We start from the raw sequence: 69,347 nt of genomic DNA, 5'->3' as shown, positions 1-69,347 counted from the left end.
CTTGGCTCCTCCAAGGGGAACTCGATGTGTTTGGATGGGAGGCCTGGAGTCTTCTTTCTGAGGGAGCCTCATCTGTGCCTTGGATGGTGTGGGGTGACCTGAAGGTGCCCTGTCCATGGGCATTCCATGGGAGAGCTTATAGCCACAGGGTCCTGGTTGGATGGCCCTGGTTCTGGGACAGCAGTGTCCTGTCCTGACCACAGGGAACTCTGGAGTTGTGGTGATGCCCGAAATGATGACCTTGGCCTAGCGTCTTCCCTTTTGTTGTAGGGATGTGCAGCTGCAGCCAGTTGGGGTGGCTGTCGTCCTGGCTCATGGGCGATGTCTCGCCAGTGTGTACACTGAGAGAGAGGCAGAGAGAGAGGGAGACAAAGGTGGGAGGGAGGGTGAATACCGAGGAGGTAGAGAGGAGGGAGAGAAAAGAATGAGAGAGAGAAAAGAGAGAGACAAGAGAGAGGGAAGAGGAGCAGTAGATCAGTGTGGGCCTCTTTTCTATAGGCTGGCATCAGTCTGTCAGCCTCTCCCTGGTGATCCTGGCCCTGTCACTGTTGGATCATGTGTTTCTGAGTGACAAAGGTGGGACGTCCCCACAGAGAAGCCCAGACTGTGGGAGCATACCTGCTGTCCGGGGCACTCAGTGTCTCATGCAACATGCTGGCTCTGCTTCTTTTATCCTCTTGAACGGGAGGGCTCAGAGAGTGAAAGACTGAGAGGAGAGAGACAGCAAGTCTTCCTCCCTCTGTGGACCCGTGCCCACAGGGTTTGATCTTGGCCTTGGTCTCTGGCCCGAGCATTCTGCGATCTCCAGGTTCCTGGCACAGTCTGTTCTGATCTTCCTTGTGAAGTTGGGCTGATTTCCTGCACGTGGCCTACAGAGGGTGGGTTGCTCTTGGGTACGGTTTCTCAGCAAGGTCATTGTTGTTGTGTACAGAGGCCCTGAGTCTTGTGTGTGTCCCCTGTGTGGGTGTGTTTGCTGGTTCCAATCGTCTCTTGCTGGATCTTCTCAGTGTGTGGAATCAATGCTGTCTCCTTACGAGGGTGATGTAACTTCTCCCTCCTCAATTGTTTACCTCTTGTTCCCTTCTATTACCTAATTTCTCTGGAGAAACTTCCAGTAGCGAGTGGAGTAAGTGGTGAGAGCAGACTCCGTGGTCTGTTTCCGGGTCTTAGGGGAATGCCTCCAGCTCTCCTCCATTGAACATGATGCTGGCTGTGGGTGTGTCACATGTGGCCTTTGTTAGGAGAGCTCTGCTTGATTCATAGCTAATTCTTTCCAAGGTTTTCATTGTCAATGTGTGTTTTTATTTACTTTTATCTATTTTTAAAAAGATTCATTTATTTTTCATTGTAAAGTCATATTTACATATAGACAAGAGGAGAGACAGATAGGAAGATCTTCCGTCCGATGGTTCACTCCCCAAGCGGTCGCAACGGCTGGAGCTGAGCCAATCCAAAGCCAGAAGACTCCTCCCGGTCTCCCACATGGGTGCAGGGTCCCAAAGTCTTGGACCGTCCTCGACTGCTTTACCAGGCCACAGGCAGGGAGCTGGATGGGAAGCGGGGCCGCCAGGATTAGAACCGATGCCCATATGGGATCCCTGGCGTGCAAGGCGAGGACCTTAACCACTGCGCCACCGCGCCGGGCCCTACTTTTATTTTTTTAGTGAGAAATGTCTTTTGTTTTCTGGCTATCTCCCTAGATGTCTACCATGCAGTGGCCAGGGCTGGAAGCCGGGAAGCAGGGAGTTCGCCCAGTTACCATGTGGGTGGCAGGGAATCAAATCTGGGATGATCACTCAATGCTCTCCCAGGCACGCTGCCTGGAACTGGATCGTAACCAGGACAGGAAGCAGTGTCTATGTGGATATGGTATGCTGGCATCATAGGCAGCAGTAGCAACTTCACATGCTGACACTGAATGTTGAAAATTTCAAGGCTTGGGCCCGGCGCGGTGGCGCAAGTGGTTAAAGGTCCTCGCCTTGCACGCCCGGGATCCCATATGTGCGCCGGTTCTAATCCCGGCAGCCTCGCTTCCCTTCCAGCTCCCTGCCTGTGGCCTGGGAAAGCAGTCGAGGACGGCCCAAAGCTTTGGGACCCTGCACCCGCGTGGGAGACCCGGAAGAGGCTCCTGGCTTCGGATTGGCATAGCATCGGCCGTTGTGCTCACTTGGGGAGTGAACCATCGGATGGAAGATCTTCCTCTCTGTCTCTCCTCTCTGTATATCTGCCTTTCCAATAAACAAAATAATAAAAATAAATCTTAAAAAAAGAAAAAAGAAAGAAAATTTCAAGGCTTTATTTACTTAATTGAAAGGTAGTGTCAGGAGAGATTCTATCTGCTGGCTCATTCTCAGTTGACTGCAATGCCTTCAGCTGGCAAAACCAAAGCCAGGAGCCAGGAGCTCCTTACAGGTCTTCCTTGTGTGAAGGGGCCAAGCACTTGGGCCATTCTCACTGTCTTCCTGGGCATTGTAGGTGCTGGACCAGAAGGAGGTCATCTGAACTTGGACTTGTGCTCAGAATGACACCGACATTGCGGCCTGGGCCGTAACCCAGCACCGCCCCACTGGCTCCATCACGTTGGATCTCATTGTTCATTCCGTGTTGATGGGGGTGATCACGTGGTGTTTGTTGGCATTGTGAATCTGTGGTCTTACTGTTATTGTTGGTTTGTGCCTTCCGGGGCTAACTGCCCTTGATCGTGGTTTCCGTGGTGCTGTTGGATTGGATTGGATTTGTCTGTATTTTGTGGATAACTCTGCATCTGTGTTTGTCAGGATATGGGTGTATGATTTTGGTGTGAATGTCACTGCCTGATTTAGGGATCTTGGTGATGCTGGAGTCATCCAGTGAACTGAAAGGATTTCCCACTCTGTTTTAGAGCAAGTGGCATTGGTTCTTTCAGAAAACGTGGCAGAGTTCCGTGGTAAGCTCTGTCCTGAGCTTTCGGTTGTTGGAGCCTTCTGTTATCGGAGCAGTTTCAGTGGCCGCATCGGTCGTTGAGGTTTCCTCTATTCTCATTGTTCGGCTTGGGGTGGCCATGTGCATCAGACATGCGTCCACTTCCAGGCATTTCAGTTTGTTGCCATGCAGTGCTCATGCGAGTCCTTGAGGTTTCTTGGTATTTTTGTGGAGTCAGTTGTGTTACCTCTGTTTTGATGTCTGATTTTTAGTTTATTTTTCGTGTGTATGTGTGCGCACGTGTCATTGAGAAAGAGAAAGAAGGATTATAAGAGAGACAAAGAGAACATTCTCTCATTATCAGGTTCACTTCCCGGTGAACGTGGGTGCCCACAGCACCCAGGCCTGAGCCAGGCTGGAATGAGAAGCCCAGGGTGCATCCAGGTCTCCCGCAGGGTGCAGGGACCTGAGCACTCCAGTCCCCAGGGCTGCCTCTCAGGTGCACGTCAGCAGCAAGCAGGAGGGGAAGACGGAGCCGGCACTGAGCCCAAGCACTCTGTAACGGAGGGTGGGCCGCTCGTGGTGGCTTCCCCTCTGCGCCAGCCGTGCTTCTCACTGCTTGTCATTTGCGTTTGTCTCCTTGTCCTCTGCAGCTGAAGTCTCCCCAGCAAGAACCAAACCTTCGCTGTCTTAGTGTCTACTTAATGACTCTGTGCTCTGCCTTCGTCGCTGCTTCCTGAAGTTGGAAACTTTGGTTTTGGTTTTTTTTTTTTTTTTTTTTATTAATAAATTTTATTTTGACATTCTTTACATAGTTAATTAGGGTAAGAAGGTTCAAGGGCTACAGGAAAGTGGATAATACTAATATGTTTTCCATATTGTTACCTTCATGTTTAAAAGGGGGGTATTAAGGGAGAAGGCCGACCCAATTTCCCACCCTCCCCAAGTCCCGGGTGTAGGGCATGCTCTGAGGTTCTTGCTCAAGTGGTTTTGATATTGCAACAGTTATGAATCGCTGTCAATCTTGCCGCTCCAAGCACTATGAGGTCTTTGAAAAATCCACTGATTGACATAGTCCATCATAGCTTAGATGGTTGGTTGACCCGTTCTGTCTTCTCTCTTTTCTTTGTTATGGTTCTGAGTCCAGCATTTAGATTAGGAAGATCTCCAAAGAAACTTCTTGTATGTGCTAACAAGTACAGGGCCTGGCACCGTCCATCGCTCCAATCAGCTGGTGGTTGCAATTCCTGGGTTGGTTCTGTTTTCACTCCCGTCTTCCACTGGAGCCAATGGGTGTTGCAGTCCAGTCTGGTTCTGCCCAGCACATACTTGGCCCTCACATAAACCAGTGGGAGCTGTAGCCTAGGTTGGAGCGACCCACAATAACCCCAACCAGGCCCACCCCCTACCCTGGTTTGCCAGTAAGTGTAGCAGTAATCCAGTCTGTCCCACATCCCATTCCACCCCAGCCGCTGTCTTAGTTTTATGTCCTCCCGTGGAAGTGGTAACCCAAGAGGGATGAGCCCACTATTTCCCTCCCAGACCTCTCCCACTCCCAGATTCCAGTTGATGCTGCCCAAACAAACCTCGCCCACTTTAATTTTGTTTGCACCAGTAGGAATAATCCGCCCAGCCTGGCTTTTCCCTGATCTAGTCCACATGAGGCGCACAGGTGTGGTAGCTCTGCCTAGTCTGGTCTGCCCCCATCCCAGCCCATGCTCTCCTGCGGAAGTAGCTGTCCAGCAAAGGAACCCTCCCTTATTCCCCTGCCAGCTCTGCCCACTTCCTTGCTTGTTCTCAGGCTGGTTGGGCGCTGCGGTCCCTTCTGGTACAGGCAACCTCACCTCGGCATTCCATAATGTGCACTAGTCTTTGTTGCGACCGACCCTGGGTCGACCCACACTGGTGCCTGGATTTGCCAGTGGATGATGTGGACAGATTCAGCCTGGTCTTGCCCCCACGTCTGCCAACTGTATGCCAGTGGGTAGGTTTCCATGGCCTTTTCTGGGCTGTTTCCTATCATGTTTCTTGCGTTTACCTGCTGGGTCTGTGTCCTGCCAGAGGAGTTGCCCAGGCTCCTCCATCAGAACCTCTCCCAATGCCAGGTTTCACGCTTACCAGTGGGTCCATGAGCCAACCCTACTCAGTCCACCTCCTGTCATAGCAGGAACTGTGGCTTTTCCTGACTGGCCTTCAACCCAATCTGGTTCTTGCTGTTGGATGTTCCAGCCCAGCCATGGTTTGTCCATACCCACGTATGGCTCACACATGGCTCAGTAGGGGTTTGAGACCCTGCCTAGTCCATCCCACATCTGCCCTGGTCCTCCAGAACACCAGGGGGAGTCGGGGTCCGGCCCAGTTCGGTGCATCCAATCCCAGTCCACACTTGTGCCAAGGGAGACTACAACTGTTTCCAGATCAGAACGCAGCCCCCTTCCAGGCCACGCGCCTCTTGGTGGGAACCTCAGCCCAGCTAGGGTTGTCCCCTTTGCTCCCCAACCGGGTCCGTTCCCAGGCATAGATCACATGCCTGCCAATGGATGCTCTGACTCAGCTTGGCACAACCCCTCCCCTGTCCCGAACTCTGCCTTAGACACTGTGGCTTAGCGTCCCAGGCTCCCACAGACCAGCAGGTACAAGAGCCTAGCTCGGCATGACCTCTGCTCCCTCCTGGTTTCTAGTTTTACTTGTGGGCTAAGGTTTGCTCAGTCGTGCCTAATCTACTCTGTTCCATTACCAGTTGACACATTGGCCAACTGTTGGAGCTACTTGTGCAGGGCAAGCCCCAAGCCATAGCTTCTGCATGACTGGTATTTGGTGCTCAGAATTATTAGTGATTACAAGTTTTGCTAAGGAAGAGTTACTGCCTCTTTCAGGTCCAAGAAGCACAATGGGTTCAACCTGGAGCTAATTAAGCAGCAACTCAAAGAACCAAATCCCCAGAGCTCCCCAGCCGGGCGGCCAGCAGGCGGAGCCTGGCACCAATGGCGCACTGGCCGCCCGGGGAGGACGGCTCACCATGTGCCCATGGCGGCCGTCCGGGATCCAGGCATGAGACGCCCCGTCCTGAGACCCACCAGCTGCCAGGATGCAGCTGGAGGTTTAAATAACCCAGGCCCAAGGTCGCGCCCCTCCCAAATCCCATTCACCGCCCCATGAAGGCGGCGGGTGGGCCCCGGACCTGCCCAGTCCCGGAGGCCTCCCCCCCTCGGTCTACTCACCCCGAAGGAAGCGGCCCCCGAAACCCAGCAGGCCCGGGGAGGACGGCTCACCATGTGCCCATGGCGGCCGTCCGGGATCCAGGCATGAGACGCCCCGTCCTGAGACCCACCAGCTGCCAGGATGCAGCTGGAGGTTTAAATAACCCAGGCCCAAGGTCGCGCCCCTCCCAAATCCCATTCACCGCCCCATGAAGGCGGCGGGTGGGCCCCGGACCTGCCCAGTCCCGGAGGCCTCCCCCCCTCGGTCTACTCACCCCGAAGGAAGCGGCCCCCGAAACCCAGCAGGCCCGGGGAGGACGGCTCACCATGTGCCCATGGCGGCCGTCCGGGATCCAGGCATGAGACGCCCCGTCCTGAGACCCACCAGCTGCCAGGATGCAGCTGGAGGTTTAAATAACCCAGGCCCAAGGTCGCGCCCCTCCCAAATCCCATTCACCGCCCCATGAAGGCGGCGGGTGGGCCCCGGACCTGCCCAGTCCCGGAGGCCTCCCCCCCTCGGTCTACTCACCCCGAAGGAAGCGGCCCCCGAAACCCAGCAGGCCCGGGGAGGACGGCTCACCATGTGCCCATGGCGGCCGTCCGGGATCCAGGCATGAGACGCCCCGTCCTGAGACCCACCAGCTGCCAGGATGCAGCTGGAGGTTTAAATAACCCAGGCCCAAGGTCGCGCCCCTCCCAAATCCCATTCACCGCCCCATGAAGGCGGCGGGTGGGCCCCGGACCTGCCCAGTCCCGGAGGCCTCCCCCCCTCGGTCTACTCACCCCGAAGGAAGCGGCCCCCGAAACCCAGCAGGCCCGGGGAGGACGGCTCACCATGTGCCCATGGCGGCCGTCCGGGATCCAGGCATGAGACGCCCCGTCCTGAGACCCACCCGGTTTTGGTTTGTCCTTGTTTCCCCAGGTCTTTGCCCTGTCCTGTGGCTCGCTGATGTCACGTAGTTTCTCAGCGTGGGCACTTGGTGCTGCCAACTCCCCACTTGATTTGCTGTAGGTGAGTGTGGGGGTGTGATGTGCTGGCCGTGTCTGTGCCCCCTCCCCTCCCGTGATCTCTGTCCCATGTCTGTATCTTCTTGTCTCTTTCCCTCTCTAAAAGAAGGTTGTCTATTTATTCATTAACTCCTTTGTGACCCAGTAAGAGAATGAGAGAGAGAGAGAGAGAGAGAGAGATCTCCCGTTGCTGGTTCACCTCGGTGCTCACACAGGAGTCAGTGCAGTCCCCCGTGGGTAGCAGGGATCAGGTCACAGGGCCGTCCCTGCTGCCCCCAGGTCTGCCTGAGTCGGAAGCCAGGTCAGGAGTGGAGCCAGGAATCAGGTCACAGGGCCGTCCCTGCTGCCCCCAGGTCTGCCTGAGTCGGAAGCCAGATCAGGAGTGGAGCCAGGAATTGCACCCAAGCCTGGGATGAGGAGGTGAGACGTGGGCTCTTCATTGGTGCCTTTCTTGCTGCCTAAGCCCCCGGCCTGGCCATCCAGTGATCCTCCCTGTCCCTTGATGTCCCATGATTCTCTCACTTGGTCAGTCCCTGTCTCTTCTCCTTGCTTGCCTCTGTCTATTTCTATTCCTGTCTCTTCCTCTTTTCAGTTCTGGCCTCTCATGAGTGTGGGGTGAGTCTCCCCTTATAGGGAATCAGGCTCAGTCAGCGTCAGGTACATGCTCAGCTACCCCACTGAGGGATCTGGGATCAGTATTTCTGTGGGACTCATGCTCAGTCTCCCCTTTCCAGCCTCTGCTCTGCTCTGGCCTAGAGACCATTCCTTGTTCCCTTTACTGAGCCTGTCCTGTGATCAAGCTGTGGAGTTGGTCTCTGCAGGCCAGGGATGTGCCCTTCAGTCTGGCCCTGACTATGGGAGGTGCAGAGTGGAAGTGTGATGACCAGCTGGGTCCTCTGGACCTCTGTGCTGTGGTTCTGTCCCCCAGAGACAGCCTGGCTGAGTTGACTGACTGGGGCACCCCTGGCTGCCTGAGCAGGCCCTGGCAGAAGCTAGGCTGGTCCTGGCAGAGCTGAGCCGTTGGCCTTGTGAGGGCCTGGCTGGCTGGCTGTGTCCAGTCTACCCCTGGCTGAGGGTGCTAGGGCCTTCTGCTGCCGTGGCATCCCCACTGACCCCACAGGGCTGTGCTGGCCCCTGCCCAGGCCTCAGAGCACTGGCCATGCCTGCGTGTGTGGTGTGACTGTGCCAGAGAGGTCTCGGGTTGGGACACCTGGGCTGTGTCTGGGATGACTCAGCCGGCCCAGGGCTGTTTCTGGGGTTTCGGCAGGTGTGGGTCACTGGGAGCTTCTGCAGAAAGAGCAAAACAGGAAACACCGCATGACAGCCTTGGTGCTGCTGTGCCAGGCACACTGCCACGCTGACCTGGTGACCACATGGCCTAGTCCACCTCACACAGCCTGGACCTGGGCCAGTCCTCTGTCTGTTCCCTATCCCCGTCACTCTTGTCCGTTGTTGAAAGGAGTTGAGGGCAGTTACTGATCCTGCCTGCAGTGCCACACAGGAACATGACAGGTTCCTCGAGGTAACTTCCTAGAATAGTCAAAATCAGGATTTGGGGTGCTGGTACGATGGTTCAGTTGGCTGGTCCTCTGCCTCTACGTGCCAGTGTCCCATATGATTGCCGTTTGGTGTCTCTCCTATTCTACCTTTTTTTCAGCTCCTGCTTATTGTCTGGCCATGCAGTAGAGGATGGCCAAAGGCCTTGGCATCCTGCACCGACATTCGAGACCTGGAAGATGTTCCTGGCTCCTGGCTTCTTATCAGTTCATCTCCGTTTTTTTTTTTTTTTATTCTCCTCTCTGTAGATCTTACGTTTTCATAAAAATAAATAAATCTTAAAACAAAACAAAATAAACAAATCCCATAATCTCAGAATGGATGATTGTATGATTGTAAAGAACTCAGAGTCCAAACAGAATGCAGTAGATCCAGGCGAGTTCAGCTGTCAGACAGGAGGACTAGAGCTTAGTGACAGGACTAGAGTGAAGAGACAATGACCTGAACCTAAAGCCAGGTTAGTGCCCTGTGATCTTATCCAGGGCCAGTGACCAGGCCCAGGGCCTAGAGTCCAGGACCAAAACCAAGGGACCAGGACCAGCGCCCAGTGAAGAGAACCAAGCCCGAGTAATGAGGTCTTGGGTCTAGTGACAAGGAAGAGGCTCCATGGCGTGGGTCAGTAACCAGGATCAGGACCTAGTAACCAAGACAAGGGCCAGTGACCACTGACCAGGACTGGGCCCCTTACGTTGTCCTCGTGGTGCCTGAGGACTCCTTGGTGAAGCATTCCTGTCGGACTGGAACCTCCTGCAGGTCAGGTCAGGCCTCGCCCAGCAGGTGTGCTTCTCACGTGTCCCTGAGCAGCTGCCCAGCAGCTGCCAGTCTGCTGCACCACTGCATCCCTGGCCCATCCTCACCCAGAGTCGAGCATGTTTGTTGAGGGAGGGCTTTATTGGGGTGGGCATGGGTGAGTGGGGGCGGGTCGGCTGCTCCTGGAGGCCACACTCTGGCTATGGAGCTGCACTTGAAGGGCAACCGGCGTCCATCCTGCAAAGGCAGGATGTTCCTGCCAGCTTGATCTGCTGCCCAGTCCTGGCCACAGAAGGCAGATGTAGTGGAATCTGCAGGTCCTGCCCCTGCGGGATGCCCACGCTGAGCTCAGGCCCACTCAGTGTCTGCCAGGAGTACTCCAAGAGTCAGTCAGTCGTGACAACAGGAAATGCTATCCTCGGGTTGTGTGCACCCAGCTTTGGGCACCAACACCTGTGCCTCAGTACTGGGGTCCCTCTTTGCTGCCAGGTGTGCCCCGGATGCTGGTCACAGTGAGTGCGGTGCTGTAGAACAGGCTCAGCAGGAAGAGGGTGAGGAGGGTGATGGTGGTGGGCCACAGGCTGTCTCCGGGGGTCTCCTCCAGGCTGTCTTGATCCAGCACCACCCAGGGGATGGGTTCCCAGCCACCTGCAAGACACAGAAGGCCTGCCAGTCCTGCCCAGCCTGGGCCTTGCTGTCCCCCCCGGGTTCCACAGGGTTGCAGTAGGGGCAACTCTCAGGTGTGAAGATGTAAGGCGGGGCCTCCAGGGTGCTGGGCCCGTGTACTCAATACCTGGTTGTGCAATCACTACCTGACAGGACAGGAGCTGAGAGCATCCTGGCTGATTCACCAGAGGGGTCCCTAACACCTCGGCTGTGGCTTGTCCTCATGCTCAGGGCTGCACACTGACACTTGCTTGTGGGTGGCCGGAGGTCTGGTCTGGTCCAGCAAGGATCTGACACCCCTTGGGATTCTGAGTGTGAGAGTCAGTGTGTGATGGCTGCGTGTGTGACCTGAGGCCTCTGCTAATTTCCCAGGAAGTGTTGCCAGGTAGGCCAGAGGAGGGCCACAGCACAGGCCGAGCAGCTGGCCCAGGGTGCTAGGCGTTGCTGTCTGCCGTTACATGGGAGCTGAGCTTGTGGTCTATGGAGGTTCATCACTCATGTCTGTTTATCTGTCATTTCTCAGTCTATTTTCCATCTGTCCATCTGGCATTTCACCAGCTACAGAACTGTCCTTGGTCACCTGACCATCCTTGCATCCATCTGTGCGTGCCTGCCTCCTCTCACCCCACAGCCTGTCCATCCATCCACCTCTCAGTGCATCCATCCTCACGTCTGTCTACCTGTCCATCCGTCCTCATGTAGTCAGTCCACCCACATATCTGACCCCCATCCAGCTGTCATCCATCCATCATCCACAGCTCTCTATTTCACCATCCCTCCACTCAGCTATCCATCCATCACCTGTCCTTCCATGCACATGTCCAACCTATCACTCTTCTATTATCCATCCATTCATCAAACTGTCTGTCCATCCATCCATCCATCCATCATCCATCCGTCCATCCATCCATGCATCGTTCACTCTCTCATGATCCATCATCGCAAGTGCCTATTCTGCATGTATTAATTGTCCCTGTTCCCTCTCTTTCAAGAGTTACTTCTGTGGGTCAGTTCCTGGCCCCCACGGGATGCTGTTCACTGCTGTGGGGCACACATTCCCCTTTGGTCTGCCTCAGCCCATGTCCCTTGGTGATGGGACGTTCTGGGGACAAGTGGCTGGGGTGTGTATGGGGCTTCTCATCCCTGGGCTCTGAGAGAGGAGGCTGGCTAATCTAATTACCTTGATGAGGCCTCAGAGGTACCATGGACAATGGCAGGGTGCCAGCCTCCCCCTTTGTGGACGTCCTGGTGCCAGGTGTGTCTGCATGGGTCGTGGGACTGCTCCCCTGATGCCCTGTGGACCCTAAGCAGGGCCGAGGCCATGGAGGGTCCTGAGTGAGTGGTGTGGTCCTTGCCCTGCCACGGCCTCTGGTTTGACTCCCATTGGCAGTGGCAGGATTGAAGCTTGAAGTGTGGGGTTTTCAGGGGGCAGTGGCTATGTGGGAGTGGTTGTGGAATTGGTTGTTGAGCTGTGTATGGCTGAATATACAGGTCTGCCTTAGTGGGTCAGTAGGGGTGTGGGGAGCCCATCTGAGGGTTTGGGCAGGCAGACCCCTCACCATCCTGTAGCTGGGTATGGGCTGTGGGTGTCCTGCAGGCACTGGGCTGGGCGTGTGTGGGTGTGAGCTCATGTGAATATGTGTTCTCATGTGTATACACACAGAGCACATGGTGGTGTATGGGTGGTTGTTGTGTGTCTCTTGGGGAGTTCGTGCTGTCCTGTGTTTCTGGGGATTTCTCAGCCTGGGCAGATGCTCTGACTGGCTGGGGTTCCATGCCAGGTGCCTGTCCTCATGTGTACCTGGATGGAGCCCCTGGTTCGTTTGCCACCCCCTCCCCTTTCCACAAACCTAAGCTGGCTCTGTAAGGGCTAGTGGGCATTTTTGGCACCAGGAAGTTATTGAGGTGCCCTCTGTTTTCGGGTTGCCCTAGTCTGTGTTGGCCACAGTTGCAGATCTACCCCAGCTCAGCATGGTTTGCATGGAGGGCACACTACCACAGGGCACTGACAGAGGCTGGTTCACAAACACATTCAGCACACAGCCTCACTCCCACAGGGCACTCTCACAGGCACACCTGCATGGGCTCTCACAGGTACAACACACAGGTAACCAATACATTGTTGATACAAACCTCAGACTTGTGCATTTGCTCATAGTAACACATGTGTCCACTCACACTCCCTCACAGAGCACACACATGCCCTAGCACTTGTCGCCTCACCCTCAAGCACACATGCTCACACCAGCTCACTCACATTTCCACACTCACTCAAACTCACTCACTCACAGTCACTCTCACAGAGCACGCTGGGGGGCTTGGTGAGGTGCCTGAGGCCCCCACAAGCTCCTGGCCTGGGGTGATCTCTCCCTCCCCCACCCCTTGGCTGCAGCCCCTGAGGGAGACAGTCAGGCACAAGGACCCGCAGGGCTGCTGGGGCCAGCACACAGTTTATTCAGGGCAGGGCAGGCAGGCGGCTCAGTAGCAGACACTTTCCACGTCTGCCACGACCACAGACACATTGACGTGGGTGGGTTTACCCGACAGACGGTCGATGGTCTTCTCGGTGAAGTTCTTGGGCAGGCCCTCGTGGCCCACCACGCAGGAGAAGTTGTCCCCGTTGTTCCAATCCACGACCGAGACGCGCAGCAGGCTGGTCACGGCGAAGGTGCTGGAATTCTGGTTGGGTTCTGGCAGGGGCTTAAACACGATGAAGTCTTCCTTGGGGACCAGCTTGTGTAGGTGCAGCCAGTAGATGAGCACGTCCTTGGGGCTGAAGCCGCGCACCAGGCAGGTCAGTGTCACCAGTGCGTTCAGGGCCAGCTCTTCTGATGGTGGCGGTAGCAGGTGCACCTGGGGTGGGATGACATTCCCTGGGAGGGGACAGAGGTGTCAGGGATGTGTGCAGGACAGGACTGGGCCTCCGGGTCCCTCTGAGGATGTGTGTAGAGCCTCAGTCCAGGGCTGTAGGGAGGAGGTGGGCAGGGTAGTGGGGCAGCTGGCAGCGTCTGGGGGTGTGTGTGGTGGGCTCACCTGTGTCTTTGCTGATGGTGTCAGTCAGTGAGCCCTCTATCTCAGGGTGTTGGACAGTGCATGTGAACGTTGTGCCCTGGTTCCAGAGTTCTGCACAGCCAGGCAGCACGCTGGACACACTGTAGCAGCCGCAGGAGTCCTCCTGGGCACTAAGCAGCACAGGCGTGTTCCCCGTGTCGGGTGACCAGGTGAAGACGGCACCATCGGGGTTCTTCAGGCCTTTCAGTGTGCAGGTGATGTTGGCTTCTGAGTTGAGGAGCAGGTCTTTGATGCTTGGCCGCTGCAGGAAGATGCTGGGCTTGCAGGAGGGGCAGGGGCAAGGACATTGGGCTAATGGAGGTTGTTGCACAGAAGCAGAGAGGAAAGAGTGTGTCAGTATGCTCCTCCCATGCGTCCCTGTCCAGTCTGTCCTCCCGCCCCACTCCGTTCTGTGAGATCCAGCCCAGCAGCCCGCCCTGAGCCTCAGTGTGCCCTGCCCCACCCCCAGCTGCCCTCTGACCTTGGCAGGGAACCTCCACAATCACTTTGTAGTTGTTGTATTCCACGGTGCAGGACACACTGCTTTTCTCAGGACATCCATTAGGTATAATCAGCAGGTGGATTGAGGTGAACTGGGTGAACTCAGGGTCAGGCTGAGTCAGGACAGGTGGGAAATACGTGACGTTCCCGTTGTGGTTCCAAGTCACATTCAGAGGGCCCACAGGGAAGTAGCCCCGGATCAGGATGCCAACGACGATGATCATGACAATGTACACAGGTAGCTCAGCGGGAAGACATCGGGGCTGGCTGCAGGAGCTGGAACACAGAACCAACAGTCATTATGAAGCCTGCACCCTCCTTGAGCCCCTGAAGTCAGGGCCCTGTTGGCCTCTGCAGTGGAACCCTGGCCAGAGCGGCTAGGACGAGCCCAGGTCAAAGAGCTGTGGGGCCACACCTGGCCTGACACTGTCTGCGATACTGCCTGTGATCACTGTTTGGTGATTCCTGCCTTGATTCTCATCCCTGTGTTGCTCCAGCCTGGCTTGGTCATGGAGCCATTGCAGGCCCCGGGCTCCCAGGGTCCCTGACCCCTCTGGGTGCACAGCCAAGCCCCTCTCACGCTTGGAATCAGGACGGTTTGTGTGATGGCATGGAGTGGCCTGGAGATGGTGAAGGCCGAGGAGAGCCGAGAGCCTGACTACCTGTGTCCTTTCCTCCCATATCTGATCAGGGTCCCTGCCCACTCCAGCCTGGACCCCACACCCAGCATCCCCACCTGCCATCATCAACCATGGACATCCTCAGGCCACATGTCCTGGAGGACAGCCTAGGGCAGCTCCTGCCAGGAACCTGAATGTGGCTCTGAGATGACAGACCCCGAGATGCAGCCTAAGGAACACAGTTCAAACAACCCAGCCCAGGGAGCTCAGTCCAGCCTAGCTCAGCCCAGCCTAGCCCAACTAAGCACAGCTCAGTCCAGATTGCCCAGCCCACCTTAGCTCAGCCAATTCATCCCAGTCTGCTCAGCTCAGCCCAGACATTTCATCCTAGTTTGCCTAGATCCCACATCCAGCCTCACCACCTGCTATCACCAAGCACGGACATCCTCAGGCCACATGCCCTGGAGGACAGCCTAGGGCAGCTCCTGCCAGGAACCTGAATGTGGCTCTGAGATGACAGACAGCCTGAGATGCAGGCTGTGCCCCTAAGGAAGACAGCAGTGCCTGGCTGCCAGGGGCTCTGGGTTCCAAGTGAATTCAGCCCAGGAAGCTCAGCTGAGCCCAAGCGTAGGGTGGCCATCCCAGAGAGGCCAAAACTTTCTGCTAACTTCAGGGAGCCCAGACAGGCCTAGCCCAGCCCAGCCCAGCCCAGCCCAGCCCAGCTGAGCTTAGCTTAAGCCAACTTACTCAGACTAGATCAGATCAGGTTAGCCCAGCTCAGTCCTGCTCTGCTGTGTCCAGCCCAACTCAGCAAGCTCAGTCCTGGCCACATTATCCCAGTCCATCTGACTCAGCTCAGCCTAGCCATTCCCAGCCAAGTCCAGCTGAGCCCAGTTCAGCCCAGCTTAGATAGCTTAGCACAGGGCAGCAAAGCCCTGCACAGTTTTGGTCAACAAAGTTTAGCTTAGTTCCTCAGCCCAGCCCAACACAGGTCCACCCGCCTTGCCAAGCTCGGCTCAAGCCAACTAATTTAGCCTAGGGCTACCCTGGTTAGTCCAGCTCAGTCCTGCTCTGCTGTGTCCAGCCCTGCTCAGTCAGCTCAGTCCTGGCTACATTAGCCCACCCCAGCCAAGTCCAGCTGAATTTAGCTCAGCCAAGCCCAGCCCAGCTGAGCTCAGCCCAGTTCAAAATCAGCTCTGAACGCTCATTTCAAAGTTGATCATACAGCCTAGATGAGATACCATTAGCCCAGCTCAGCATAGTTCTTCCCAGCCCAGTTAAGCCCAGCTGAGCTTAATCCAGCTCAGTCCAGCACAATTTAGCCAAGTCTAGTGAGTCCTGTAAGTCCTACTCAGCTGAACCAACCCAGTTTAGCTCAGTTCATCCCAGCGTAGCCATTTACACCTGAACCAACCCAGCTCAGTTCAGCTCAGCTCTGTGCAGCCTAGAACAGTCCAGTCTAGCCCCTTAGCACTGCACAGCTCAGGTGAGCATAGCTAAACCCAAGTCCAGCCCAGCTTAGCTCAGCCAAACTCAGTTCAGCCAATCCAGCACTGCCAAGTTCAGTGCAGCTTAGCTCAGCTCAGCTCACCCCAGTTTTGCCAATTTTAGCTCAACCAACCAGCTCAGCACAGCACAGCCCAACCAAGCTAAGCTCTACTCAGGTTAGGGCAGCTGAGTAACCAACTCTGTTCAATCTAGCCCAGCCCAGCTCAGTCCAGCTCAGCCCAGCTCAGTCAGCCTGGCCAAGCCAGGCTGGCTGGTTCATGTCCGCTCTAGCCATCTCTGCTCAGCTATATTCTGTGTATTCTGCTCAACAATCCCCTCCTAGCCCAATCCTGTTCTGCCCATCCAAGCTCAACCTAGCACTGACCATTCAGACCTATTCTACTCAGTTAATCCCAATTCAGCTCATCTCTACCCAGAAAGGCAGTCTCAGCCCAGATCAGTCTAGCTCATCCGAACCACCCAGACCAGCCCAGCTCAGCAAAGCTCAGCCCAGTCATCTCAACTTAGCTCAGTTCTGCATGAGTCCAGCGGGACTAAGTTCAGTCCAGCTGGCTGTGGCCGTCCCTCAGTGTCCCCATGTCCTCCCCTCGTCTGTCTTAGCCCAGCCCAGGTCTCATGTCAGCCCACAGGGCTCCTGTCACTGGGGCCAGTGACTCTGCTTGTCCTAACCAAGCTCTGCTTGCTGGACTAGGCTGACCACAGAGCCCAGCTGGACCCAGCCTGCTCAGTTCGTGGCAGTGTCCTGCCTGGGGGCCTGGGTGCTGGCTGTGCTCTCTCGTCCTTCCCCTCTCTGTCCATGCCTGTTCCTCCTCCACCCCAGGATGCTCAGGACCAGTGTGCCTGAGACTCTGCATGTGCGGTGGCTGAGACCTTGGGGGACTCACCTGTCTAGGGTGCTGGAGCATCCCCCATGGTGGGGTGCAGGCTGCCTTGTGATGCTAGTCCACAATGGGGCCAGATTTTTCATTGCTGCCCTGGCTGCTGGATGCAGAGGGGCTGAGTGCAGAGGGAGCTGGGCCTGTTCAGCTCCTCGGGAAAGCTGTGCGGCTGTCCTGGCCCTTTGCCATGAGTGGGTGGGCTGGATGAGAAGTGCAGGTTGGGGAGGGGCTGCATGACTGTCTGTGGTCCCCAAGATGGGGTCACTCACCACTTCCTGCTGTGGGAGACACTGTTGCTTTCTTGCATGTCTGGTCTGTGGTCTGGCTGTGGCGGGGACAGGTGTATGGCCTGGGTCGTGCGATTCCTGAGCTGGGTGTGCTCAGGGCCCTGTGTGGCCTGGCCCAGGACTGTGCTGTGGGCTGAGATGCAGGAAAAGAGACTCCAGTAGATACCAAGGCTCAGAGAGGCTGGGGCAGGGATGGATATGTTGAGGCAGGCCAGAGGGTGGCCCCTGGGCATGGCAGGGCTGTGGTCTTCAGGAGCCTTGGAGAAGCCCTGTGGGACCACAGAGTTGGTGTCAGGGTAGGGAGAGGTTTTGTACAGTGGCTGGGGTTCCTGTAGCCTGAGCCTGGGCTGGGATGCCCCTCCCTGGTCAGCTCCACAGGTGGCCAGGAGCAATGTCTGAAGCCTCTAGAGCTTGGCCTTGGCCTTGGGCTGATTTTAAGCCTTTACTCACACCACGAGTGGGAGACTGGTTCCAGTGGTACAGCTCTATTTTGAGTTTAGAGGGGTCCTTTGCATCTTCATGTTTCTGTGCCTGTTTGCACCCTGCAGTACATAAGGACTCACCTCTTTGTCATCCTCATCCTCACCAGCAGGTGCTATTGTGTGTCTGACATTAGCCACAGTCCCTGGAGGGAGGCGATCCCTAACTCTGGTTTGTATTTACATGTTCTTGACAGCCAAACTGGTATGTGTGCCTCGTTGTTGGTGATTTTTAGGATATATTTGTTTCTATTTATGTTTTTATTTGGGAGGGCAAATATACAGAGAGCAAAAGACAGAGAGGAAGATCTTCCATCCAATGATTCACTTCCCAAGAGGCTACAACAGCTGGAGCTGTGGTGGTATGAAGCCTGGAGCCAGAAGCCTCTTCTATCTCCTACACGAGTGGAGGGTCCCAAGGCTTTGGCTTGGCTGCATTTCCAGGCCACAGGCAGGGAGCTGGATGGGATGCAGGCCTACTGGGATTAGAACCAGTGTTCATATGAGATTCTGGTGCAAGCAAGGTGAGGAATTTAGCTGGTAGTCTACCATGTTGGGCCCTCTTTTTGTTTTTAAATCATAAACTTCATTTTGCTTTTGCTGATTGCATAGTTGAGGGGGATGCATGCTCATATGGGCCACCGATTAGGGTGGGGAGGGTTGAGAAATGGGGAAAGTGCATGAGACAACTGGCTCCAATCTCCTTTTTCCTTCCTGTATCCAGGGAAATTTGGGAGAGAAGGGGAGAGGGCCATTCCCAGCAGCCCAGCCGCATCAGTGTCTGGGAATGGGGGACGGCCGCCTGACGTCATCCTAGGGTCCCCGATGTGGGGCAGGTTCTGAGGGCACTGCTCAAGTGGTTGTGATAGTTCTGAGACACTGTTGGTTTTGTTGTTCCAGGGTTGAGGAAATCCTCCAAGTTCCATTTACTGGCATAGTCTACCTTAGAGTCTGTTTGCCCAGATACTTGCTGTCACTGGGAGAGCTGTCCGATTTATTTGGCCTCCACGTACTAGATGTCCTCTGCAGGCCTCAATGAACTGCTGTCATGACCTCCATGAGCATCTGGGCATGCCATCCTCTGCACAAGGTTCAGAAATCAAGAAGACCCAGTTCTGACACATGCACTCCATGGTCAGACCACATAGGCTGTGATTTTCACCGTGGTGAAAGTTCTGAGTTCAGTGATCCCGTTGTGTGTAGGGGTGTCCTCAAAGAAACCCTGCCCAAGGTGACTCCAGACCTGACTCCTGTGAGTCAGCCAGTGTGGGTTCTGGCTCAGTCCATCACCCACATCAGCCTAAACACAGTGGTGCTGCAGTCACCTGGTCAGTTCTGTCCCCAGCCCCATCTCATATACAAACCAATAGATGCTTCACCCCAGCCCAACCCTGCCCACCACACACTCAGCCCTCACACACCCCAGCAGGAACTGTAGCCCCGTTGGAGTGATCCCAGTAACTCCCACCAGGGCCACACTCAGTGCATGCAGGTATGTGCAGCAGACTGGTCTGATCCATCCCACATCCCATTTGGTTCTCATACACACCAATGGGTGTTGGAGCCTAGCTCAGCCCAACTGACACCACCATCCAGCCCACACACAAGCTGACGGGTGCCACCAGCTGTCTAGCCGAGCCCTCTCCCAGGCCTGGTTGTCATGCTCACCAGTGGGAGCTGCAGCGTATCAGAAGGGTGCCCACAATTTCCCTGCAAGGCCTACTCCCTGTATGGGTCTTGCAGCTTTCAGGTGGTTCTATGGTCTAGCCTGCCAGGACTTGTCCCCAGTCCCAGCACCTGCCAGCTGATGCTGCAGCAAAGCCCAGCCAGCCTGCACTTACTCTGGTTCATACCTGCCCAGTGGATATGGTTACTTAGCCCAGCCTGGCTCGGGCCCTAACCGAGCTCACATGCAGGCCAATGTGCTTTGTAGCCCTGTCCAGTCTGGTCTGTCCCCAGTCCCAGCTCTCACACTCACCAGTGGAGCAACGGTCCATCAGGGGAGTCCTTGCAGCCCTACCTATTGGGCCTACCCCCTCCATCCCAGGTGTTACCTGTGTTGGTGGGTGCTGTGGCCCAGGTTGGCACAGCTGCCCTCACCTTGGCATTCAGCAGCAGGTGCAGTGGCTTGGCTCTGCCTGGTCTGCACAGTGGCATAGTTAATACATATCTGTCATTAACCAGGCCCAGAATGTGGGGGACTATTAGCTGCTTTTCTCCCTGAAGTGTGACACATGCCTAGGTACAGTATAACTTAGGCATCTGCCTGCAGGCGGGTTCTTTCTGGATACTAATCCTTGTCAGAAAGACAGTTTTCCAATGCTTTGCCCATGCTGTTGTCTGTGTCTTCCCTGTGTTGAGTGTTCCTTTGTGTGCAGAAGCATCTTAGTTTGAGGGACTCTCTGCTGTCTAGTTTAGTGTTGGTGGCCCGTGCTTTTGTAGTCTCAGCCATGCCTGCATCTGGGCGTGTTTTCCGTGTTCCCTCCTGGTGGTCTCCACGTTCAGGTGCTCTGTAGATCTTGGATCCAGTGGAGTTGTTCTTTGTATGGGATGGGAATTGTGGAATGCTGGTTCCTGTCCCGCGTGTGTGTGTGTGTGTGTGTGAGTGTGTGTGCCCGTGCTTGCTATGATGTTCCTTGAAGAGTCTGTCCTCCTGCCCGGTGGCATTGGGCATCTTTGCCAACACTCAGTGTCTGTTGGCATGTGGATTGCTTTCTGGGGTTTGAGTGCAGGGTGGTGTTAGGTAAGGTGCCAACACTCAGTGTCTGTTGGTGTGGATTTCTGTCAGGGTGCAGGGTGGCACTGGGCACATGGGCCAGTGTTTGTTGGTGTGTGTTTTTCTATCTGGTTGCGGTGTCTGCTGGAAGGACTCAGTGACTGCTCCCTTGCTGCTACCTCTTTGTTTTGATTTTGGCAGCTCTGTAGTGTGTCTTAACATTGGGTATTGCTGCGCCTGCAGCTTTGCTGCTTTGTCCCAGAATGCCTTGCTGTTGGCGGTCACTGTGCTGCCACAGGAATGTGGGGATTATCTTCTCAGAGCCGCGAAGGAAGAAGTTGTGTGTTGATGAGATTGCATTGAATCTGTCAATCTCGTTATGTAACAGGGCTACTTTCACAGCAAATTCTTCTGATCCATGAACATGGGAAGTGACTCCTCTTTTTGAGTCTTCTTCATTGTTTTCACTCGTGTCTTGTCATTTTCACTGTAGGAGTCTTTTACGTCCTGGTTAAATGTATTCCCAGGATTTTCTTGTTCTCGGTGTTGATGTTGTGAATGCCTGAACAGAGCTGGAGAGGGACATGAAGTGCAACTGGTGAAGTCAGTAATGAGACAGACACAAGATAGAGACAATGGAAACGGGGCAGGCAGAGGGCAGGCTCCTGTCTCTGCGGAGATGTGATTGCTATAGAAGGCTCGTGGCATAACCTTCTATAGAACTGTGTGGAGAGCCAAGATACAGGATTGATGTGACACAAGCTTGGTAGCACAACCCCGTTTCATGGTGCCCAGCCACTGCTTCATGATCAGGAAGCAAGAGTGTGACCCCAAAAGAGGATTGATATTGCACACAGTTTTTAGGCCTCACCTCATTTTGTGGTCCCCAGCCACTGCTTCATGATCAGGAGGTAACGGTGTGACCCTCAACAGGGGTCAGTTTGTGGCTGTTTCAAGGACACCCTAAGCACACAGTTTTGTGGCTCAGGCGCATTGCCCCAGAGTGGACCCTTGCCCACAGGGTTTGTCCTTGGTCTCTGGCCCCAGCATTCTGTGATCTTCAGGTTCTTGCGCATAGCAGGAATCAGGTCACTGGTCTGTCCCTGCTGCCTGTCTGCATGAGCTGGAAGGTGGATCAGCAGTGGAGCCAGGAATCACATCCAGGCCTGGATGTTGATTTGGGATGTGGAATATGAGCTTTAACTGGTGTCTTTCCTACTGCTTGAGCTCCTGGTCTGGCATCAAGTGATCCTCCCTGTCCCTTGAAGTCCCATGATTCTCTCACTTGGTACATTCTTCTCTTTTTATTTCCCACCACTCTGTCTCTCTTCCTGTTCCTGCCTGTTTTCCATTTGTCCACTCTGAGGTGTTGGGCAAGTCTCCCTTCCTCGGGATCAAGGCTCAGTCTCCCGTTCTAAAGTTACACATGCTCCGTTTTTCTGTGGAACTCAGGCTCAGTCTTCCTCTCCAGATGCTGCCGTGGTTTTGGACGCAGGCCATTCCTGGTGCTCTGGTCTCAGTGTGTTCTGGGCTCAGCTGGTGGTTGGTCTCTGGAGGCCAGGGATGTGCCCTTCAGTCTGGCCCTGAATATGGGGAAGGGAGGTGCAGAGTGGAAGTGTGATGACCAGCCGGGTCCTCTGGACCTCTGTGCTGTGGTTCTGTCCCCCAGAGACAGCCTGGCTGAGTTGACTGACTGGGGCACCCCTGGCTGCCTGAGCAGGCCCTGGCAGAAGCTAGGCTGGTCCTGGCAGAGCTGAGCCGTTGGCCTTGTGAGGGCCTGGCTGGCTGGCTGTGTCCAGTCTGCTCCTGACTGAGGGTGCTAGGGCCTTCTGCTGCCGTGGGGTCCCCACTGACCCCACAGGGCTGTGCTGGCCCTTGCCCAGGCCTCAGAGCACTGGCCATGCCTGCGTGTGTGGTGTGACTGTGCCAGAGAGGTCTCGGGTTGGGACACCTGGGCTGTGTCTGGGATGACTCAGCCGGCCCAGGGCTGTTTCTGGGGTTTCGGCAGGTGTGGGTCACTGGGAGCTTCTGCAGAAAGAGCAAAACAGGAAACACCGCATGACAGCCTTGGTGCTGCTGTGCCAGGCACACTGCCACGCTGACCTGGTGACCACATGGGCTAGTCCACCTCACACAGCCTGGACCTGGGCCAGTCCTTTGTCTGCTCCCTAGCCCCGTCACTCTTGTCCATTCTTGAAAGAAGTTTACGATAGAACCTGACACTCACTCCCTGTGGTGTCCAAGGAGAACATGGGAAGGCTTCCCCTATTCTGAAGGTCATGTCCCAGGAAGGTTAAAAGTCAGGAGTTGGGATGTGTGCTAAGGACTCAGAGTACAATTCTAGAAAGTTCAGAAGTGTTCTATTGCCTGACTGGAGGATCATGGCGAGTGATCAGGCCCAGGACTTATTCACGGTCCAGGCCTCAGTGACCCCGGCAGATCAGGGCTCCGTGAGCAGGCCCAGGAGCTTTGAGCAGGACCAGGGCACTACAATGCACATCAGCACGCATGACCTGGGCAGGCAGTGATGTGACCCATGTGGGGATCTGGACCCGTGTGCAGGTATGTGAGGTGAGCCTGCCCACCAGGTCCGTGGTCAGGATCCGGCTGTGGTCCGGGACCAGGGTCTGTACCTCGGACCAGAACTGAGTGATCAGATCTGGACCTGAGATGAGAACTGGAATTACAGAATGTGGAGCTGCACTTGAGGATCTGTCACCGGATTCAGTGCTGTGGACACAATTTATTGATCAGGCCCTGTGTGTTCCTGATGGGGATTCTGTGTATGCAGCGAGGGTCAGCTGTGGTCCCTGGGAACATGTGGGCAAACTCAGGGTCCAGAATTGGAAGCAGAGTCCTGTTATCAGTAATAGGGTTGAGAGATGAGGGTCACGCCCAGGGGTCAAGGCCAGGACCTGTGACCAGGGCTAGGCCAAGTGACCAGTACCATGTCTCAACGACCTTGACCAGAGTTTGAGAAGGACCAGGTCTTGTGACCAACAACAGAACAGGGCCTGGACCACTGACCAGGACTGGGTCCCTTCCATTGTCCCCGTGGTACCTGAGGACTCCCTTCCTGGTGAAGCATTCCTGTTGGACTGGAGCCTCCTGCAGGTCAGGTCAGATCTTGGCCAACAGGTGTGCCCATCCTGAGTCCCTGAGCTGGCTGGGTCAGCAGCTGCTAGTCTTTGTCCCATTTTGTCCTTGACCCATCCTCACCCAGAGTTAAGCTCGTTTGCTGAGGGAGGTGTTTATTGGTTGGGCATGGGTTGGTGGGGCGGGTTGGCTGCTCTCTGGCTGTGGAGTTGCTGTTCCAGGGCCACCTGCATCCATCCTGAAAAGACAGGAACTCTCCTGAGCGCGGTAAGTGTCTTTGTCAGCTTAGGCTGCCCAGTCCTGGCCACAGAAGAAAGATGTGCTGGTATCTGCTGGTCCTGCCCCTTTGGGATGCTCACACTGAGCCCAGGCCCACCAAGTGTCTTCCAGGCGTACTCTTCGAGGATCAGTCAGTGGTGAGAACAGTATATGCTATCATTGAAGTGTCTGCTCACAGCTTTAGGCACCAACACCTGTGCCTCAGTACTGGGGTCCCTCTTTGCTGCCAGGTGTGCCCCGGATGCTGGTCACAGTGAGTGCGGTGCTGTAGAACAGGCTCAGCAGGAAGAGGGTGAGGAGGGTGATGGTGGTGGGCCACAGGCTGTCTCCGGGGGTCTCCTCCAGGCTGTCTTGATCCAGCACCACCCAGGGGATGGGTTCCCAGTCACCTGCAAGACACAGAAGGCCTGCTAGTCTGTCCAGCCTGGGCCTCGCTGTCCCCTCCCAGATCTACAGGGGTGCTGTAGAGGTGTCTTGAGGTTTGAGGACATGAGGCAGGGCTCCCAGGGTCCTGGGGACTGCGCACTTGCATTACGTGAGGTGAGCATTGGCAGCACATGAACTGGAGTCCATCCTGGCAGCTCTACAGAAGGGGTGTCCCTGACCCCTGGGCCTGGGATAAGCCTCATGCTCAGGACTGCACACTGACACTCGCGGGTGGCCGGGCCTGGTCTGGTCCAGCGAGGACCTGACACTGGCCGGGAGGTCTGAGTGTGAGGTTCAATGTGTGAGGTCTAGCTGGGTGTGGCCCAAGGCCTCTGATGCTTTCCCAGGAAGTGTTGCCAGGTAAGCCAGGGGAGGGCCACAGCACAGGCCGAGCAGCTGGCCCAGGGTGCTAGGCATTGCTGTCTGCCGTTACATGGGAGCTGAGCCTGTGTGTCTATGGAGGTTCATCACTCATGTCTGTTTATCTGTCATTTCTCAGTCTATTTTCCATCTGTCCATCTGGCATTTCACCAGCTACAGAACTGTCCTTGGTCACCTGACCATCCTTGCATCCATCTGTGCGTGCCTGCCTCCTCTCACCCCACAGCCTGTCCATCCATCCACCTCTCAGTGCATCCATCCTCACGTCTGTCTACCTGTCCATCTGTCCTCATGTAGTCAGTCCACCCACATATCTGACCCCCATCCAGCTGTCATCCATCCATCATCCACAGCTCTCTATTTCACCATCCCTCCACTCAGCTATCCATCCATCACCTGTCCTTCCATGCACATGTCCAACCTATCACTCTTCTATTATCCATCCATTCATCAAACTGTCTGTCCATCCATCCATCCATCCATCCATCCATCATCCATCCGTCCATCCATCCATGCATCGTTCACTCTCATGATCCATTGTCACAAGTGCCTGTTCTCCATGTATTAATTGTCCCTGTTCCCTCTCTTTCAAGAGTTACTTCTGTGGGTCAGTTCCTGGCCCCCACGGGATGCTGTTCACTGTTGTGGGGCACACATTCCCCTGTGGTCTGCCTCAGCCCATGTCCCTTGGTGATGGGACGTTCTGGGGACAAGTGGCTGGGGTGTATATGGGGCTTCTCATCCCTGGGCTCTGAGAGAGGAGGCTGGGTGAGCCACACACCCTAGGGAGACTCAGAGGCACCATGGACAATGGCAGGGTGCCAGCCTCCCCCTTTGTGGACGTCCTGGTGCCAGGTGTGTCTGCATGGGTCATGGGACTGCTCCCCTGATGCCCTGTGGACCCTAAGCAGGGCCGAGGCCATGGAGGGTCCTGAGTGAGTGGTGTGGTCCTTGCCCTGCCACGGCCTCTGGTTTGACTCCCATTGGCAGTGGCAGGATTGAAGCTTGAAGTGTGGGGTTTTCAGGGGGCAGTGGCTATGTGGGAGTGGTTGTGGAATTGGTTGTTGAGCTGTGTATGGCTGAATATACAGGTCTGCCTTAGTGGGTCAGTAGGGGTGTGGGGAGCCCATCTGAGGGCTTGGGCAGGCAGACCCCTCACCATCCTGTAGCTGGGTATGGGCTGTGGGTGTCCTGCAGGCACTGGGCTGGGCGTGTGTGGGTGTGAGCCCATGTGAATATGTGTTCTCATGTGTATACACACAGAGCACATGGTGGTGTATGGGTGGTTGTTGTGTGTCTCTTGGGGAGTTCGTGCTGTCTTGTGTTTCTGGGGATTTCTCAGCCTGGGCAGATGCTCTGACTGGCTGGGGTTCCATGCCAGGTGCCTGTCCTCATGTGTACCTGGATGGAGCCCCTGGTTCGTTTGCCACCCCTTCCCTTCTCCTCAGCTGCAAGCTAAGGGCTAATGGCTGTGTTACCCAGGAAGTTATTGAGGTGCCCCCTGTGCTCAGGCACTCTCTGAGTTGTTTCTGCGTCAGCCTCAAATTCACCCAGCTCAGTATCAGGTCACATGGAAGGCACAATCTCACAGGGCACTCTGATTCACAATCTCACGAGCACACCTGCACAGGTTCTCACAGATGCACACATACACTACTGACACACCTGCACAGACACACACTCACTTGTACATTTGCTCACAGTAACACATGTGTCCACTCACACTCCCTCACAGAGCACACACATGCCCTAGCACTTGTCGCCTCACCCTCAAGCACACATGCTCACACCAGCTCACTCACATTTCCACACTCACTCAAACTCACTCACTCACAGTCACTCTCACAGAGCACGCTGGGGGGCTTGGTGAGGTGCCTGAGGCCCCCACAAGCTCCTGGCCTGGGGTGATCTCTCCCTCCCCAACACTTTGGCTGCAGCCCCTGAGGGAGACAGTCAGGCACAAGGACCCGCAGGGCTGCTGGGGCCAGCACACAGTTTATTCAGGGCAGGGCAGGCAGGCGGCTCAGTAGCAGACACTTTCTACGTCTGCCACGACCACAGACACATTGACGTGGGTGGGTTTACCCGACAGACGGTCGATGGTCTTCTCGGTGAAGTTCTTGGGCAGGCCCTCGTGGCCCACCACGCAGGAGAAGTTGTCCCCGTTGTTCCAATCCACGACCGAGACGCGCAGCAGGCTGGTCACGGCGAAGGTGCTGGAATTCTGGTTGGGTTCTGGCAGGGGCTTAAACACGATGAAGTCTTCCTTGGGGACCAGCTTGTGTAGGTGCAGCCAGTAGATGAGCACGTCCTTGGGGCTGAAGCCGCGCACCAGGCAGGTCAGTGTCACCAGTGCGTTCAGGGCCAGCTCTTCTGACGGCGGTGGCAGCAGGTGCACCTGGGGTGGGATGATGTTCCCTGGGAGGGGACAGAGGTGTCAGGGATGTGTGCAGGACAGGACTGGGCCTCCGGGTCCCTCTGAGGATGTGTGTAGAGCCTCAGTCCAGGGCTGTAGGGAGGAGGTGGGCAGGGTAGTGGGGCAGCTGGCAGCGTCTGGGGGTGTGTGTGGTGGGCTCACCTGTGTCTTTGCTGATGGTGTCATTCAGTGAGCCCTCTATCTCAGGGTGTTGGACAGTGCATGTGAACTTTGTGCCCTGGTTCCAGAGTTCTGCACAGCCAGGCAGCACGCTGGACACACTGTAGCAGCTGCAGGAGTCCTCCTGGGCACTAAGCAGCACAGGCGTGTTCCCCGTGTTCCCCGTGTCGGTTGACCAGGTGAAGACGGCACCATCGGGGTTCTTCAGGCCTTTCAGTGTGCAGGTGATGTTGGCTTCTGAGTTGAGGAGCAGGTCTTTGATGCTTGGCCGCTGCAGGAAGATGCTGGACTTGCAGTTCGTTGGGCATGGTTCGCAGGTTGTGCAGGTTGGGCATGTTGGGCATGTTGGGTATGTTGGGCAGGTACAGTCACAGTTGGCTAAAGGAGGCGAATGTACAGAAACAGAGGAATGAGTGTGTCAGTATGCTCCTCCCATGCGTCCCTGTCCAGTCTGTCCTCCCGCCCCACTCCGTTCTGTGAGATCCAGCCCAGCAGCCCGCCCTGAGCCTCAGTGTGCCGTGCCCCACCCCCAGCTGCCCTCTGACCTTGGCAGGGAACCTCTACATTCACGTTGTAGTTGTAGTTGTATTCCACGGTGCAGGACACACTGCTTTCCTCAGGACATCCATTAGCTGGTATCAGCAGGCGGATTGAGGTGAACTGGGTGAACTCAGGGTCAGGCTGAGTCAGGAAAGGTGGGAACTTAGTGATGTTCCCATTGGCGTTGCAGGTCACACTCAGAGGGCCCACGGGGAAGTAGCCCCGGATTAGAACGCCAACGACATGATATGACTGTACACAGGTACTCAGCGGGAAGACGTCGGGTTTGGCTGCAGGAGCTGGAACACAGAACCAACAGTCATTATGAAGCTGCACCCTCCTTGAGCCCCTGAAGTCAGGGCCCTGTTGGCCTCTGCAGTGGAACCCTGGCCAGAGCGGCTAGGACAAGCACAGGTCACAGAGCTGTGGGGACACCACGCCTGGCCTGTCACTGTTTGCGATCCTGCTGTCCAGTGATCCTGCCTGGCTTCTCAGCCCTGTGCTGCTCCAGCCTGGCTTGGTCATGCAGCTGTCACTGACACCAGACCCCCAGGGTCCCTGCACCCTCTTTGTGCACAGGCAGGCGCTACCTTGGCTTGTGCTCAGGATGGTGCATGTGGAGGAAAGGAACGACCTGGAGATGGTGAAGGCCGAGGAGAGCCAAGAGCCAACCTACCTGTGTCCTTTCCTCCCATATCTGATCAGGGTCCCTGCCCACTCCAGCCTGGACCCCACACCCAGCCTCCCCACCTGCCATCATCAGCCATGGACATCCTCAGGCCACATGTCCTGGAGGACAGCCTAGGGCAGCTCCTGCCAGGAACCTGAATGTGGCTCTGAGATGACAGACCCCGAGATGCAGCCTAAGGAACACAGTTCAAACAACCCAGCCCAGGGAGCTCAGTCCAGCCTAGCTCAGCCCAGCCTAGCCCAACTAAGCACAGCTCAGTCCAGATTGCCCAGCCCACCTTAGCTCAGCCAATTCATCCCAGTCTGCTCAGCTCAGCCCAGACATTTCATCCTAGTTTGCCTAGATCCCACATCCAGCCTCACCACCTGCTATCACCAAGCACGGACATCCTCAGGCCACATGCCCTGGAGGACAGCCTAGGGCAGCTCCTGCCAGGAACCTGAATGTGGCTCTGAGATGACAGACAGCCTGAGATGCAGGCTGTGCCCCTAAGGAAGACAGCAGTGCCTGGCTGCCAGGGGCTCTGGGTTCCAAGTGAATTCAGCCCAGGAAGCTCAGCTGAGCCCAAGCGTAGGGTGGCCATCCCAGAGAGGCCAAAACTTTCTGCTAACTTCAGGGAGCCCAGACAGGCCTAGCCCAGCCCAGCCCAGCCCAGCCCAGCCCAGCCCAGCTGAGCTCAGCTCAAGCCAACTCACTCAGACTAGATCAGGCCAGTTTAGCCCTGCTCAGTCCTGCTCTGCTGTGTCCAGCCCAACTCAGCAAGCTCAGTCCTGGCCACATTATCCCAGTCTAGCTGAACTCGGCTCAGCCTAGGCAATCCCCACCATGTCCAGCTGAGCCAGCTTAGCCAAGCTCAACACAACCATCTCAGCTCAGCCAGTACTGCCCACACCAGTCATGGCACCTTATGTTAGGTTAATCTAGCTCAGTTCTGCCCTGCTCTGAATGAATATTCAATGCAGATCACACAGCCTAGATCAGGTCATTTTAGCCACCCCAGCCCATTGTAGTACTTCCCAGCCCAGCTAAGTCCAGCTGAGCTCTGCCCAGCTCATTCCAGAATAACTCAGCCCAGCCTAGTGAGTCCTGTAAGTCCGACTCAGCTCAACCACCCTGTTAAGCCCGGCTCAGCTCAGCTCACCCAGCCCTGCCCATTTCAGTGCAATTTAGCTCAGCTCTGCTCATCCCAGTTTAGCTATTTATAGCTCAACCAACCTGCTCAGTGCAGCCCAGCACAGCCTATCTCTGCCCAGCACTGCTCAGCTAAGGGCAGCTGAGCAACCAACCCAGCTCAACCCAGCACAGTCCAGCACAGCCCAGCACAGCCCAGCACAGCCCAGCACAGTTCATCTCCACCCAGCATACTCAGCTAAGTGCAACTGATCAATCAACCCAGCTCAGCCCAGCCCAGTGCAGCTTAGCTCAGTTCACTCACCCCTGCCCAGCTCAGACACCTCAGCTTAGCCCAGCTTGAGTAAGCTCAGCCAGGCTCACCTTATCCCAGTTCAGTCCAACTAAGCTCTGCCTTGCCAGATGAGCTCAGCTCACCGCAGCTCAGCTCAACATAACCTTTTCCTCCTAGTCAAGTCAGCTCAACTCAGCTCAGCACAGATCTAGTCTGCTCAACAAACCCCACCTAGATCAGCCCTATTCTGCCCAGTCCAGCTCAACCTAGCTCAAACATTTCAGGCCCGTTCTACTCAGCTCATCGCAATTCAGTTCATCTCAACCCAGAACTGCAGGCTCAGCCCAGCCCAGCTCAGCTCAGTCCAGTAACCTCAACTTAGCCCAGTTCAGTCAGTCCAGCTCAAACCTATTCTGCGTAGAACAGACAGGCCCAGCCCAGCCCAGCAGAGTCAGCCCAGTTTAGCCCAGCTCAGACCAGCCAGCCCAGCTCAGGTCACCCTGTCAGTCAGCACAGCACACCTCTGTTCTGTCCAGTCAGGCTCAACACAGCTCAACCCAGCCCAATTCTGCCCATTTCAACCCAGCTTAAGCCAGTCTAGCCCAGTCCAGCTCAGCCAGCCCTATTCAACTAAGCTTATACCATTCAGACCTGTTCTACTCAGCTTGCCTGAATTCAGCTCATTTCAATCCAGAAAGGCAGTTCAGCTCAGGCCAGCGCAGCCCAGTTAAGATCAGTTCAGCACAGAAACTTAGCATAGTCCAGGTCAACTGAGCTCAGTTCAGCCATGTGAGTCCATCTGGGCTGAGCCTAGTCCAGCTGGCTGTGGCCGTCCCTCAGTGCCCCCATGTCCTCCCCTCGTCTGTCTCAGCCCAGCCCAGGTCTCATGTCAGCCCACAGGGCTCCTGTCACCGGGGCCAGTGACTCTGCTTGTCCTAACCAAGCTCTGTTTGCTGGACTAGGCTGATCACCAAGCCCAGCTGGACCCAGCCTGCTCAGTTCGTGGCAGTGTCCTGCCTGGGGGCCTGGGTGCTGGCTGTGCTCTCTCGTCCTTCCCCTCTCTGTCCAACCTGTTCTTCCTCCACCCCAGGACGCTTAGGACCAGTGTGGCTGAGACTCCCCAAATGTGGCGGCCGAGATCCTGGAGGACCCACCTCATGTGCTGGAGCATCCCCCATGGTGGGGTGCAGGCTGACTTGTGCTGTGGGTCCGTGTCAGTGTCAGACTTTTCATTGCTGCCCTGGCTGCTGGGTGCAGAGGGGTTGAGTGCAGAGGGAGCTGGGCCTGTTCAGCTCCTCGGGAAAGCTGTGCGGCTGTCCTGGCCCTTTGCCGTGAGTGGGTGGGCTGGATGAGAAGTGCAGGTTGGGGAGGGGCTGCATGACTGTCTGTGGTCCCCAAGATGGGGTCACTCACCACTTCCTGCTGTGACAGACACTGTTGCTTGCCTGCACGCGATGTCTGGTCTGTGGTCTGGCTGTGGTGGGGACAGGTGTATGTGGCCTGCGTTGTGACCCCTGGCACAATGATGGGATCAGAGCTCCGTGTGGCCTGGCCCAGGACTGTGCTGTGGGCTGAGATGCAGGGAAAGAGACTTTACTGGACACCAAGGCTCAGAGAGGCTGGGGTTAGGGATGGATGTATTGAGGAGGCCAGAGGGTGGCCCCTGGGCATGGCAGGGCCACTGTGGTCTTCAGGAGCCTTGGAGCCTTGGAGAAGCCCTGTGGGACCACAGAGTTGGTGTCAGTGTAGGGAGAAGCTTTGTGCCATGGTCTGGTGTTCCTGCAGCCTGAGACTGGGCTGGGCTGCCCCATCCTGGTGAGTCCCAGAGGTAGCTGGGGTTCCTGTCTAAAGCCCTTGCAGCTGTAGCTCAGCCTCCCTGCTCCCTGGCTAGAGCTTTCTCTCCAGGGTCTGTGTCCAGTGCCCACAGGCAGAGTGTGATGTCCAGGGTGGCCCTGTGCTCTCCGCATCCATCCCTGTGTCCTCTGTCTCTTGGATGAACCAGTGGGGCCTTGTCCCACGTTCTTTGGCAGGGGGAGTGAGTGGGCAGATGCTGCACACACCTGCCTTGGCTCCTCCAAGGGGGACTCGATGTGTTTGGATGGGGGGCCTGGAGTCTTCTTTCTGAGGGAGCCTCATCTGTGCCTTGGATGGTAGGGAGTAACCTGAAGGTGCCCTGGCTACGGATAGTCCATGGGAGAGCCTGTAGCCAAGGGGTCCTGGTTGGATGGCCCTGGTTCTGGGACCGCAGTGTCTTGCGCTGACCACAGAGAACTCTGGATGTGTGGACGATGCCTGACGTGGTCACCTTGGCCGAGTGTCTTCTTTTCCTGCAGGGATCTGCACCTGATCTAAGGGCGGGATGGCCACTGTGATGTGAGAACAGTTGGAGAGAAGAAAGAGAGAGAGAGAGACAGATGACAGCCTGGAAGGGCAAGGCTGATGTCAGAACCCGGGAACTCCATCGGGTCTCTATGTGGGTTGTGTCCTTGTGTTGTCACTGCTGCCTCCCAGGGAGGTGTTGGCAGGACACTGGGACCTGGACTGGAGCAGGATGTGATCCCAGAGCTGCCATGAGGTGTGTGGAGTTCTCGCAGCTCGCTCTCCCTGCTGTGCCATCGCCTGCCCCAGGACAAGTCAGTGTCTCAGGAGCAACAGGAACTTCCCCTGGAGCACCGAGCACAGTACTGAGATCTGAGGCCGTTCCTTTCAGCACACACAGGAACTGGAAGGCACTGAAAGGGAAGGCTGCCCTGAGGGAAGGGAAGAGGAGCAGCAGGAAGCCGGACAGTGGGCACCAGGCACAGCTCCCTGTGCTTGCTGGGCAGCCTGATGGCCTGAGGAAGCGGTCCCTCTGCCCTTAGCACCTGCTGCTTGCCCACTCAGAGTCCTCTCCCAGGTCTATGTGGCACCTTCCAGTCGGGGCCTTTGTGGGAGTTTGATGTGGACTTTTGCAAGGAAGTGTCGCGAGAACTATGACCTGGAGACCTTGAGGAATGCTGGGGACATGTAGAGGGAGTGTGCCCCTGTGTGGGAACAGCAGACAGAGAGTGAGAGATCACAGCAGACAGAAGTGTAGGATGATAGCAGGAGTCTTTCTTGGCCTAGCTTGTCGGCAGCAGCTCCCACTACGCTCCAGGAGCCACTGCACTGGGCTGCCCAGGTCAAGCTTTGTTCAGCTCTCATCCTCCAATCAGATTGAAAGGCGAGCAGTACAGGTTCCACACAGTCAGTTACCTAAGTGGCAGGAGGCTGGATGGGAGTGGCCAGAGCCCAGTGTTTCCATGCAGTTCATTAACTGAAGTGGGTGCAGTGTGAGGCAGGAGGGGTCAGGTGCCCGGAGCCTCTGGAGCCAGTTTCCTCAGATGTGTCTAACTTGAGTGGCCCGGGCGGTGGGCAGGGCAGGGGGCCTCCTTTCCTGCACTGTCCTTGCTGTCTAACCTGCAAATGGGAGCTAGCTATCAAGTGGAGCACCCCTATCACAGAGGGAGGTGCTGAGTGACTGGTGAGGTGGTCTTGGGCTGGGAGCAACTCCAAGGGTCAAAGCCTGCACCGATGGTATGCCTGGTTGGTGGATGTGGTATGTCTATGTGTCTGAACCTCTTTAGGATGGGGCGCCACAGCAAGGTGTCGAAGTGTGGTGGGTGGGTGGTCTGGGGCAGACCTGATTCCCTCTGGTGGTTGTCTCCTGTGGGTGGGAACAGGCTGTTTTCCATCAGTTGTCCTGTGTATCCATCCTTCTGTCTTGTATCCTGGCTGAGTGGCAAGCCCTCTTTCCTGCTGCTGTGGCAGGCCCAGCCATGAGTAAACCATCACCCTTTGCCTGCCTGAGGCAGACTCACCTCCTCTGAATCCATGCTTGTAATGGAATCATGACTCATGGGGCCTTGGCCGTGTTCCCTGCTGCTGGGCCATCTTGCATTCCTGTCTACAATGTGCCAGGGGTGGCTTTTATCCACGGCCTGCTCTCATGTCCTTAGCAAGTGATGGGTTGTTCTGGCCGTGAACTCCTGTCTGTGTCTGTGGGGTCTCCTCAGGTTGGCTTGCCAGCCCCTTGGGAGCTGGCCTTGTCTGGCAGGTGGAGAAGCAGTTCTGGAGGCGAGCTGCCCACATAGCTCCTCCATGTAGGGAACCTTCCAGGGACCAAGACTGCCCTCATGAGCCTGGCAGAGCCAGCTCGGGGTGTGAGGCTTGCGTGAGGAGGGGTGGGGGTACCCAGTGCAGGTCCCCAGGCCACGGACCGGGGAGCTGAAGGCACGGCAGGACAAAGGCTGGGAAAACCTGGCGGTTCTGTTTTCTAGCTTGTAGACAGCTTGGAGGCTGTTCCCAGGGTAGCTCAGCTGTCCAGTTCTGTCAGCAGGGTCAGGGTTCCTGCCTCTGAATCTTGCTCTACTACGGCATTAAGGGGCAGGTGTGTGGTGGGGGCTCATGGTGGCCAGCTGCTGTCCTGCGGGCCTCCGTCCCACGTGTTCTTGCTCTGTTCCTCTGCCTGGTGGACGCCTGGTTGATCCCATGTCTGGGCTGTCCTGAATCCTGCTGCTGTGAGCCTGGGCGCAGGGCTGTGTTCTCAGGCTCATTTTAACCCTTCATGTTCTCACCATGAGAGGGGTGCTGGGTCCAGTGGAGCAGCTCTATTTCCAGTTTAAAGGGGCCCCTTGCTCTTCTTCATGTTTCTGTGCCTGTTTGCACCCTGCAGTGCATAAGGACTCACCCCTTCGTCATCCTCATCCTCACCAGCAGGTGCTATTGTGTGTCTGACACTAGCCACAGTCCCTGGAGGGAGGCGATCCCTAACTCTGGTTTGTATTTACATGTTCTTGACAGCTAAACTGGTATGTGTGCCTCTTTGTTGGTGTTTTTCTAAAATTTTTTTTTCACATTTATGTATTTATTTATTTGGGAGGGCAAATATACAGAGAGCAAGAGACAGAGGAAGATCTTCCATCCAATGATTCACTTCCCATGAGGCTACTACAGCTGTAGCTATGGTGGTACGAAGCCTGAAGCCAGGAGCCTCTTCTGTTCTCCCACGCGGGTGCAGGGTGCCAAGGCTTTGGATCATCTTAGCTGCATTCCCAGGCCACAGGCAGGGAGCTGGATGGGTAGCGGGCCTACTGGGATTAGAACCAGTGTTTTATGGGATTCTGGTGCATGCAAGGTGAGGAATTTAGCTGGTAGTCTACCATGTTGGGCCCTCTTTTTGTTTTTAAATCATAAACTTCATTTTGCTTTTGCTGATTGCATAGTTGAGAGGGATGCATACCCATAGGGGCCACCGATTAGGGTGGGGAGGGTTGAGAAATGGGAAAGTGCATGAGACAACTGGCTCCAATCTCCTTTTTTCTTCCTGTATCCTGGGAAATTTGGGAGAGAAGGGGAGAGGGCCATTCCCAGCAGCCCAGCCGCATCAGTGTCTGGGAATGGGGGACGGCCGCCTGACGTCATCCTAGGGTCCCCGATGTGGGGCAGGTTCTGAGGGCACTGCTCAAGTGGTTGTGATAGTTCTGAGATGCTGTTGGCTTTGTTGTTCCAGGGTTGAGGAAATCCTCCAAGTTCCATTACTGGCTTAGTCTACCTTAGAGTCTGTTTGCCCAGATACTTGCTGTCACTGGGAGAGCTGTCCGATTTATTTGGCCTCCACGTACTAGATGTCCTCTGCAGGCCTCAATGAACTGCTGTCATGACCTCCATGAACATCTGGGCATGCCATCCTCTGCACAAGGTTCAGAAATCAAGAAGACCCAGTTCTGACACATGCACTCCATGGTCAGACCACATAGGCTGTGATTTTCACCGTGGTGAAAGTTCTGAGTTCAGTGATCCTGTTGTGTGTAAGGGTGTCCTCAAAGAAACCCTGCCCGAGGTGACTCCAGACCTGACTCCTGTGAGTCAGCCAGTGTGGGTTCTGGCTCAGTCCATCACCCACATCAGCCTAAACACAGTGGTGCTGCAGTCACCTGGTCAGTTCTGTCCCCAGCCCCATCTCATATACAAACCAATAGATGCTTCACCCCAGCCCAACCCTGCCCACCACACACTCAGCCCTCACACACCCCAGCAGGAACTGTAGCCCCGTTGGAGTGATCCCAGTAACTCCCACCAGGGCCACACTCAGTGCATGCAGGTATGTGCAGCAGACTGGTCTGATCCATCCCACATCCCATTTGGTTCTCATACACACCAATGGGTGTTGGAGCCTAGCTCAGCCCAACTGACACCACCATCCAGCCCACACACAAGCTGACGGGTGCTACCAGCTGTCTAGCCGAGCCCTCTCCCAGGCCTGGTTGTCATGCTCACCAGTGGGAGCTGCAGCGTATCAGAAGGGTGCCTGCAATTTTCCTGCAAGGCCTACTCCCTGTATGGGTCTTGCAGCTTTCAGGTGGTTCTATGGTCTAGCCTGCCAGGACTTGTCCCCAGTCCCAGCACCTGCCAGCTGATGCTGCAGCAAAGCCCAGCCAGCCTGCACTTACTCTGGTTCATACCTGCCCAGTGGATATGGTTACTTAGCCCAGCCTGGCTCGGGCCCTAACCCAGCTCACATGCAGGCCAATGGGCTTTGTAGCCCTGTCCAGTCTGGTCTGTCCTCAGTCCCAGCTCTCACACTCACCAGTGGAGCAATGGTCCATCAGGGGAGTCCTTGCAGCCCTACCTATTGGGCCTACCCCCTCCATCCCAGGTGTTACCTGTGTTGGTGGGTGCTGTGGCCCAGGTTGGCACAGCTGCCCTTACCTTGGCATTCAGCAGCAGGTGCAGTGGCTTGGCTCTGCCTGGTCTGCACAGTGGCATAGTTAATACATATCTGTCATTAACCAGGCCCAGAATGTGGGGGACTATTAGCTGCTTTTCTCCCTGAAGTGTGACACATGCCTAGGTACAGTATAACTTAGGCATCTGCCTGCAGGCGGGTTCTTTCTGGATACTAATCCTTGTCAGAAAGACAGTTTTCCAATGCTTTGCCCTGCTGTTGTCTGTGTCTTCCCTGTGTTGAGTGTTCCTTTGTGTGCAGAAGCATCTTAGTTTGAGGGACTCTCTGCTGTCTAGTTTAGTGTTGGTGGCCCGTGCTTTTGTAGTCTCAGCCATGCCTGCATCTGGACGTGTTTTTCGTGTTCCCTCCTGGTGGTCTCCACGTTCAGGTGCTCTGTAGATCTTGGATCCAGTGGAGTTGTTCTTTGTATGGGATGGGAATTGTGGAATGCTGGTTCCTGTCCCGCGTGCGTGTGTGTGTGTGTGAGTGTGTGTGCCCGTGCTTGCTATGATGTTCCTTGAAGGGTCTGTCCTCCTGCCCGGTGGCATTGGGCATCTGTGCCAACACTCAGTGTCTGTTGGCATGTGGATTGCTTTCTGGGGTTTGAGTGCAGGGTGGTGTTAGGTACGGTGCCAACACTCAGTGTCTGTTGGTGTGGATTTCTGTCAGGGTGCAGGGTGGCACTGGGCACATGGGCCAGTGTTTGTTGGTGTGTGTTTTTCTATCTGGTTGCGGTGTCTGCTGGAAGGACTCAGTGACTGCTCCCTTGCTGCTACCTCTTTGTTTTGATTTTGGCAGCTCTGTAGTTTGTCTTAACATTGGGTATTGCTGCGCCTGCAGCTTTGCTGCTTTGTCCCAGAATGCCTTGCTGTTGGCGGTCACTGTGCTGCCACAGGAATGTGGGGATTATCTTCTCAGAGCCGCGAAGGAAGAAGTTGTGTGTTGATGAGATTGCATTGAATCTGTCAGTCTCGTTATGTAACAGGGCTACTTTCACAGCAAATTCTTCTGATCCATGAACATGGGAAGTGACTCCTCTTTTTGAGTCTTCTTCATTGTTTTCACTCGTGTCTTGTCATTTTCACTGTAGGAGTCTTTTACGTCCTGGTTAAATGTATTCCCAGGATTTTCTTGTTCTCGGTGTTGATGTTGTGAATGCCTGAACAGAGCTGGAGAGGGACGTGAAGTGCAACTGGTGAAGTCAGTAATGAGACAGACACAAGATAGAGACAATGGAAACGGGGCAGGCAGAGGGCAGGCTCCTGTCTCTGCGGAGATGTGATTGCTATAGAAGGCTCGTGGCATAACCTTCTATAGAACTGTGTGGAGAGCCAAGATACAGGATTGATGTGGCACAAGCTTGGTAGCACAACCCCGTTTCATGGTGCCCAGCCACTGCTTCATGATCAGGAAGCAAGAGTGTGACCCCAAAAGAGGATTGATATTGCACACAGTTTTTAGGCCTCACCTCATTTTGTGGTCCCCAGCCACTGCTTCATGATCAGGAGGTAACGGTGTGACCCTCAACAGGGGTCAGTTTGTGGCTGTTTCAAGGACACCCTAAGCACACAGTTTTGTGGCTCAGGCGCATGGCCCCAGAGTGGACCCTTGCCCACAGGGTTTGTCCTTGGTCTCTGGCCCGAGCATTCTGTGATCTTCAGGTTCTTGTGCATAGCAGGAATCAGGTCACTGGTCTGTCCCTGCTGCCTGTCTGCATGAGCTGGAAGGTGGATCAGCAGTGGAGCCAGGAATCACATCCAGGCCTGGATGTCGATGTGGGATGTGGAATATGAGCTTTAACTGGTGTCTTTCCTACTGCTTGAGCTCCTGGTCTGGCATCAAGTGATCCTCCCTGTCCCTTGATGTCCCATGATTCTCTCACTTGGTACATTCTTCTCTTTTTGTTTCCCACCACTCTGTCTCTCTTTCTGTTTCTGCCCCATTCCATTTGCCCACTCTGAGGTGTTGGGCAAGTCTCCCTTCCTCGGGATCAAGGCTCAGTCTCCCTCTTCAGACGCTGCCGTGGTTTTGGACGCAGGCCATTCCTGGTGCTCTGGTCTCAGGTTGTCCTGGTTCAGCCCATGGAGTTGGTCTCTGGAGGCCAGTGCTGAGCCCTTCATTCTGGCCCTGACTGTGGGGAAGGGAGGTGCAGAGTGGAAGTGTGATGACCAGCTGGGTCCTCTGGACCTCTGTGCTGTGGTTCTGTCCCCCAGAGACAGCCTGGCTGAGTTGACTGACTGGGGCACCCCTGGCTGCCTGAGCAGGCCCTGGCAGAAGCTAGGCTGGTCCTGGCAGAGCTGAGCCGTTGGCCTTGTGAGGTCCTGGCTGGCTGGCTGTGTCCAGTCTGCTCCTGACTGAGGGTGCTAGGGCCTTCTGCTGCCGTGGCGTCCCCACTGACCCCACAGGGCTGTGCTGGCCCCTGCCCAGGCCTCAGAGCACTGGCCATGCCTGCGTGTGTGGTGTGACTGTGCCAGAGAGGTCTCGGGTTGGGACACCTGGGCTGTGTCTGGGATGACTCAGCCGGCCCAGGGCTGTTTCTGGGGTTTCGGCAGGTGTGGGTCACTGGGAGCTTCTGCAGAAAGAGCAAAACAGGAAACACCGCATGACAGCCTTGGTGCTGCTGTGCCAGGCACACTGCCGCCCTGACCTGGTGACCACATGGTCTAGTCCACCTTACACAGCCTGGTTCTGGGCCAGTCCCTTCTCAACTCTCTAGTTCTCTGTGCCATTCTTTTTTTTTTTTTTTTTTTTAAGATTTATTTCATTTTTATTGGAAAGGCAGATATACAGAGAGGAGAGACAGAGAGGAAGATGTTCCGTGCGATGATTCACTCCCCAAGTGAAAGCAATGGTCGATGCTATGCCAGTCCGAAGTCAGGAGCCTCTTCCGGGTCTCCCACGCGGGTGCAGGGTCCCAAAGCTTTGGACTGTCGTTGACTGCTTTCCCGGGCCACAGTCAGGGAACTGGATGGGAAGCGAGGCTGCCGGTATTAGAACTGGCGCCCATATGGGATCCCAGGAGTGCGAGGCGAGGACCTTAACCACTGCGTCATCACGCCGGGCCCCTCTGTTCCATTCTTGAAAGGAGTTGAGGGCAGATCTGACCCTCCTTTTGTTGCCCACAGGAACATGGGAAGACTTCCTCCCTTAGGTCACATCCTAGGGAGGTTAAAAGTCAGGAGTTGGGATGTGTGCTAAGGACTCAGAGTATAATTCTAGAAAGTTCAGAAGTGTTCTATTGTCTGACAGGAGGATCATGGCCAGTGAGCAGGCCCAGGACTTATTCACGGTCCAGGCCTCAGTGACCTTGGCAGATCAGGGCTCCGTGAGCAGGCCCAGGAGCTTTGAGCAGGACCAGGGCACTACAATGCACATCAGCACGCATGACCTGGGCAGGCAGTGATGTGACCCACGTGGGGATCTGGACCCGTGTGCAGGTATGTGAGGTGAGCTCAGCCTACCCTCCAGGTCCGTGGTCAGGATCCGGCTGTGGTCCGGGACCAGGGTCTGTACCTCGGACCAGAACTGAGTGATCAGATCTGGACCTGAGATGAGAACTGGAATTATAGAATGTGGAGCTGCACTCGAGGATCTGCCACCAGATTCAGTGCTGTGGACACAATTTATTGATCAGACCCTGTGTGTTCCTGATGGGGATTCTGTGTATGCAGCGAGGGTCAGCTGTGGTCTCTGGGAACATGTGGGCAAACTCAGGGTCCAGAATTGGAAGCAGAGTCCTGTTATCAGTAATAGGGCTGAGAGATGAGGGTCACGCCCAGGGGTCAAGGCCAGGACCTGTGACCAGGGCTGGGCCAAGTGACCAGTACCATGTCCCAGTGACCTTGACCAGAGTTTGAGCAGGACCAGGTCTTGTGACCAGCAACAAGAACCAGAGTAGCACAAGTGACCAGGACCTGTGTCCATCACCAGGAGCAGCACCCAGGGCATAGTGGTGATGAATATGGTTTAGTGACCAGAACTAGAGCCTAGTGTGAGGGCCTGGCCAGCCACAGAACAGTGCCTCTACAACTGACCAGGACTGGGTCCCTTCTACTGTCCCTGTGGTGCCTGAGGACTCCCTTCCTGGTGAATCATTCCTGTTGGACTGGAGCCTCCTGCAGGTCAGGTCAGGTCTTGGCCAACAGGTGTGCCCATCCTGAGTCCCTAGCTGGCCTGGTCAACTGCTGCCAATCTGATGTCCCATTTTGTCCTTGACCCATCCTCACCCAGAGTTAAGCTGGTTTGCTGAGGGAGGTGTTTATTGGTTGTGCATGGGTTGGTGAGGTGGGTTGGCTGCTCTCTGGCTGTGGCCACCTGCATCCATCCTGAAAAGACAGGAACTATCCTGTGCGCAGGAAGTGTCCTTTGCAGCTTAGGCTGCCCAGTCCTGGCTACAGAAGAAAGATGTGCTGGAATCTGCAGATCCTGCCACTGCGGGATGCTCATGCTGAGCCCAGGACCACAAAGTGTCTTCCAGGAGTACTCTTCGAGGGTCTGTCAGTGGTGACAACAGTACACGCTGCCCTTGGGAGTGTGTACACACCACAGCTTTGGGCACCAACACCTGTGCCTCAGTACTGGGGTCCCTCTTTGCTGCCAGGTGTGCCCCGGATGCTGGTCATGGTGAGCGCAGTGCTGTAGAACAGGCTCAGCAGGAAGAGGGTGAGGAGGGTGATGGTGGTAGGCCACAGGCTGTCTCCGGGAGCCTCCTCCAGGCTGTCTTGATCCAGCATCACCCAGGGGATGGGTTCCCAGTCACCTGCAAGACACAGAAGGCCTGCCAGTCCTGCCCAGCCTGGGCCTTGCTGTCCCCTCCCAGATCTACAGGGGTGCTGTAGAGGTGCCTTCAGGTGTGAGGACATGAGGCAGGGCTCCCAGGGTCCTGGGGGCAGCACCCTTGCATGGAGTGATGTGGGCACTTGGCAGCATGTGAACTGGAGTCCATGCTGGCAGCTCTACAGAAGGGGCGCCCCTGACCCCTGGGCCTGGGATAAGCCTCATGCTCAGGGCTGCACATTGACATTTGTTGGTGGCCGGGCCTGGTCTGGTCCAGCAAGGACCTGACACTGGCCAGGAGGTTTGAGTGTGAGGCACAGTGTTTGAGGTCTAGCTGGGTGTGGCCTGAGGCCTCTGATGCTTTCCCAGGGAGTGTTGCCAGGTAGGCCAGGGGAGGGCCACAGCACAGGCCGAGCAGCTGGCCCAGGGTGCTAGGCATTGCTGTCTGCCATTACATGGGAGCTGAGCTGTGTGTCTATGGAGGTTCATCACTCATGTCTGTTTATCTGTCATTTCTCAGTCTATTTTCCATCTGTCCATCTGGCATTTCACCAGCTACAGAACTGTCCTTGGTCACCTGACCATCCTTGCATCCATCTGTGCGTGCCTGCCTCCTCTCACCCCACAGCCTGTCCATCCATCCACCTCTCAGTGCATCCATCCTCACGTCTGTCTACCTGTCCATCCGTCCTCATGTAGTCAGTCCACCCACATATCTGACCCCCATCCAGCTGTCATCCATCCATCATCCACAGCTCTCTATTTCACCATCCCTCCACTCAGCTATCCATCCATCACCTGTCCTTCCATGCACATGTCCAACCTATCACTCTTCTATTATCCATTCATCCATCCATCCATCCATCCATCATCCATCCATCCATCCATCCATCGTTCTCTCTCTCATGATCCATCGTCGTAAGTGCCTGTTCTGCATGTATTAATTGTCCCTGTTCCCTCCCTTTCAAGAGTTACTTCTGTGGGTCAGTTCCTGGCCCCCACGGGATGCTGTTCACTGTTGTGGGGCACACATTCCCCTGTGGTCTGTCTCAGCCCTTGTCCCTTGGTGATGGGACGTTCTGGGGACAAGTGGCTGGGGTGTATATGGGGCTTCTCGTCCCTGGGCTCTGAGAGAGGAGGCTGAGTGAGCCACACACCCTGGGGAGACTCAGAGGCATCAGGGACAAGGGCAGCGTGCCTGCCTCCCCCTTGTGGAAGCCCTGGTGCCAGGTGTGCCTGCATGGGTCGTGGGACTGCTCCCCTGATGTCCTGTGGACCCTAAGCAGGGCCGAGGCCATGGAGGGTCCTGAGTGAGTGGTGTGGCCCCTTGCCCTGCCACGGCCTCTGGTTTGACTCCCATTGGCAGTGGCAGGATTGGAGCTTGAAGTGTGGGGACTTTCAGGGGGCAGTGGCTATGTGGGAGTGGTTGTGGAATTGGTTGTTGAGCTGTGTATGGCTGAATATACAGGTCTGCCTTAGTGGGTCAGTAGGGGTGTGAGGAGCCCATCTGAGGGCTTGAGCAGGCAGACCCCTCACCATCCTGTAGCTGGGTATGGGCTGTGGGTGTCCTGCAGGCACTGGGCTGGGCGTGTGTGGGTGTGAGCTCATGTGAATATGTGTTCTCCTGTGTATACACACAGAGCACATGGTGGTGTATGGGTGGTTGTTGTGTGTCTCTTGGGGAGTTCGTGCTGTCCTGTGTTTCTGGGGATTTCTCAGCCTGGGCAGATGCTCTGACTGGCTGGGGTTCCATGCCAGGTGCCTGTCCTCATGTGAACCTGGATTGAGCCCCTGGTTCCTTTTCTACCCCCTCCCCTCTCCTCAGCTGCAAGCTAAGGGCTAATGGCTGTGTTACCCAGGAAGTGATTTAGGTGGCCCCTGTGCTCAGGCACTCTCTGAGTTGTTTCTGCGTCAGCCTCAAATTCACCCAGCTCAGTATCAGGTCACATGGAAGGCACAATCTCACAGGGCACTCTGATTCACAATCTCACGAGCACACCTGCACAGGTTCTCACAGATGCACACATACACTACTGACACACCTGCACAGACACACACTCACTTGTACATTTGCTCACAGTAACACATGTGTCCACTCACACTCCCTCACAGAGCACACACATGCCCTAGCACTTACTTGTCACCTCACCCTCAAGCACACATGCTCACACCAGCTCACTCACATTTCCACACTCACTCAAACTCACTCACTCACAGTCACTCTCACAGAGCACGCTGGGGGGCTTGGTGAGGTGCCTGAGGCCCCCACAAGCTCCTGGCCTGGGGTGATCTCTCCCTCCCCAACACTTTGGCTGCAGCCCCTGAGGGAGACAGTCAGGCACAAGGACCCGCAGGGCTGCTGGGGCCAGCACACAGTTTATTCAGGGCAGGGCAGGCAGGCGGCTCAGTAGCAGACACTTTCCACGTCTGCCACGACCACAGACACATTGACGTGGGTGGGTTTACCCGACAGACGGTCGATGGTCTTCTCGGTGAAGTTCTTGGGCAGGCCCTCGTGGCCCACCACGCAGGAGAAGTTGTCCCCGTTGTTCCAATCCACGACCGAGACGCGCAGCAGGCTGGTCACGGCGAAGGTGCTGGAATTCTGGTTGGGTTCTGGCAGGGGCTTAAACACGATGAAGTCTTCCTTGGGGACCAGCTTGTGTAGGTGCAGCCAGTAGATGAGCACGTCCTTGGGGCTGAAGCCGCGCACCAGGCAGGTCAGTGTCACCAGTGCGTTCAGGGCCAGCTCTTCTGACGGCGGTGGCAGCAGGTGCACCTGGGGTGGGATGATGTTCCCTGGGAGGGGACAGAGGTGTCAGGGATGTGTGCAGGACAGGACTGGGCCTCCGGGTCCCTCTGAGGATGTGTGTAGAGCCTCAGTCCAGGGCTGTAGGGAGGAGGTGGGCAGGGTAGTGGGGCAGCTGGCAGCGTCTGGGGGTGTGTGTGGTGGGCTCACCTGTGTCTTTGCTGATGGTGTCAGTCAGTGAGCCCTCTATCTCAGGGTGTTGGACAGTGCATGTGAACTTTGTGCCCTGGTTCCAGAGTTCTGCACAGCCAGGCAGCACACTGGACACACTGTAGCAGCCGCAGGAGTCCTCCTGGGCACTAAGCAGCACAGGCGTGTTCCCCGTGTTCCCCGTGTCGGTTGACCAGGTGAAGACGGCACCATCGGGGTTCTTCAGGCCTTTCAGTGTGCAGGTGATGTTGGCTTCTGAGTTAAGGAGCAGGTCTTTGATGCTTGGCCGCTGCAGGAAGATGCTGGGCTTGCAGTTCGTTGGGCATGGTTCGCAGGTTGTGCAGGTTGGACATGTTGGGCAGGGTTCGCAGGTTGGGCTTGTTTGGCTGGGATCGGGGATGATATCATAACAGTCACAGTTGGCTAAAGGAGGTGAATGTGCAGAAACAGAGAGGAATGAGTGTGTCAGTATGCTCCTCCCATGCGTCCCTGTCCAGTCTGTCCTCCCGCCCCACTCCGTTCTGTGAGATCCAGCCCAGCAGCCCGCCCTGAGCCTCAGTGTGCCCCGCCCACCCCCAGTTGCCTCTGACCTTGGCAGAGAACCTCCACAATCACTTTGTAGTTGTTGTATTCCACGGTGCAGGACACACTGCTTTCCTCAGGACATCCATTAGCTGGTATCAGCAGGCGGATTGAGGTGAACTGGGTGAACTCAGGGTCAGGCTGAGTCAGGAAAGGTGGGAACTTAGTGATGTTCCCATTGGCGTTGCAGGTCACACTCAGAGGGCCCACGGGGAAGTAGCCCCGGATTAGAACGCCAACGACATGATATGACTGTACACAGGTACTCAGCGGGAAGACATCGGGGTTGGCTGCAGGAGCTGGAACACAGAACCAACAGTCATTATGAAGCTGCACCCTCCTTGAGCCCCTGAAGTCAGGGCCCTGTTGGCCTCTGCAGTGGAACCCTGGCCAGAGCGGCTAGGACGAGCCCAGGTCACAGAGCTGTGGGGCCACACCTGGCCTGGCACCGTCTGCTATCCTGCTGTTTAGTGATTCCTGCCTGGCTTCTCAGCCTTGTGCTGCTCCAGCCTGGTTTGGTCATGCAGCTGTCACTGACACCAGACCCCCAGGGTCCCTGCACCCTCTTGGTGCACAGGCAGGTGTCTCCTTGGCTTGTGCTCAGGATGGTGTATGTGGAGGAATGGAACGGCCTGGACATGGTGAAGGCCGAGGAGAGCCGAGAGCCAACCTACCTGTGTCCTTTCCTCCCATATCTGATCAGGGTCCCTGCCCACTCCAGCCTGGACCCCACACCCAGCCTCCCCACCTGCCATCATCAGCCATGGACATCCTCAGGCCACATGTCCTGGAGGACAGCCTAGGGCAGCTCCTGCCAGGAACCTGAATGTGGCTCTGAGATGACAGACGGGGCCTGAGATGCAAGCTGCGCCCCTAGGGAACACAGCAGTGCCTGGCTGCCAGGGGTTCTGGGTTCTAGCTGAATTCAGCCCAGGAAGCTTAGCTGAGCCCAAATCTAGGGTGGCCATTTCACAGAGGGCAGAACGTTCAGCTCACCTCAGGCAGCCCAGCCCAGCCTAGCTCAGTTCTGCTGAGACATGCTCAGCTTAGTTGTACAATTTCTGTTTAGTGCAGCCCAGCCAGTCCCGCCTTGCATAACATAGCAGAGGATTCTACCTGTCCCTAGTTTTGCTCAGCCCTTTAAGCCCAGTTAGTCCCAGCTCAGTCCAGCACACCTCAGCCCCACTTAGCTCAGGTTAGTCTAGCACAGTTAGTCTAGCCCAGTCAGTCCAAAAACCTATGCCTAAGCCAGTTCAGTTCATCCCCACTCAGCCCATACCAGCCAAGATCACCATAGTTCAGCTATCAGTGCTAAATTCAGCCTAGTTCAGCCCATAATAGCCCATCCCATCCCATCCCATCCCATCCCATCCCATCTCAGCCCAGTTTAGCTCCACTCAGGTTTATTGTGCTCAGCTCAGCCCATCTCAGACCAGCCCAGCTCTACCTAACTTATTCAGATCAGCCTCATCCAGCAAGGCCCTGTCCAGCTAAGTACAAGTATGCCAAGCTGAATCCTGCTCAGTCAGTACTGCTTAGCTCAGCCCAGCCTAGCCCAGTGCAGCTCAGCTTTGCTTAACACTGCCCAGCTCAGCCCAGCCCAGCCCAGCCCAGCCCAATTCAGCCCAGCTCAGACCAGCCAAGCCCAGCTCAGACCAGCTCAGCCCCACCTGACTGTCTCAGATTAGCTCTGCGCAGCTAAGCCCAGATCTGCCAAGCTGAGCTTAGCCCTTTTCATTCAGCCCAGCTTTGCCCAGCTAAGACCAGCCCAGCTCAGCCCAGCTCAACCCAACTAGCTCAGGTCAACCTTGCCCAGCTAAGTCTGGCTTTGTCAAGCTGAGCCCAGTAGTTGGTACTGCCCAGCTAAGCCCAACTCGGTCCCACCCAGGTCAGCCTAGCTCAGCCCAAATAGCTCAGCTTAGCCCTGCAAAGCTAGGCTCAGCCCAGTTCAGGCCAGTTCAGCCCAGCTCAGCATAGTGCAGATCATCCAATGCAGGCCAGCTCATCCTATCTCAGCCCAGCTCACTGAGCTCAGCTAAACTCAGCTCGGATAAACCTAGCACTACTCAACGCTGGCCAGCACAGTTAGTATAGCCCAGCTCAGCCCTGCTCAGCTAATCCAAGCTCTGTCAAGTTCAGCCCAGCACAGTCAGAATTTTCTAGTTCAACTCAGCCCTGCTCAGCTAATCCCTGCTTTGTTAAGCTGAGCCCAGCACAGTAAGCACCGTTTAGCATAGCCCAGCCATGTCTAGCCCAGCCTAGTCCAACTCAACCCAGCTCAATCAGCCCAGCTCAGCTCAGCCTAGGCAATCTCAGCTCAACTCAGCTTAGTTTTCCCAATTCATCCAGCCCAGCTCAGCCAGTTTATCCCAGTCTGCCAAGCCCAGTCCAGCCAAGCACAGCACAGTTCAGCTTAGTTCAGCTCAGCCCAGCTCAGCCCAGCTCAGCTCAGCCCAGCCAGTTCAGCCCAGCCAGTTCAGCCCAGCCCAACTCAGCCCAGACCAGCTCAGCTCAGCTCAGCTGAGCCCAGGAGGCATAGCCCAGCTCAGCCTAGCTCAGCTTAGCTCAGCCCAGCTCAGCCCAGCCCAGCTCAGCCCAGCTCAGCTTAGCTCAGCTCAGCTCAGCCCAGCCCAACTCACCCAGCTGAGCCCAGCTCAGCTCAGCTCAGTTCAGCTCAACTCAGCCCAGCTCAGCTCAGCTCAGCTCAGCTCAGCTCAGCCCAGCTCAGCCCAGCTCAGCTCAGCCCAGCCCAGCCCAGCTCAGCTCAGCTCAGCTCAGCCCAGCTCAGCCCAGCTCAGCTCAGCCCAGCCCAGCCCAGCTCAGCTCAGCTCAGCACAGCTCAACTCACCCAGCTCAGCCAAGCCCAGCCCAGCCTAGCCCAGCCCAGCTCAGTTCAGCCCAGCCTAGCTCAGGCCAGCTCAGGCCAGCTCAGCCAGCCCAGCTCAACTCACCCATCTCATCTCATCTCATCTCATCTCATCTCATCTCATCTCATCTCATCTCATCTCATCTCATCTCATCTCATCTCATCTCATCCCAGCTCAACTCAGCTCAGCCGAGCCCAGCCCAACTCACCCAGCTCGGCCCAGCTCAGCTCAGCCCAGCTCAGCCCAGCTCTGCTCAGCTCAGCTCAGCTCAGCTCAGCTCATCCCAGCCAGTTCAGCCCAGCCCAGCTCAGCCCAGCCCAGCTCAGCTCACCCAGCTCAGCTCAGCCCAGCTCAGCTCAGCTCTGTCCAGCTCAGCTTAGCTCAGCTCAGCCCAGCTCAGCCTAGCCCAGCCCAACTCACCCAGCTCAGCCCAGCTCAGCTCATCCCAGCCAGTTCAGCCCAGCCCAGCTCAGCTCAGTCCAGCTCAGCCCAGCCCAGCTCAGCTCATCCAGCCCAGCTCAGCCCAGCTCAGCTCAGCCCAGTCCAGCCCAGCTCAGCTCAGCTCAGCTCAGCTCACGCAGCTCAGCTCATCCAGCCCAGCTCAGCCCAGCTCAGCTCAGCCCAGTCCAGTCCAGCTCAGCTCAGCTCAGCTCAGCTCATCCCAGTCTGCCCAGCCCAGTCCAGCCAAGCACAGCTCAGCCCAGCTCAGCTCTGCTCAGCTCAGCGCAGCTAGTCCAGTTAAGGTAGCTCAGCCCAGCCCAACCCAATTCAGCTCAGCTCGGCCTAGTCCAGCCTAACCAGTACAGTTCAGCCAAGCCCAGCTCAACCCAGTTCATTGCAACCCAACTCAGCCCTCCACCTAACCCTTCAGTACAGCACAGCCAGGCCCAATCCAGCTCAGACTAGCCAGCACATCACAGTTCAACCTTGCACAACCAGCTCAACCCAGTTTAGTTCAGCCCTACTCAGCCCAGTCAACTCAGCTTAATCCAGTCTAGTCCAGCTCAGCCCAGCCTGACCAACTAGACCAGCTCAGCTCAGTCAGCCACTTGAGTTGAGCTGGGCACAGCTCAGTCCTCTAGTCAAGTTTATCTCAAATCAGCTAAGCCCAGCCCTACTCAGCCCGGTCAACCTAGCTTAATCCAGTTCAACCCAGTTTAGTCCAGCCTAGCCCAGCTCAGCTAAGCCAGCCCAATTTAGTCCATCCCAGCCTAATCAACTAGGCCAGCTCAGCTCAGTCAGCCACGTGAGCCGGGCTGGGCACAGCTCAGTCCTTTAGTCAAGTTTATCTCAAGCCAGCTCAGCTCAGCCTAGTCCAGCAAACAGAGCCAGCTTAGTTTAGCTGTATTCTGCTCAGCCCAGCCAGCATGTTCTGCCCAGCCCAGCTCAATCTAGATTTGCACCATTCAGGCCTGTTCTAAACAGCTCACCCCAGTCCAGCTCATTTCAATCCAGAATCGCTGTTTCAGTTGAGGCCATCTCAGTCCAGCTCAAATCAGCTTTGCCAGCCTCAGCCATGTGAGCCAAGCTGGGCTCAGTTCAGTCCAGCTGGCTGTGACCGTCCCTCAGTGTCCCCATGTCCTCTCTTCTCTGTCTCAGCACAGCCTAGGTCTCACATCAGCCCACAGGGCTCCTGTCACTGGGACCAGTGACTCTGCTTGTCCTAACCAAGCTCTGTTTGCTGGACTAGGCTGATCACCAAGCCCAGCTGGACCCAGTCTGCTCAGTTCGTGGCAGTGTCCTGCCTGGGGGCCTGGGTGCTGGCTGTGCTCTCTCGTCCTTCCCCTCTCTGTCCATGCCTGTTCCTCCTCCACCCAGGATGCTCAGGTCCAGTGTGGCTGAGACTCTGCATGTGCGGTGGCTGAGACCTTGGGGGACTCACCTGTCTAGGGTGGTGGAGCATCCCCCATGGTGGGGTGCAGGCTGACTGTGCTGTGTGTCCGTGTCAGTGTCAGATTCGTCATGGCTGCCCTGGCTGCTGGGTGCAAAGGGGCTGAGTGCAGAGGGAGCTGGGCCTGTCCAGCTCCTTGGGAAGGCTGTGCGGCTGTCCTGGCCCTTTGCCATGAGTGGGTAGGCTGAATGAGAAGTGCAGGTTGGGGAGGGGCTGCATGACTGTCTGTGGTCCCCAAGATGGGGTCACTCACCACTTCCTGCCGTGACAGACACTGTTGCTTGCCTGCACGCGATGTCTGGTCTGTGGTCTGGCTGTGGTGGGGACAGGTGTGTGGCCTGGGTGGTGTGATCCCTGGAGCAATGCTGTGCTCAGGTCTCCATGTGGCAGGGTCCAGGACTGTGCTGTGGGCTGAGATGCAGGGAAAGAGACTCCAGTAGACACCAAGGCTCAGAGAGGCTGGGGCAGGGACGGAGATAAAGAGGAAGGTCAGAGGGCGGCCCCTGGGCATGGCAGGGCCACTGTGGTCTCCAGGAGTCTTGGAGAAGGCCTGTGTGGCCACAGAGTTGGTGTCAGTGTAGGGAGAGGCTTTGTGCCGTGGTCTGGTGTTCCTGCAGCTTGAACCTGAATTGGGCTGCCCCATCCTGGCCATCTCCACAGGTGACTGTGGTCCTTGTCTGAAGCCCCTGCAGCTGTAGGTTGGCCATTCCCCTCCCTGGCTGGAGTTTCACCTCCAGGGTCTGTGTCCAGTGCCCACAGACAGAGGGTAATGTCCAGGGTGGTTCTGTGTTCCCCACATCTGTCCCTGTGTCCTTGGAGGCTGCCCTGTGGGTCCTTCTTGTTCCATGTTCCTTAGCTGTGGAGCGGTGAGTTGGACAGGGACTGTACACACCTGGCCTGACATCTCCAGTGGGACCCGGGTGTGTTTGGTTCGGAGGCCTGGAGTCTTCTGTCTGAGGGAGCCTCACCTGTGTCTTGGATGGTGTGGGGTGACCTGAAGGTGCCATGGGCAGGCCAGTCCATGGGGAGAGCCTATAGGTACGGGGTCCTGGTTGGATGGCTCTGCTTCTGGGACCGCAGTGTCTTGTGCTGACCACAGGGAGCTCTGGATGTGTGAATAATATCTGACATGGTCACATGGGCCAAGCATTTTCCTTTTCCCTACACGGCTCTGTACCTGCAGCCTGTTGGGGTGGCTGTCATTCTGGCTCATGGGCGGTGTCTTCCCCAGTGTTTACAACAAGCGGGGGTGGGGGGAGGAGAGGTAGAGAGAGAGAGAGAGAGAGAGAGAGAGAGAGAAAGAGACATATGAACGATAGCTTGGAGTGATCCAGGCTGAAGGCAGAACCCGGGAACTCCATCGGGACTCTTATGTTTGTTGTGTCCTTGTGTTGTCACTGCTGCCTCCCAGGGAGGTGTTGGCAGGACACTGGGACCTGGACTGGAGCAGGATGTGATCCCAGAGCTGCCATGAGGTGTGTGGAGTTCTCGCAGCTCGCTCTCCCTGCTGTGCCATCGCCTGCCCCAGGACAAGTCAGTGTCTCAGGAGCAACAGGTACTTCCCCTGGAGCACCGAGCACAGTACTGAGATCTGAGGCCGTTCCCTTCAGCACACACAGGAACTGGAAGGCGCTGAAAGGGAAGGCTGCCCTGAGGGAAGGGAAGAGGAGCAGCAGGAAGCCGGACAGTGGGCACCAGGCACAGCTCCCTGTGCTTGCTGGGCAGCCTGATGGCCTGAGGAAGCGGTCCCTCTGCCCTTAGCACCTGCTGCTCACCCAACGAGAGTCCTCTCCCAGGTTCTAGTGCCTTCTACCTGGCTATTTGAGGGAGTTTGAGAAGTCACCTGGACTTTCCCAAGGAAATGTCACGAGGACTGCGACCGGGAGACCTCGAGGACAAGTTCCCAGGGAGGTAGCATGCATGCGTGTGTGAACAAGTGAGGGCGGGAGTTGAAGTGTGTGCCTGCTGGTGGTACAGGCCCAGCTGGGTGGGTGGTTGTGGCATGGTCCTGGTACCGGACCTGTTCTGAGTTCAAGCTTGCATTTGTATCTGTGGGGCCCCCTCAGGCTGGCCCAGACCCTGGTGGGTGCTGATGCAGCTTCTGGCTCATGGAGGAGCAGCTCTGGGATCACCCTTCTGCTCCTCCCACGTAGGAGACTGTCCAGTGGCCAAGGCTGTCCTCACGGGGCTGACAGAGACACCCTGGGGTGCGAGGCCCAGGTAGTGGGGTTGAAGCAAACTGGCTTTCTCGAATGGGGAGCCGAAGGCACATCAGGACGAAGGCCAGGACGGTCTGGTGATGTGAGAAAATTGGAGGCTGTTCCCAGGGCAGCTTGGCTGTCCAGTTCTGTCAGCAGGGCCAGGGTACCTGCCTCTGAATCCTGCTCTACTCTGGTATTTAAGGTGCAGGTGTGGTGAGGGCTCATGGTGGCCAGCTGCTGTCCTGCGGGCCTCCGTCCCACGTGTTCTTGCTCCGTTCCTCTGCCTGGTGGACGCCTGGTTGATCCCATGTCTGGGCTGTCCTGAATCCTGCTGCTGTGAGCCTGGGCGCAGGGCTGTGTTCTCAGGCTCATTTTAACCCTTTTCACTGTTTCTCCAAGTGGACATTGCTGCTTTGTCCCAGAATGCCTTGCTGTTGGCGGTCACTGTGCTGCCACAGGAATGTGGGGATTATCTTCTCAGAGCCGCGAAGGAAGAAGTTGTGTGTTGATGAGATTGCATTGACTCTGTCAGTCTCGTTATGTAACAGGGCTACTTTCACAGCAAATTCTTCTGATCCATGAACATGGGAAGTGACTCCTCTTTTTGAGTCTTCTTCATTGTTTTCACTCGTGTCTTGTCATTTTCACTGTAGGAGTCTTTTACGTCTTGGTTAAATGTATTCCCAGGATTTTCTTGTTCTCGGTGTTGATGTTGTGAATGCCTGAACAGAGCTGGAGAGGGACGTGAAGTGCAACAGGTGAAGTCAGTAATGAGACAGACACAAGATAGAGACAATGGAAACGGGGCAGGCAGAGGGCAGGCTCCTGTCTCTGCGGAGATGTGATTGCTATAGAAGGCTCGTGGCATAACCTTCTATAGAACTGTGTGGAGAGCCAAGATACAGGATTGATGTGGCACAAGCTTGGTAGCACAACCCCGTTTCATGGTGCCCAGCCACTGCTTCATGATCAGGAAGCAAGAGTGTGACCCCAAAAGAGGATTGATATTGCACACAGTTTTTAGGCCTCACCTCATTTTGTGGTCCCCAGCCACTGCTTCATGATCAGGAGGTAACGGTGTGACCCTCAACAGGGGTCAGTTTGTGGCTGTTTCAAGGACACCCTAAGCACACAGTTTTGTGGCTCAGGCGCATGGCCCCAGAGTGGACCCTTGCCCACAGGGTTTGTCCTTGATCTCTGGCCCGAGCATTCTGCGATCTCCAGGTTCCTGGCACAGTCTGTTCTGATCTTCCTTGTGAAGTTGGGCTGATTTCCTGCACGTGGCCTACAGAGGGTGGGTTGCTCTTGGGTACGGTTTCTCAGCAAGGTCATTGTTGTTGTGTACAGAGGCCCTGAGTCTTGTGTGTGTCCCCTGTGTGGGTTTGTTTGCTGGTTCCAATCGTCTCTTGCTGGATCTTCTCAGTGTGTGGAATCAATGCTGTCTCCTTACGAGGGTGATGTAACTTCTCCCTCCTCAATTGTTTACCTCTTGTTCCCTTCTATTACCTAAATTCTCTGGAGAAACTTCCAGTAGCGAGTGGAGTAAGTGGTGAGAGCAGACTCCGTGGTCTGTTTCCGGGTTTGGGGGAATGCCTCCAGCTCTCCTCCATTGAACATGATGCTGGCTGTGGGTGTGTCACATGTGGCCTTTGTTAGGAGAGCTCTGCTTGATCCATAGCTAATTCTTTCCAAGGTTTTCATTATGAATCTGTTTGTTTTTACTTACTTTTATTTTTTAATGAGAGATGTCTTCCATTTTTTGGCTATCTTCCTAGATATCTCCAATGGAGTGGCTAGAACTGGGAGCCAGGAAGCAGGAAGTTCGCCCAGTTGCTATGTGGGTGGCAGGGAAGCAAATTGGGCCAATCACTCAGTACTCTCCCATGCATGCTGCCTTGGAACTGGATCATAACAAGGATAGGAACTAGTGCCCATGTGGACATGGTATGCTGGCATCACAGGCAGCTGCTTTACCTGTCAGGCCACATAATGATTGTGAATGTGAATTGTGTATTTTTCAAAAAGATTTAATTTTAATGGATTGTAGATTTGCAAAAAGAAGGAGATGAAGAGAGAAAGATCTTCCATCACTGGTTCACGCTCCAAGTGGCCGCCACAGCCTGAATTTAGGCAATCTGAAGGTAGAGCCAAGAGCTCCTTCCATGTCTCCCGAGCCTGTGCAGGGTCCCAAGGTTTTGGACTGCCCTGCACTGTGTTTCCAGGCTACAGGCAAGGAGCTGGATGAGAAGTAGAGCATCCAGGACAAAGCCCAGTGCCTGTATGAGATCCTGTCATGTACAATGTGAGGATTTACCAATGAGCCATCTGTTTTGGCCTTGAATGTTGTATCCTGGGGGAAAGAGGGAGATAAGAGGAGAAGCCACACCCAGCCTTCCAACCATCCAAGGGTCCTGATGTGGGGCTTGCTCTGAGGGTACTGCTCAAGAGGTTTCAATAGTTCAACAGTTTGAATTACTGCCAATCTCGCCACTCCATGCACGATGAAATCTCTCCAGAATCTACTGGTTGACATAGTCTACCAGTGTAGAGTGTTCATTTACCCAGCTGTTCACTGGCAACACTTGGCTGGGTAGTTGATCAATTGGTTCTGTGCGGAGATTTATTAATTGTGGAGATCTTCCTCCCAACCAGATCACGATGCCCGAGGACTCTGAATCTCAAACGTTCTCAGCAGACTGAGCTGCTGCAAGGAGCAGACTCCTTGTTGGGATCGTGGATAAACTTTGCTGGCTAACGTGTCTGGGGAGGTGTGAGGCGTCTTTGTTATCTGCCTATTCCTTTAGTGATTGTGGCCTGAATATATCTGAGCACAAAGTTCTGTTAGATTCCTTTTCTGGTTAGATCTGTTTATTCACCAGTGTTGATTCCTGTAACTCCTGTTTACCTGTGAGGCTGCTCAGGGCCTGGTGCTGGTTTTCCCTAATCCCTTGTGGTCTATTGTTGGAGTAGTTTGTGCACCATTGTTCAGTTAACTTGTAACTTTTCCCAACTTGGACCAAAGTACCACCCATCCCATTGACAAGATATAGTAAACAGTTTCATTAAGTCCATCTTTGTCTGGAAGTAGAAATGCATACTACATTGTATCCTCACATCTGGATATTTTAGTCTCCATTTCACAGCTACTGTACATCTCCTCAAATGAAAAGTCATAATACAAAATGAACAATAGAAAGAAAAATAGAAATTTACAATGCGATGAAGTTAAATGACATGTTACTAGATATGACAGTCTCCATTACACAGCTACTATACATCCCCTTAAAAGAAAAGCCAGAAAGCAAAATCAGCATCAGGAAGAAAAAAGAAATTAACAACACCATGAAGTTAAATAACATGCTACTGAATGACTAATGTGTAGCTTAAGAAATGAAAAAGAAAATCAAGAACCTTGCAGAAAATGATGTTATTGTATGATCTACAAGTTGTTGAAGAATTTAATGAGAAAAGTGTTTTGAAGAGGTGAAACTCACAAAAAAAGAAAAAAACAATCAAAATCCATGAGATAGAGTTTTTGCTGATCTTTGTTGGTGAAATGTGTCTCTTATAGACAACAAATAGATTGGTGTTGTTTTAATCCAGTTTACTAATCTATGACATTAGATTTTTAAATTTAAGCCATTTATATTCAGGGTTAATATGTATGGGTGGTACTTTGGTCCTGTCATTTTAGCAATGATTTAGTTTATGGATTTAGTCTTCTGTTGTCATTTTACTGGGATGTTCTTCTCATTTGCCTTTGGTTTTGTTTGGTGCTATTCTTCTGTCAAGAGAACCTCTTGAAGTATCATTTGTAGGGCAGGTTTGGAAGAGGCAAATTCTTTTAACTTTTCTTTACTGTGGAAGAATTTTTTTTCATTTTCAAAGACAAAAGAAAGCTTTGCTGGGTACGTTATCCTGGACCTACAGTTTTTTCTTTTAGGATCTGGAATATGTCACTCCATTCTTTTCTTGCCTGTAGAATTTCCTGTGAGAGGTCTCCTGTGAGTTTATTTGGCATTCCTTTATATGTCAGTTGATTTTTTTCACATGCACATTTAAGGATCTTTTCCTTATGTTCAGTTGAGGAGAGCTTGATGACCATGTGTTGTGTGAAGATCGCTTTTGGTCAAGCCTGTTGGGAATCCTGTGCCCTCCTGGATGTTGTTTCCCAATTCTTTCTCTAGATTAGTTTTCCCTTATTGTTTCATTAAATACATTGGTAATCCCAGCTTCTCTTTCTGCACCTTCTGGGACTCCCATAACTCTTATATTTGGCCTTTTAATAGTGTCTTTCAATCCTTGAATACTTTTTTTTTGGCCTGATCCAGCTCTGCTTCCAGCTTTTTGTTTGCTTCCCCCTGATGACAGAAAACACCTTCCAACTTTCTTTCTTCTGCTTGCTTCATTCTATTTTGGAGACTCTCCGCTCTACTTGTAATTTGCTCTATTGTGTTCTTCATTTCTGATATATCAGCCTTGATTTGCTTTATTGCTGCTGTTGCTTGTATAAAATATTCCTTAAATTCTTTGAACTCTTGTATATGCTTCTCATTGTTGATTAGAGGCTTTAAAATGAGTTTTCTGAAATCTGTATCTCCCCATATTCTCGATGTCTTCCTCAGTTAACTCTGAAGTTGGCAAAGGGTTTTGCTCCTTCACAGGGGAGTCTTCAGTAGTATTCATTGTTCTTTGTTCTTTTGTTCCTGGTCATTGTACTTGTGGTTAGCAGAGTCTTCTCCCTTGGGCAGGTTTCTATGCTCTGTCACCAACAGGTCTACAGTTTGATTTTACCTATTACAGTCGGTACACCACTCTTTGCTTGGAGCCAATTGTGTCACTCCCTCGAGCGAGTTCCAGGTCTGGGTTCTTATGTTATATTTCCACCATGGTCTCTGTAGTCCCAACTCCTGGCTCACCATTCTCTATCTCCTGTGATACTGTGCTGAGGTTGCACCATTGTCTGTACAACCTTTCTCCCACTTCTGGTTGGAGCAGGTCCCAGGATTAGGGAGACACCAGGTGTCCTATTTAGCTACGTTGTTGGTGGTGCTGATCTTGCCGGTACATGTTGGCCGTTAGGCCTGGGTGCCACACAGACCTATTTTGACCCATACAATGCCATAGTTGGTATTATTTTCCTGTGGGACCATTACAATCCACGGAACTCAGTGCATTCTTGCAAGCTCAGCACATGCACAGCTCACTGTTGTCCTTACAATCCTAAAACTTTTGCCACAGTGTACAACATGGCACCTGACGTACCACTACTAGAGTTCTTGATCTGTTGGCCATTAGGTCTGAGGGCTACCCAGACCTGTCTTGGGTGGAACTTTAGAATACCATGTTGATGCAGTTCACTGAGTCAGAAATGAGTTCACTCCCAGCTCAGTGTATGCTTAGTCCTTTCCCTTGCCTTTGCCTCCTTATGCAAAATAGTGTCCAATTTGGCTGTAGGGGGCTGACTGGGCTGTGAAATCCACCCTGTTCTCAAACTGCCTGTCTGGGATCTGATGCTCTGTTTCTGCTCCTGGTGAAATCAAACAGACCAGCAGGATGGACAGTTCTTGGGTTCATTTCTTGAGCTCCCAGTGAAAGCCCCTTCCCAGCTGGTTGCTGGTGGAGTTCTGGCTGCTGGTGGAGTTCAGATTGCTGTTAGCTGAATGCCACTGGAGTATCAGTCACCTCAACACCACACCATTAGTTTTGCTGCTTTCCTTGTCTGTCAGTCTCAAGGTGCCCCTCTGCTGTTGTTCTGTCCTCTCCTATTTGCTGGAATGTGTCCTCTCTGCTTCATCCTGATTACATGTTTCCCCGTCTGGTTAAACGTGTGCTTACTCTATTCTGTCATCTTGATTCTGAGATGTGGGCTCTTGATTGGTATTTTTCCTGTAGCCCGAGAGCCTGGCCTGGGCATCAAGTGATTGTCCCTGTCCCTTGTTGTTCCATGATTCTCTCACTTGGTCAGTACCTGTCCCTTTTTTGCCCTCCTCTGTGTCTCCATTCCTCTGTTTGCCTCTTTTCTGTTCTTTCCTCTCCTGAGTGTGGCGCAGCTCTCACCTCCTAGGGAGTCAGGCTCAGTCTCCCCTCCTAGTTGCCCAGGTTTAGTCTTTCTGTGGGACTCCGGCTCAATCTTCACTTTCTAGATGCTGTCCTGGTGTGGGATGTAAGCTTTTGCTGGTGCTCTGGTCTCAGGTTGTCCTGGTTCAGCCCATGGAGTTGGTCTCTGGAGGCCAGTGCTGAGCCCTTCAGTCTGGCCCTGACTGTGGGGAAGGGAGGTGCAGAGTGGAAGTGTGATGACCAGCCGGGTCCTCTGGACCTCTGTGCTGTGGTTCTGTCCCCCAGAGACAGCCTGGCTGAGTTGACTGACTGGGGCACCCCTGGCTGCCTGAGCAGGCCCTGGCAGAAGCTAGGCTGGTCCTGGCAGAGCTGAGCCGTTGGCCTTGTGAGGGCCTGGCTGGCTGGCTGTGTCCAGTCTACCCCTGGCTGAGGGTGCTAGGGCCTTCTGCTGCCGTGGGGTCCCCACTGACCCCACAGGGCTGTGCTGGCCCCTGCCCAGGCCTCAGAGCACTGGCCATGCCTGCGTGTGTGGTGTGACTGTGCCAGAGAGGTCTCGGGTTGGGACACCTGGGCTGTGTCTGGGATGACTCAGCCGGCCCAGGGCTGTTTCTGGGGTTTCAGCAGGTGTGGGTCACTGGGAGCTTCTGCAGAAAGAGCAAAACAGGAAACACCGCATGACAGCCTTGGTGCTGCTGTGCCAGGCACACTGCCGCCCTGACCTGGTGACCACACGGCCTAGTCCACCTCACACAGCCTGGACCTGGGGAAGTCCTCTGTCTGCTCCCTAGACCCGTCACTCTTGTCCATTCTTGAAAGAAGTTTACGATAGAACCTGACACTCACTCCCTGTGGTGTCCAAGGAGAACATGGGAAGGCTTCCCCTATTCTGAAGGTCATGTCCCAGGAAGGTTAAAAGTCAGGAGTTGGGATATGTGTTAAGGACTCAGAGTATAATTCTAGAAAGTTCAGAAGTGTTCTATTGTCTGACAGGAGGATCATGGCCAGTGAGCAGGCCCAGGACTTATTCACGGTCCAGGCCTCAGTGACCTTGGCAGAACAGGGCTCCGTGAGCAGGCCCAGGAGCTTTGAGCAGGACCAGGGCACTACAATGCACATCAGCACGCATGACCTGGACAGGCAGTGATGTGACCCACGTGGGGATCTGGACCCGTGTGCAGGTATGTGAGGTGAGCTCAGCCTGCCCTCCAGGTCCATGGTCAGGATCTGGCTGTGGTCCGGGACCAGGGTCTGTACCTCGGACCAGAACTGAGTGATCAGATCTGGACCTGAGATGAGAACTGGAATTACAGAATGTGGAGCTGCACTTGAGGATCTGTCACCGGATTCAGTGCTGTGGACACAATTTATTGATCAGGCCCTGTGTGTTCCTGATGGGGATTCTGTGTATGCAGCGAGGGTCAGCTGTGGTCTCTGGGAACATGTGGGCAAACTCAGGGTCCAGAATTGGAAGCAGAGTCCTGTTATCAGTAATAGGGTTGAGAGGTGAGGTCACGCCCAGGGGTCAAGGTCAGGACCTGTGACCAGGGCTGGGCCAAGTGACAAGTCTCATGTCCCAGTGACCTTGACCAGAGTTTGAGCAGGACCAGGTCTTGTGACCAGCAACAAGAACCAGAGTAGCACAAGTGACCAGGACCTGTGTCCATCACCAGGAGCAGCACCCAGGGCACAGTGATGATGAATAGGGTTCAGTGACCGGAACAAGAGCCTAGTGTGAGGGTCTGGCCAGCCACAGAACAGTGCCTGTACAACTGACCAGGACTGGGTCCCTTCCATTGTCCTTGTGGTTCCTGAGGATTCCTTCCCTGGTGAAGCATTCCTGTTGGACTGGAGTCTCCTTCAGGTCAGGTCAGGTCTCGGCTAGCAGGTGTGCCGATCCTAAATCCCTGAGCAGCAGGGCCAGAGCTGCCAGTCTTTGCCCCACTGCATCCCTGGCCCATCCTCACTAGCAGCCAAGCACGTTTGCTGAGGGAGGTGTTTATTGGTTGGGCAGGGGTGGCTGTGTTCAGGTCTGCTGCTTTCCGGTGTCCAGGTTCTGGCTGTAGAGCTGTTGTTCCAGGGCCACCGGCATCTTTCCTGCAATTATAGGGACGTTCCTGTGGGCAGTAAGTATGCTTGCCAGCTTATGTTGCTCAGTCCTGGCCTCAGCACAGCAGATGTACTGGAATCTGTAGGTCCAGTGCCAACAGAATCCGCACTGAGCGGTGGTCTACCCAGTATCTTCCAGAGTCCCCCAAGGTCCATTCAGTGGAGACACAAGGACGTGTTGACCTCGGGTTGTGTACCCACTGCTCCAGGCACATCCCAATTTGTTCCTTAGTCTTGGAGTCCCTCTTTGCTGCCAGGTGTGCCCCGGATGCTGGTCACGGTGAGCACCGTGCTGTACAACATGCTCAGCAGGAAGAGGGTGAGGAGGGTGATGGTGGTAGGCCACAGGCTGTCTCCGGGGGTCTCCTCCAGGCTGTCTGGTGAAAGATCCAGCACCACCCAGGGGATGGGTTCCCAGTCACCTGCAAGACACAGAAGGCCTGCTAGTTTGTCCAGCCTGGGTCCTGGTGTCCAGCCTGGGCTCCACAGGGATACTGTAGGGTGGCTGTCATGTGTGAAGACATGAGGCTTTAATGGCCACCTTTGAGCACATGAGGCCGGCAGCGTTTCTGACAGCTTTACGGAAGTGCTCTACTACAGTCCTGGCTCAGCATCATGCTAAGGGCCATACACTGACTCCGTTCTCTGTCCTGGCCTGGTCTGGTCCAGCAAGGACCTGACATCCTCTGAAAGTCTGGGTGTGAGGCTCAGTGTGTGATGGCTGTGTGGGTGTGACCTGAGGCCTCTGATGCTTTCCCAGGAAGTGTGGCCAGGTAGGCCAGGGGAGGGCCACAGCACAGGCCGAGCAGTTGGCCCAGGGTGCTAGGCGTTGCTGTCTGCCGTTACATGGGAGCTGAGCCTGTGTGTCTATGGAGGTTCATCACTCATGTCTGTTTATCTGTCATTTCTCAGTCTATTTTCCATCTGTCCATCTGGCATTTCACCAGCTACAGAACTGTCCTTGGTCACCTGACCATCCTTGCATCCATCTGTGCGTGCCTGCCTCCTCTCACCCCACAGCCTGTCCATCCATCCACCTCTCAGTGCATCCATCCTCACGTCTGTCTACCTGTCCATCTGTCCTCATGTAGTCAGTCCACCCACATATCTGACCCCCATCCAGCTGTCATCCATCCATCATCCACAGCTCTCTATTTCACCATCCCTCCACTCAGCTATCCATCCATCACCTGTCCTTCCATGCACATGTCCAACCTATCACTCTTCTATTATCCATCCATTCATCAAACTGTCTGTCCATCCATCCATCCATCCATCCATCATCCATCCGTCCATCCATCCATGCATCGTTCACTCTCATGATCCATCATCGCAAGTGCCTATTCTGCATCTATTAATTGTCCCTGTTCCCTCTCTTTCAAGAGTTACTTCTGTGGGTCAGTTCCTGGCCCCCACGGGATGCTGTTCACTGCTGTGGGGCACACATTCCCCTGTGGTCTGTCTCAGCCCATGTCCCTTGTGATGGGACGTTCTGGGGACAAGTGGCTGGGGTGTGTATGGGGCTTCTCATCCCTGGGCTCTGAGAGAGGAGCTGGCTGACCTAATTACCTTGATGAGGCCTCAGAGGCACCATGGATAAGAGCAGGTTGCCCATCTCTCTCTTGTTGAAGCCCTGGTGCCAGGCGTGCCTGCATGGGTCATGGGACTGCTCCCCTGATGCCCTGTGGACCCTAAGCAGGGCTGAGGCCGTGGAGGGTCCTGAGTGAGTGGTGTGGTCCCTTGCCCTGCCCAAAGCCTCTGGTTTGACTCCCACTTGGCTGTGGCAGGATTGAAACTTGAAGTGTGGGGACTTTCAGGGGGAGTGGCTATGTGGGAGTGGTTGTGGAATTGGTCGTTGAGCTGTGTATGGCTGGATATGCAGGGCTGCCCCAGTGGGTCATTTGGGGTGTGAGGAGACCATCTGAGGGCTTGGGCAATGAGGTCTCTGTCCTTCCTGGTGCCAGGTATGGGCTGTGGGTGTCTTGCAGGCGTAGGGCTAGGTGTGTGTGGGTGTGAGCCTGTGTGAGCATGTGCTCCTGTGTGCACACACACAGAGAATAGGGTGGGGTATGAGTGGGTGTGGTGTGTCTCCTGGGGTGTTCGTGCTGCCCTGTGTTTCTGGAGGTTTCTCTTCCTGGGCAGATGCTCTGACTGGCTGGGAAGGCCATGCCAGGTGCCTGTCCTCATCACGTGTCCCCGGATGGAGCCCCTCATTTCTTTGCCATCCTTTCCCTCTGCTCAGCAGCAAAGCTGGCTCTGTAAGGGCTAATGGCCATATCAGTTTCACCCAGGAAGTGCTTGAGGTGCCCCTGTGCTTGGGCCCTAACTTGAGCTGTGATACATCAGCCTCGGATCACCCCAGGTCAGCCTGGATACATGGAGGGCACACTCCCACAGGGCGCTGACACAGGCTGGTTCACACTTCCACAGGGCACAGCACAATAGCTCATTCACACAGGCTCACTCACACAGGCTCACTCACACAGGCTCATTCACAGGCTCACTCACACAGGCTCACTCACACAGGCTCACTCACACAGGCTCACTCACACAGGCCCACTCACACAGGTTCCCACAGGTCACTCACACAAGTACACAGATACATTGCAGACACACACTCACTTGTGCATTTGCTCACAGTAACACATGTGTCCACTCACACTCCCTCACAGAGCACACACATGCCCTAGCACTTGTCACCTCACCCTCAAGCACACATGCACTCTTGTCCTCTCACAGTCACACAGCTTGCTGGGGGGCTTGGTGAGGTGCCTGAGGCCCCCACAAGCTCCTGGCCTGGGGTGATCTCTCCCTCCCCCACCCCTTGGCTGCAGCCCCTGAGGGAGACAGTCAGGCACAAGGACCCGCAGGGCTGCTGGGGCCAGCACACAGTTTATTCAGGGCAGGGCAGGCAGGCGGCTCAGTAGCAGACACTTTCCACGTCTGCCACGACCACAGACACATTGACGTGGGTGGGTTTACCCGACAGACGGTCGATGGTCTTCTCGGTGAAGTTCTCGGGCAGGCCCTCGTGGCCCACCACGCAGGAGAAGTTGTCCCCGTTGTTCCAATCCACGACCGAGACGCGCAGCAGGCTGGTCACGGCGAAGGTGCTGGAATTCTGGTTGGGTTCTGGCAGGGGCTTAAACACGATGAAGTCTTCCTTGGGGACCAGCTTGTGTAGGTGCAGCCAGTAGATGAGCACGTCCTTGGGGCTGAAGCCGCGCACCAGGCAGGTCAGTGTCACCAGCTCGTTCAGGGCCAGCTCTTCTGATGGTGGCGGTAGCAGGTGCACCTGGGGTGGGATGACATTCCCTGGGAGGGGACAGAGGTGTCAGGGATGCGTGCAGGACAGGACTGGGCCTCCGGGTCCCTCTGAGGATGTGTGTAGAGCCTCAGTCCAGGGCTGTAGGGAGGAGGTGGGCAGGGTAGTGGGGCAGCTGGCAGCGTCTGGGGGTGTGTGTGTCTTTGCTCACCTGTGTCTTTGCTGATGGTGTCAGTCAGTGAGCCCTCTATCTCAGGGTGTTGGACAGTGCATGTGAAGGTCTTCCCCTCTTTCCAGAGTTCTGCACAGCCAGGCAGCACGCTGGACACACTGTAGCAGCCGCAGGAGTCCTCCTGGGCACTAAGCAGCACAGGTGTGTTCCCCGTGTCGGGTGACCAGGTGAAGACGGCACCATCGGGGTTCTTCAGGCCTTTCAGTGTGCAGGTGATGTTGGCTTCTGAGTTGAGGAGCAGGTCTTTGATGCTTGGCCGCTGCAGGAAGATGCTGGGCTTGCAGGAGGGGCAGGGGCAAGGACATTGGGCTAATGGAGGTTGTTGCACAGAAGCAGAGAGGAAAGAGTGTGTCAGTATGCTCCTCCCATGCGTTCCTGTCCAGGTTGCCCTTCTGACCCACTCCGTTCTGTGAGATCCAGCCCAGCAGCCCGCCCTGAGCCTCAGTGGCCCTGTCCCACCCTAGTCTGTTCACTGACCTAGGCAGGGTACGTCCACCTGCTGGCCGTTGTTGTAGTGCTGCACGGTGCTCAACACATTGTTTCCTTCAGGACACGGCACAGCTGGTATGAGTTGGCTGCATGAGGTGTACAGGCTCCCAGAGGCCTTGGGTGGGAAGTTAGTGATGTTCCCGTTGACATTCCAGCTCACACTCAGAGGGCCCACAGGGAAGTAGCCCCGGATCAGGACGCCAACAACCACGTTTCCATTACTATTAGGTTGAGGGAGGCTCAGCGGGAAGATGCTGGGGCTCACCGCAGGATCTGGAACACAAGACCTCTGTGAGACCATCGGCTATCACATGGCTGCACCCCCATGAGCCCCTGAGGTCAGGGCCCTGCCGCTATCTGCAGTGGAACCCTGGACCAGGGTGGCTAAGGATGAGCCCAGGTCACAGAGCAGTGTGACCGTGAACCCGGGGCCTGGCACTGTCTGTCAACTCCTGCCGTCTGGTGACTCCCACCTTGCTTCTTAGTCCCATGTTGCTCCAGCCTGGCTTGGTCATGGAGCCATCACAGGTCCTTGGCTCCCAGGGTCCCTGGCCCCCTGGGTGCACAGCCAAGCTCCTCCCAAGTTTTGTGGCCAGGATATGTGAAGAGACAGAGCAGCCTGGACATGGTGAAGGCCGAGGAGAGCTGAGAGTCTGCCTACCTGTGTCCTTTCCTCCCATATCTGATCAGGGTCCCTGCCCACTTCAGCCTGGACCCCACACCCAGCCTCCCCACCTGCCATCATCAGCCATGGACATCCTCAGGCCACATGTCCTGGAGGACAGCCTAGGGCAGCTCCTGCCAGGAACCTGAATGTGGCTCTGAGATGACAGACGGGGCCTGAGAAGCAGGCTATGCCTGTAGGGAACACAGCAGTGCCTGGCTACCAGGGGCTCTGGGTTCTAGCTGAATTCACCCAGGAAGCTTAGCTGAGCCCAAGTGTAGGGTGGTTGTACTAAGAGAGTCCAGTACATTTTACTAACCTCAAGGAGCCAGCCCAGACCAGCCCGCCCAGCCCATGTCCTTAAAGCTCAGCTCATCCTAGTCTTGGCCACCTCAGCCTAGCTCTGCTAAGCGCACCTCTGCCCAAGCCAACTCACTCAGACTGGATCAAGCCATGTTAGCCCAGCAAATTCCTCCTCTGCTGTGTCCAGCCCAGCCCTGCACAGGTCTACCCAGCCTTGCCTAGCTCAGCTCAAGCCAGCTCACTCAGCCCAGATCAGGCCATGTGAGCCCAGCTTGACCCTGCGCTGTTGCTCTGCTGTGTCCAGCTCAGCCAGGTAAGCCTTGCACATCTTAAGTCAGGAAAACCTAGTTTAGCTCAGTCCTGGACAGCTCAGCCCAGCCCAGCCCAGCTCACCTCAACACAGCTGACCTCGCCAAGCTCCGCTTAAGCCAACTCACTCAGCCTAGATCAGGCCAGGTTAGCTTAGTTAGTCTATTCTGCTGCTTTGCTGTGTCCAGCCCAGCTCAGCCAACCCAGCCCAGGCCAGTTCAGCCAAGTTCAGCCCAGCTCAGCCAGCCCAGCTCAGTTTAGCTAGCACAGCCTAGGCCAGCTGAGCCCAGCGGAACTCAGCTCAACCTGGTCTAGCCCAGCCCAGCCCAGCCCAGCCCAGCCCAGCCCAGCCCAGTCCAGCGCAGCCCAGTCCAGCCCAGTTCAGTCCAGTTTAGTCTAGTTCAGCCCAGATCAGCCAGGCCAGCTCAGCTCAGCCAACCCAGCCCAGCCCAGCTCAGCTTAGCCCTGCCCAGTCCAGCCTAGCCCAGCCTAGCCCAGCCTATCCCAGCCCAGCGCAGCTGAACTAATGTCAACCTAGCTAAGCCCAGCCTAGCCCAGCCTAGCCCAGCCCAGCCCAGCCCAGCCCAGTTTAGTCCAGTTCAGCCCAGCTTAGCATAACCAACTCAGCTCAGCCAGCATTGCCCAACCAACCAAGGGCATCTTATGCTAGGTTAGTCCAGCTTAATTCTGCCTGCTCATTTCAATGCAGATTGCACAGCCTAGATCAGGTCACATTAGCCAGCCCTGCGTAGTTCTTCCCAGCCCAGCTAAGGCCAGCTGAGCTCAACCCAGCACAGTTAAGCCAAGCCCAGTGAGCCCTATAAGTCCGATTCAGCTCACCCAGCGCAGCTCAACTCGGATCAGCTTATCCCAGCATGTCTTAGAACAGTCCAGTGTATTCCCTCAGCACTGCACAGCTCAGCTAGCCTAGTTTACCCAAACGTAACCTAGGATAGCTCAACCAAACAAGCTCAACTAACCCAGCTCAGTCCAGCGCAGCTCAGTTCACCCAGCCCTGCCCTGTTCAGTTTAGCTAAGGTCAGTCAGTTTAGTCATTTATAGCTCAACTAAGCAGCCCAGCACAGCGTAACACATCCTAGCTAAAGTACTCAGCTCAGCAACCAGCCCAGCTCAGCCCAGTCTACCCCGAGCAGCTCGAACACCTCAGCTCTGCCCAGTCCACCTAACCCTGAGCAGCTCAGATACCCCACCTTTGCCCAGTTTAGCTCGACGATTCTAGATCAGTCCAACCAAACCACCTCACTCAGCTCAGCCCAGTCAAGCCAAGCCCAGCTACACCCAGCTTAGTATGCTTAGTCAAGCCAGCTCGAGGCACCTCATGTAGGGTCAAGCCACTCAGCTCTGCCTAGTCAGACAGGCAGAGCCAGCTCAGATCAACTCTGTCTTGCTCAACCAACCTTGCCCAGCCCAGCTCAATCTAGCAAACACCATTCAGGCTTGTTCTAAACAGCTCACCCAGTCCAGCCCATCTCAACCCAGAATGGCAGTTTCAGCCCAGTTCAACTCAACTTACCCCAATCAAGCTCACTCAACCCAAAAACCTCAATTTAGCATGCTCAGCCCACCTCAGCCATGTGAGTACAGCTGGGCTCAGTTCAGTCCAGCTGGCTGTGGCCGTCCCTCAGTGTCCCCATGTCCTCCCCTCGTCTGTCTCAGCACAGCCTAGGTCTCACATCAGCCCACAGGGCTCCTGTCACTGGGACCAGTGACTCTGCTTGTCCTAACTGAGCTCTGCTTGCTGGACTAGGTTGATCACCAAGCCCAGCTGGACCCAGCCTGCTCAGTTTGTGGCAGTGTCCTTCCTGGGGGCCTGGGTGCTGGCTGTGCTCTCTCGTCCTTCCCCTCTCTGTCCATGCCTGTTCTTCCTCCACCCCAGGATGCTCAGGTCCAGCGTGGCTGAGACTCTGCATGTGCGGTGGCTGAGACCCTGGGGGACTCACCTGTCTAGGGTGGTGGAGCATCCCCCATGGTGGGGTGCAGGCTGACTGTGCTGTGGCTCGGTATCAGTGTCAGATTCGTCATGGCTGCCCTGGCTGCTGGGTGCAAAGGGGCTGAGTGCAGAGGGAGCTGGGCCTGTCCAGCTCCTTGGGAAAGCTGTGCGGCTGTCCTGGCCCTTTGCCATGAGTGGGTAGGCTGAATGAGAAGTGCAGGTTGGGGAGGGGCTGGATGACTGTCTGTGGTCCCCAAGATGGGGTCACTCACCACTTTCCGCTGCCGTGGGAGACGCTTGCCTGCACGTGATATCTGGTCTGTGGTCTGGCTGTGGTGGGGACAGGTGTGTGGCCTGGGAAGTGTGACCCAGAGGTCATGGTGGGGTCAGGGTCCCGTGTGGCCAGGCCCAGGAAAGTGCTGTGGGCTGAGATGAAGGGAAAGAGACCACAGTAGATACCAAGGCTCAGAGAGGCTGGGGCAGGGATGGAAACAGAGAAGAAGGTCGGAGGGCTTGGACCTGGGCATGAAAGGGCCATGATCTCCAGGAGTCTTGGAGAAGGCCTGTGTGGCCACAGAGTTGGTGTAAGGGTAGGGAGAGGCTTTGTGCTGTGGCCTGGTGTCCCTGCAGCCTGAGTCTGGGCTGGGTTGCCCCTGCGTTGACAGCACAATAGGTACTAGGGTCCTTGCCTGAGGCCACCGAAGCTGTAGCTTGGCCTTCCCACTCGTGGCCAGAACTTTGACTCCAGGGTCTGTGTCCAGTGCCCTCAGGCGGAATGTGTGTCCAGGGTGGTCCTATGCTCTCCGTATCCATCCCTGTGTCCCCTGTCTCTTTAGGATACCCAGTGGGACCTTCTTGTTCCACATTCCTTGACGGCAGGCAGTGAATGGGCGGGGGCTGCATACAACGCTAGCTCCTCCATGGGGACCGGGTGTGCTTGGGTCAGAGGCCTGGGATCTTCTGTCTGAGGGAGCCTCACCTGTGCCTTGGATGGTAGGGAGTAACCTGAAGGTGCCCTGGCCACGGATAGTCCATGGGAGAGCCTGTAGCCAAGGGGTCCTGGTTGGATGGCCCTGGTTCTGGGACTGCAGTGTCTTGCGCTGACCACAGAGAACTCTGGATGTGTGGACGATGCCTGACGTGGTCACCTTGGCCGAGTGTCTTCTTTTCCTGCAGGGATCTGCACCTGATCTAAGGGCGGGATGGCCACTGTGATGTGAGAACAGTTGGAGAGAAGAAAGAGGGAGACAGATGACAGCCTGGAAGGGCAAGGCTGATGTCAGAACCCGGGAACTCCATCGGGTCTCTATGTGGGTTGTGTCCTTGTGTTGTCACTGCTGCCTCCCAGGGAGGTGTTGGCAGGACACTGGGACCTGGACTGGAGCAGGATGTGATCCCAGAGCTGCCATGAGGTGTGTGGAGTTCTCGCAGCTCGCTCTCCCTGCTGTGCCATCGCCTGCCCCAGGACAAGTCAGTGTCTCAGGAGCAACAGGAACTTCCCCTGGAGCACCGAGCACAGTACTGAGATCTGAGGCTGTTCCTTTCAGCACACACAGGAACTGGAAGGCGCTGAAAGGGAAGGCTGCCCTGAGGGAAGGGAAGAGGAGCAGCAGGAAGCCGGACAGTGGGCACCAGGCACAGCTCCCTGTGCTTGCTGGGCAGCCTGATGGCCTGAGGAAGCGGTCCCTCTGCCCTTAGCACCTGCTGCTTGCCCACTCAGAGTCCTCTCCCAGGTCTATGTGGCACCTTCCAGTCGGGGCCTTTGTGGGAGTTTGATGTGGACTTTCGCAAGGAAGTGTCGCGAGAACTATGACCTGGAGACCTTGAGGAATGTTGGGGACATGTAGAGGGAGTGTGCCCCTGTGTGGGAACAGCAGACAGAGAGTGAGAGATCACAGCAGACAGAAGTGTAGGATGATAGCAGGAGTCTTTCTTGGCCTAGCTTGTCGGCAGCAGCTCCCACTACGCTCCAGGAGCCACTGCACTGGGCTGCCCAGGTCAAGCTTTGTTCAGCTCTCATCCTCCAATCAGATTGAAAGGCGAGCAGTACAGGTTCCACACAGTCAGTTACCTAAGTGGCAGGAGGCTGGATGGGAGCGGCCAGAGCCCAGTGTTTCCATGCAGTTCATTAACTGAAGTGGGTGCAGTGTGAGGCAGGAGGGGTCAGGTGCCCGGAGCCTCTGGAGCCAGTTTCCTCAGATGTGTCTAACTTGAGTGGCCCGGGCGGTGGGCAGGGCAGGGGGCCTCCTTTCCTGCACTGTCCTTGCTGTCTAACCTGCAAATGGGAGCTAGCTATCAAGTGGAGCACCCCTATCACAGAGGGAGGTGCTGAGTGACTGGTGAGGTGGCCTTGGGCTGGGAGCAACTCCAAGGGTCAAAGCCTACACCGATGGTATGCCTGGTTGGTGAA

The 69,347-nt window shown here is 55.4% G+C and overlaps 4 gene segments (V, D, J or C); all 4 read right to left on the bottom strand.

Moving 5' to 3' along the window:
• Window positions 1-12,513: 12,513 nt before the first annotated feature.
• LOC121152806 lies at window positions 12,514-13,897 on the bottom strand. The segment is given in 3 exon segments: window positions 12,514-12,955; window positions 13,116-13,445; window positions 13,615-13,897. Coding segments are annotated over 3 exon segments (969 nt in total).
• Window positions 13,898-23,660: 9,763 nt separating this feature from the next.
• On the bottom strand, window positions 23,661-37,755 carry LOC121153195. The segment is given in 7 exon segments: window positions 23,661-23,887; window positions 26,391-26,723; window positions 26,884-27,279; window positions 27,447-27,607; window positions 28,455-28,462; window positions 36,068-36,074; window positions 37,751-37,755. Coding segments are annotated over 7 exon segments (1,098 nt in total).
• Window positions 37,756-40,834: 3,079 nt separating this feature from the next.
• LOC121153194 lies at window positions 40,835-44,240 on the bottom strand (the record flags this gene model as incomplete). The annotated part of the segment is given in 3 exon segments: window positions 40,835-41,041; window positions 43,525-43,857; window positions 44,018-44,240. Coding segments are annotated over 3 exon segments (744 nt in total), but the record flags the coding sequence as incomplete, so codon positions are not given.
• An 18,357-nt stretch (window positions 44,241-62,597) lies between these two features.
• LOC121153193 lies at window positions 62,598-67,859 on the bottom strand. The segment is given in 5 exon segments: window positions 62,598-63,039; window positions 63,201-63,530; window positions 63,699-63,983; window positions 66,198-66,222; window positions 67,779-67,859. Coding segments are annotated over 5 exon segments (1,116 nt in total).
• Window positions 67,860-69,347: the final 1,488 nt, after the last annotated feature.

This window comes from Ochotona curzoniae, unplaced genomic scaffold (assembly GCF_017591425.1).
Source record: "Ochotona curzoniae isolate NIBS_2020 unplaced genomic scaffold, NIBS_Ocur_1.0 contig_2688, whole genome shotgun sequence".
NCBI lineage: Eukaryota > Metazoa > Chordata > Mammalia > Lagomorpha > Ochotonidae > Ochotona > Ochotona curzoniae.
This window is presented reverse-complemented; position numbering and strand designations above follow the sequence as displayed.